Here is a 69,442-nt window from a genome sequence, read left to right as displayed (position 1 = left end):
GGGGTTGAGAAGTTGCCCGTTCTGTAACGTCGGGAGCACTTTGGGGTGATTCCCTTTGTCCCTTGGTTATTCGATGATAAAATAGATTGCAGTATGAACATGTGTAGGCTTGGAGCGGGGGCCTGTTTCCCGACTCTATTGAACCATCACACATGCGGCACTTACTGCTGGTTATCACTCCGAGGCGTGAGCTCATTTAGCTCTCACGATGTACATTCATGAGGTAGAAATGAGGACACAGAGGCAAAAAGTCTTGCCCAGGGTCACACTTTTACCTCGTGGGCCTTATTCGTACATAATATATTTTCCTTTGATGGCCTTGCGTTTTTAACTTATTTTTACTACTGTTCTGACTACCATAAATGGAAACGGGTCTCACTTGCCATAAGAAGGCAGTAATGACAACCATAACTACTACAGCGTAAAGCAGAGTTGGTCGGATCTTCCTCCACATGTTGCTTTGAGCCCTTGAGGCCTGCTGTCTCGTTCAAAGGGGAGATCAGCAGGCGTTCGAGGGTGTCACATGTGATAGATCATGTGAGCTAGGCTTTTATTTCGAGGTATTCAGAAGTCTGGGGAACAAATTGAAAAGAGATGAGCCTCATTACTACATGCTCAGTGTTTACTGTTGAATTGGAGTTTCCCCCTGAAGTCTGGAACTGAGAGCTCAGCCCATGCTCTGGGGAATTTCTTTTAAGGAATGCTGCGTACACTTGGGACAGTCTGACTGAGGCAGGCCCTTGTCACTAGCGCTGACGTCCTCTGCCTTTGCTCTTCCTGCTGCCGTTTATCAGCCACCACCTAGGTAGAGAGAGTGGAGAAAGGACAGGGGCTGAGCAGCAATAGCACCCGGCCCAGGAGCGGGTCATTGATTCGGAGCCGGTCGGGCTGATTCTCTCCTAGCGTCAGGCTGTTTCTCTAAAGGCAGCCTTGCTTATCCTTGATCCCCTTCTCCCAGACAGTGAGGGTTTGGGCCACAAAGAAGGGAAAACTGACTGGCGGGAGGGGATCCTGCAGGCATTCTGCATGTCCGATACTGTGAGATCAGCCTATTCACCTTGAAAAATGCATTTTACTCAAGTCTGTACTGTCGCTTAACTCCAGTGTGCAGCTTTTCTTCTCTTTGAGAGCACGACAGTAATTTGTTTTTGTTTGCCTTATTATAGGTGGACCCAAGAGCCATATCAGTGCTAGCAAAATGGCAGAATTCATATAGCATCAAAGTTGTCCTGCAAGAGCTTCGGCGCCTAATGATGTCTAAAGAAAATATGAAACTCCCTCAGCCACCCGAAGGACAGTGTTACAGCAATTAATCAAAAAGAAAAACCACAGGCTCCCCTCCCCCCATTCGATTTAAGCAGTCTTCATTTTCCACAGTAGTAAATTTTCTAGATACATCTTGTAGACCTCAAAGTACTGGAAAGGAAGCTCCCATTCAAACGCAGTTTATCTTAAGATACTGTAAATGATACTAATTTTTTGTCCATTTGAAATATATAAGTTGTGCTATAACAAATCATCCTGTCAAGTGTAACCACTGTCCACATAGTTGAACTTCTGGGATCAAGAAAGTATATTTAAATTGATTCCCATCATAACCGGTGGGGTACATCTAACTCAACTGTGAAAAGACACATCACACAATCACCTTGCTGCTGATTACATGGCCTGGGGTCTCTGCCTTCTCCCACTTCCCTCCCCCACCTCCCTCCCTCCCTACAACAGCCCTCCAGCTCGGGGCGGCTTGCTAGAGTAGATGTGAAGGTTTCAGGTCTCAGCCTGTGGGACTACTGCTGGGTGTGTGGGGGTGCTTTGTCTGTACCCCTGGTTTCTTTTTTTAAGTCTTAAATGACGCTCCCCTTCCAAGCCATCATCCTTTTCCCAATCTCTACGACCACCCTTGGCCGAAGCATAGATTGTAACCCCCTCTGCTCCCCTCCGAAATTGGCCTTTGGTGAGGAATTCAGGGCTTCCCCCATATCTTCTCCCCGCAACCTTTATGTCGAGGGGTGCTGCTTTGTCCTTCCTCCTCAAGCCCCTTTTTACACCATCACCACCCACGCTTTCCATGACACTCCCTCGCTTTGGCCAGAAGCCATCAGGTAAGGTTGGACTCTGAGCTCCCTCCTTTAGTTTTGGAACCACGTTCATTTACTCTCCACCAGCCTAGGAAATGAATATTGGGTCCTCAGCCCTGCCACCCTCTGCCGTCGTCATCAGCTGATGCGTTTTTTTAGCTCAGGTTTTGATAAGGTGAAAAGAACAACAGTTAGCAGGGTTACTCAGACCTGCCGGCTCTCAGAGTCCTTGGTGATTAAGCCTGGAGAAAGGCCACAGAAGACACTTGTAAGCACACACGATCCCTCTGAATGAATTGTTTTCTTTTCCTGTAATTGCTTTTGCTTTTAAAAATTGAAGAAATTTAAAACAGGGCTCTCATTTGGTCATCTTTGCAATCCATTTGGGTCTAGTTCGGAATCTGACAACTGGAACAAAAAGAACCTTGGATTCGGTGCGTACTCTGGTGTTGGTGCTGCTGCTTCTCACGGTCCTCAGCAGGGACTGAGAAAGAACTCGGTGTGCACGGCAGATCCCCGAAGCTGGCGGGCTTGACTTCCTGGCACATGGCTGCGTTTTTCCACTTTTCTGTTCAGGACCACTAAATGCTGAGATGTGGATGCATACCGAAATAAAAGCAATTCATTGTGTTCTAAAGGGGTTTTTTTTTTTTGTTCATTTTTTTTGTAATTTAGCGTTTGTGTAAAACCACCTTTTTGAAGCAGCAACTATCAAGTCTGAAAAGCAATTGATGTTTTCATTAATCTTTTTCTGGGGAAAACCTTAGTTCTAAAGATTTCACGTCCTACAAGTAAAGTTTAACATAACAGTATTCCATAAGCAGCCTTTTTATTGTCGGACCATTGCCTGATTTTAATATAATAAAAAGTGTGCATTAATATTTAAGAAGCCGTGCTCTTCTTCCTCTTGGTATATAACTTAGGAACAGAATTTAATGTTTTAGGTGTTTTGGGATTCCAATGGATGCCCTAATGCCAGGGTTGGCAAACTTTTTCAACAAAGAGCCTAAGTCAGTAAAAATTTAGGCTTTGTGGGCCAAGAGGCAAAATTGGAGATGTTACATAAATATTTATATAACAAAATGAATTTCCACAAAATTATTAATGAAATTCAACGTAAAATAATTGAGTAAAATTTATCTTGTAATGTTACAGGCCTATTGAGGAGAAGATGGAATTCTTTTTTTAGGGAAGAACATTTTGCTTAATTGGGATACAAAGTTAACATTCCTTATCATCAAACTTGGCCCGTGGAGCACAGTTTGCCAACCCCTATCCTAAAAGATCATAGTGAAAAGGGGGATGCGGAGCATCCTTCCTCTGATTTAAGTAGCTTTGTGGGGCTCTAGCTATTAAGTCTCCACTGGAAGCTATTCGGTTGAGTTTAGTAGTCGGGGGGAGGGTTTTCACATGTACTTTCGTCTTTAAAAAGAGACTTTTGATCTGCGATGATTGACAATTTGTCTACCATCCACTGTGTGGGCGGTGGAAACGTCTGTGGTTGCTTTTACCCAGAATTTGAACTTCCTGCTGTGGTTCCAGCCACCAACAGTCACGCCCTTGGTGTCCTGTGGTAGGAGCCAGGCCATTCCCTTGTGGCTGTTGGGTCCAGCTCAGATGTCAAAACCTGGCTGTCTGGAAAGAGCCGAGTTGTTCCTAACAGGCCATCCTCCAGAAGGCACTGCCCGAATTTCTGCCCTAAGGCCCTCTCTCAGTCTTCTGGAGTGAATGGCAGCCTTTCAGCTCCCCTGAAAGGGGGTTGGGCCAAGAACATTTGTGGGTTCTTCACCCTCAGTGAACTCTCCCAAGGGAGAAAGGACAGGGAGGTTCTAAAAGTATTTCCAAATGCCGCTGGAAAATCCCAAAGCAAATTCAGGACTAAATCTAAAGATGACGGCTCTGTGCTGAGTGACCTTCGCAGAGGAAACTTGTCCCATCTGAAATCCTGGTGTGCACCTTTCACCTTAGTGGGCTGCAGGGAACTGGGCTTAGAGTTCCCGAAACGCAACTAGAACTTTCCCGTGACGACCGTTTGAATTCGTGATCTGTGGTTAGGGTGTCCCACAGTTGTGGGATCTGCCGTTCATTATTGCTGGTGGGTTTACAGGTGGTTCTGTTCAAGGCTGGAGTTTAGGCCTAAGCAGGGCAGAGAAGAAGCGTGAGGTGCCACTTTCACCAGGTCAACTCCCTGCGTCACACTTCGGTCCCCGGCTCCTGCCAGGTCTTCTGCTCTGAAGAGAAAATACTTCTACTGTGACTTTTCAGTGTAGAACTTTGGGGTGTGAGGATGCACCACAGTGACCTGATGAAGCTGGGAGGTAAAACACCTGCTCTCTCCAACGGCAAACCAGCAAATGGGTCTCCACTGCCCCCTGACCTCTGGCCACAATCTTGGGGAGAGGGTAGGTCCCTTGAGCTATTGCCTCAGCCAAGAGAGTTCCTGGGCCCTTTGGGCGGGGACTGCCACTGAGGCACTGTTGCCCTTAGCGGTGATGTAGTAACGTGGATGGTGTTGAAGAACGTCACATCAGCCCCTCTGGCTGCCGTGGGTCCCCGCCTGGCTCCTACCCTTTGCCCTTGCCCCTGGAGAGCAAGCAGACACTCAGTCACGCTTCCTTTCCTTGGTGTGCCCGCTCCACACTCTCCTCATCACAGAACCCCGTGAAGGCCCCCGGACGTGCTGTTAGGGGTTTCCTCTCCCTCACTCGGCAATGGAGGGAAGTCAGAGGAAGGGCAGCTTCTGGAAGATGCAGGCGCGGGCCATCACATCGTATGCAGCTCTGAGCTATGGCAACAACAGGGCACATGCACCTCAGCAGCTTTCTTGCGAAGATTACACAAGGTCACCTGCTGCTGTTTTTAGTCAGAGCTGCTGCACATTGGCTGCTGGTGGCCTTGGAAGAAAAAGGAAGATCTCGGTGCTAGAGCCAACCTCATCACCGCTGCTGGTCATGACCCCGCGAACTAGAGAGCACGGGCCCATCTCTGGGATGCTGCACGTGCCTGATGGCGAGTGAGTGTGAAGCTGCTCCTCAGTGCCAGGGACATGGGCTCAATGAATGCCAGGTCTGATTTTCCAAGAGAAGCAGTGAATGCACATTTTTATGTGAAATCTCCCAACGTTTTGAGTCAACTAATGAACTTCCTTTACTCCCTGTGTAAAAGTGCTATCACAGCTCTCAGGCCACAGCCGAGACCATCATGGTGGCCTCTGACCTCTGGAAGGCCTGTGGTCCTGGAAGCTCTGGCCAGGGAGGTGCTGTGGGTCCTCAGAACACCGGCAGCACCGCTTGTGGCACAGGTGGAACGTGCCACGTAACAGAATTGCTGCAGGACCCATGGGAAACAGGCCCACGTCTCATCGAGTCTACAGTGCTGTCCGCTGTGAAATGCATCTTAGTGTAACACCAAGAAAAAATGCTCTCGGTTTTAAGTGTAAGACACTTGATTGAAAGGAATGTCCCAATTCCAGATTAAGATGCAACAGAGTGTCCATTTTAGAGTTGGTGAGAAGCAGGGTCTATTATCTGTGATAAGGATGGAGAGGGCAGCCACATTGGTGGTAAAGGGCAGAGGCCACGTCGCAGCCCCCGTTCAAGCTAATCAGCCCCTTACACTCTGGCAGGCAAATCTGAGCTGGAGACCCCAATCCTCTTTTTTGCTAAATAGAGAATATGTGAACCTAGAAAGTACTTAAAACAGTAGAAAGAGAATAGAAGGGAAGATGAAGCCCCCTCCCGCTTCTGGCCCCATCCTCTCAAGGCACCTGTGCGGGGGGCCTCTCTGAGTGCGCATGTGCAAACCAGTGCCGCTGCCCGACCTGCTTCCCTCCCGCCTGCTATTTTATTTTTTATTATTATTTATTTATTTTTTTTTTTTAGGCGAGGCGAGGCAACCCTTGGTTGACCTCACAGATTGCAAGGACCTTGTCAGCTTACACTCCCTTATTTTTTTTTTTTCACCTCATGCCTATAGCACCTTGTCTCCTAGGTGGTCTCCCATCCAAGTACTAACTGGGCCCGACCCTGCTTAGCTTCCGAGATCAGACGGGATCGGGCTTGTTCAGGGTGGCATGGCCATAGACTTTTTTTTTTAACATAACTGGAAATGTCACCACTTTGCTCTTCCGCCAGCCAGATGACCTCTCAAGGTCCCCTGCAGAGCAGCGCCTAGAAAACCGCCCTGTGGTTTTGACCAGCTGCAGAGCACCCAGGAACCAGGTGTGCCACCACCCAGGTGACCAGTCCCTGACTGATGGACACCGAGGTGACTCTGCCTTTTTGCTCGCCAGCCTCTGTGTGTGTGTGTGTGTGTGTGTCCATGAAATAAAATCCTAGAAGTGGACTTCTCCACCCAAGGACATGGCAGTTTTAATTTTGTTACTTTCGAGTTGCCTACGAAGAAGTATCAACTCCCCTCCCGCCACCGAAGCAGAGCAGGTTTCTTCCTTCCCTCTCTCTGTGATCACACCTGCCCATCTTGGAGCTAAACGTGCTATCTCCTAGTTTTTATATATGTATGTTTCTCATGCATGAGCCTAGGTGTCTTTTCTCAAGTTGAAAAGTCGTGTTTTTTTCCTCTCAACCGTGTCATGTTTGCTACTTTTTCCTACCTGATCTGTAACTGATTTCCTACTGATTTATGCCTTACTTAAAGGAGTTCTCACCATCTGAGACAGTCATTTGAAGCATGAGGAGCCACCTTCAGCCATTGAGGGCCTGTAGTACAAGCACCTCAAATCGGAGATCCTTCCCTTGGGGTCACTTGGGAACATTTTCGGCTCCTCCTCAAGGCCCATCCACCTCGGTCCTGCGGATGCGTAGAATTGAAGACAAACATGTGGCCAGCACAGTGGCTTCCTGATACCACACATAGCTCTCTGGGTGACGCTGTGTGCTCTGATGTGCACAGGCAGACAAAGAGGTCTCCTGCCCCCGGCAGTGCTTTGAAAAGTGCTGACCTCGTGCCAACATGGGGCACTAAATGGATACTACAGACATTTCTCCTTCCAAAGCCAGTTCTCCCATCCACCACTATCTTCTTAGCCCAAGTTATTATCACCTCTCTGGCTCCCCGCTTCTCCCTGGGCCCCCGCCCCCACAGGCCATACCCTACAAGTAGCCAAAGGGAACCTCACCCCCATCTGTCCCCTCGGCCTAGAATGCTCTTTCCTCTCTGAGTGGCCAGCTCCCCATTTCCCAATAGCAATGCAAGGCCCTCCCAGCCCCATCACCTGATTGTGGTATTTGTTCATGGCAGTTATTAATATCTAACAACCTGATTTATTGGTTTAGTTGTTACTTTTTCCCTCGCAGAAACGAGCCTCATGCAGACAGGCGCCTCATCTGGCATGTTCACTGCTGTGCCTCCAATGCCGAAAGCAGTGTCTGGCACAAAGTCAGAATGTGTTAAATGAGCGAATGAATTAGTCCCCTGAGCTGGGCCTTCCTCTCCAGGTCGCTGGGGCCTGTCAGGCCATCGGCAGTGACAAAGGAAGCATCCAACGGCCTGCGAGGCCTCCTGGGGCCTCCACCATGTTGGTTGGTGGTAGGACAAACAACAAACAAATGGACTGGCTAAAAAGTTTGGCAATTTCAGGTGAAGTTTGTGAATGGACGAGTGAATGGAAGGACAAACACACATGAGTGAGTGAGTAAAGGTGAGATCTGCAGGTAATCGCTCTACCTTACTGAATCCCAGCACAGGGCCTGGAGTCCCCATAGGCCAGCACTGAGCAGGTTGCTCACCTCTCTTCGCCCTTCGGTATCGCTACTTCTCAGGGTTGTTGTGAAGATAACGTGAGGTTTTACGTGCAGCGGGATTTTTACAGTCCTCGGTACATAAAAACCCTCAGTAAACTTAGTTAGCTACTGTCATTACCCCACTCCAGGAAGAGAAAAGTGCTACTCCCCAGGTGTCCCAGCGTTGGGATTCTCGGTTCTGACTCCGGCCTGCGTGTCCGCCATATGCCAGCAGAGGGCGCGCGCACACTGCGGACCGGTGCGCCGGCTGGGTCCTGAGCCACGTCGGCTCCCAGCCGGCTTCCAGGGCTGCGCGGGGAGGAGGCGACAGATGTGGCCTCTGGGCTGGGAGGCACCACCTCTAAGCAGGGTTCTCAGGCATCTGGGTGTGTGTATTTGTTGCAAGGGGACCCTACAGGAGACTCGGGGAGAAGGCAACACCCCCATGCCTGAAGGGGCTCTACCCCGTGGTACCAGCCCACTTTTGACCGAGGCCCAGAAAGGGTGCGGCCGAGGTCATGCAGCCCAGGTGTGCACGGAGGGGTGGGGATCGTGCGGTGACTCCATGGCGGGCCCTGCCTGCAGGAGTGGAAATCTCAAAGCCTCAAGGGTCCAATGAGGACGGCTGCGAACTGGAGAGCTGACCATATTTGCCACCAAAATGCCTGTTCTGGGTGGCCAAATCATTTCATTTTTCGAGAGAAAAGCCAGACATCAGGATTTAGTAAAATATCTAAACTTTTACAATGGCAATGAAATAAAGGCTTTTTTATTTTTATCACCAGTTGCCACCCCTGAGCTACTCTTAATTCTCCCTTGGAGGAAGGCATCCCCTCCACCCCCAATTTCTTCACCTGCCCACCCAGTCCCCCTCCTTCAGGCTTCAGTCTACAGGTCACCTTCTCCAGCTGCGTCTATGGCCTAGAAACTGGCTGAGCCCAAGTGGTTGTGCAGGGGTGCGGGGTGGAGAGGGGAAGCTGAGCTGATACCTGACTTCCCTGAACCAGGTCCGGCGGGAGGTTCCAGGATCACTGGGCTTTCCCTCAGAGGAAGGCTGTGATCTGGGGTCTACAGAAGCCCCCACCCTGCCCTTGTCCTGGGCTGGATTCCAGTCTGGAGGAAATAAGCTTTTCCTGAAAGGTGGCCTCGTTGGTACATCTAGTCACAAGTGGCACAGAGAAAAGACACGCCTCAGGACCAGCCTAAGAAGGGCTGCCAGCAATTCCTGGTTCTATGGCTTGTAGCATCAGCAGCCTCCTCTGTTGGCCCAGTCTCCCCCACCAGGGTCTGGGAGATGGCAGTGGACACTGCCATGGAGCTCAGCCAGCTCCTGGGGTCCCTGAGCTGCACCCCAGCCTGGAGCAGTGGTCTCCCCTCCCCCAGGAGCTGTGCCCTGGCTGCCGTGCCCCAGCCATTCACAATCTGGGAGCACTGTTGGGTGCTGAACTTCAGGTGGGGCCACCACCTGCCTGGGCCAGCCCTTCCCTTCCCCTCCTCCCCCTCCCCCAACGCAGTGACTGGCGCCCAAACCATGGGTTCCTTGGAATGCGATTATTTTTCTTCCCAGATAATTCAGGCCAGAAGACTGGGCCAGCCACTTCCGGCCTCGCCATCCTCACTGCCTTTCTGACCCTTTGCTCCACAAACTTGACACTGTGGTCAGAGGCCTAAAGCCAGACCCAGGAGCCCCCTTGCCCTGGCCCCTGATCAGCGCCCAGCTCTGGGAATCTGACTGTAAACACCCGGGACCCTCAGCTGCCCCTTTCCCACAAACTCCAACTGAGAACATGCTGACCCAGCTCCGGCTCCTAGTGAGTACTGCACTCTACAGTTTGTAGAGTGATTCCAAATCACAGCACTCCCTAGAACCCTAGGGACACAGCACCACCCGCACTTCCAGAGTCAGTTATTTGACAGTATTTAATGAGTGTCCTTAGGAAAAATAGCAGTAACGGTGTCAGCGACAGCACCCGTCATGCCCAGGGGCTGGGCCAGCATATCGCATAAAGTCACTCTGGTCACTTTCTCTGTAACTCTTTGAGGGAGAAACTGTTATTATCCCGGGACCTTTTGACAAATGAGGAAATCAAGGCACAAAGAGGTTAGGCAATTGGCCTGACGTCACACAGTAATGGCGGAGCAGGGACTGGGACCATCACCCTAGGGCCCGGGTACCCACCCGCCAACCACTGAGCCCCTCTCTGCCTCTAACATCAAGCAAAGGGGTTTTCAGTTGAGTTTTCCCGACCATCCTCGAACACTTGAGATTGTTGGGATTCGGACCATTGCTAAAATGGCAGGTGCCCTGTACCTGGCCACTACTCTCCTGCCCAAGGCCCAGGCACCCTCCTTTACAGTGGTCCCCAAAGAGCGGCCGACACCACTGGGAATTTGAAGCCCTCTCCTGCCCCGAGTGACTTCAAAACCCTCCGTGTCCCAAGCCCTGCTCTGATTTCAGGCATTTTATGAGCATGAAATCCAAGCCTTGGTCCTTCTGAAGATATCGAGCTCCTTGGGTGAGGGTGGAGGGTGCTTTATGGGGCCACTGGACAGGCCACGGGACAGGGTCGGGGCTTTGAAAGGATCTGAGGCCGGGAAAGTCTAATGCCCCCTTTAGGATCCAGGGCTGTGTCCCAGGAGAGTGGGACCCCTCCCCTTTGCGAGCACCCATGGGCCAGAGTCCTGGTCAGCCTGGGACCGACTTCGTCTCATCTGTTCTCCACCACAGCTTCCGTGAAGCCAGGAGACTCTCCTCCAATTGCAGACGGGGGAACTGAGGCTGGGAGAGGCGCAGCCACTCACCCATCCATCAGCACAGAGCCAGGCTTCTGGTTCTTCCCCCTGCACCCCAACACCGCCCGGTCTCACACCACAGAGAGAGCGGGACTCAGGACAGGCAGCTGGAGACCTCCCCTCCCAGCAGCCTGGGCTCTGGGCTCTAATTGAAGGTGATGACAGTCGCTTGGGTGGACATCCTGAGGATCATCAAGATTTGGGGACAAGCACTGGCCACAGTGTATCTGAAAAGCATCTGTGTATCTGGAGGGTAAAGCTCCCAGAACGTGGGTGTCCAAGTTGGATGTGAACATGGGCTTCTGGGGACAGGGGTGATGTCTACAGAACCTGATTTCCTTGTCATCTCTGCCAGACAACCTCAGTGGCTCCTCACACTCCCCTTCTCCCCGGCTGGGCCACCTCCAGCACCCCCACGCCACAGGCTCCCCAGAGCGCACACCTCGTCCTAGGGAATGAGGGCAGTCACCTCACCACACACGACTGGCCCTGGACGGCCACTGGAGCTGGGCTGCTTGCTCTCCGTTCATTCCTTTGCTCACTCGTTCGTCCAGATGAGCAAAATCTGTATGGTTCCTGCGGCTGCTGTAACATTACCACGCAGTCAGCAGCATAAAACAAGAGAAATGTTCTAGATAATTCCGAAATCAAGGTGTCTATGGGGCCCTGCCCCTCTGAATGCTCCAGGAAAGAACCTTCCTGCCTGTGTCAGCTCCTGGGCTACCTCAGCGGTCCTTGGCTTGTAGACGCTTCGCAGTCTCTACCTCCTTCTTCACGCGGCCGTCTGTGTGTCTCTGTGTCCTCTCCTTCTAAGGACACCAGTCACTCCTATTCAGTATGATCTTCATCTCAAGATCCTTAACTAATGACATCTGCAAAGACTCTATTTCCAAATACAGTCACATTCTGAGCTTCCATACGGACATGAATTTTGGTTGACACTATTCAACTCACTACAAGCACCTACTGTGTGCTCTGGGCCCGGGGGTGGGCAGAGTGGTGAATAAGCCAGGGCGGGCTCTGCTCACATGGAGCTCCAGTTCAGGGATGGGCTGGGGAGAGGCAGAAATGGGTCACTACAGAAACAACACTGCAATAAGTGCCACCAAGAAACATCAGACGTAGGAGGGGACCTGGCCTTTGGCTTGGCCGGGAGCCACATCATCAGCGATGCACCCAACCCACTGCGTCCCCAGGTCTGTTTGGTGGCCTCCAAGGGCTCTTCCTCCCCACCCTTAGTCCCCTTCCACACCTCCTGGGGCTTCAGCTCAGAACTCACCTGCTCCCGGAAGCCTCCCCGAAGCCCGAAGTTGCCCCCTTGGGGTTCCCAGGCATCCTGAGCTTCCTCCCAGTGCCAGTAGGTGGTAGAGTTCTATTTTTTCATACTTGGGAATTCTCATGTCTATTTATTTACACAAAGAATGCTTTCTGTAGAAAAAAATTTTTTTAATTAAAAGCATCGATAGAAAAGTACACTGACTTTCTCCTCTCCCTCAGTCTAGAAATCCCCTGTCTAGAAATTCTCCCTCTTCGGCAGAATCACTGGCACACAGTGGGTGCTCCATAAATGTTTGACTACATGCCTGGCGAGTGGTAGGCCCTGGGACAAGGAGTCATCGACTCCTAGGAACTCACTGGGACACAATCTCTATGCTGCCCAGTCCAGAATGGAGCATACTGTCGGTGCTCCATAAATGCTGGTAGTGGTTGGGGGTTACCTCCCTCAATCTTTGCTACTGTTCATGGTAAGGGGTGTCCCAGGACAGGACCTGGGTGAGGTGGGCCCAGGGGGCTGAGGGGTGGCCACTGGGAGAGGTCTAGGCAGGCTGCCTGGATGTGGGAAATTCCAGCCCACGGCCTTCGGCCTTCCGTTCCCTGCTGCTGCCCAGACATCAGGATCTGGGGGGAGGAGAGGCAGGGCAATGGTCAATCCATTCGCATTTATTGAGCACCTACTGTGTCCCAGGAGCTGCTTCTAAGAGTTGATCGTCTAGAAAATACTTGCCTGAGTCCTCAAAGACACAGACGAGGAGGGTGTAGTCCATGGGCGTGAACCTAAACAACCACCGAGCGGAGCCTGGAGAAAAAGCCATGGTGGCTTCACGCAGTGGAGTACTATGCAGCTGTGAAAAAGAATGGGGCTGCATCCTTAAATGAAAACAGCCAGGTGCCGAAAAGTATATATTTTGATACTATTTGTAAAACAAAACAAAATAGGAAAGAGAATAGGCGTGGATTTGTTTATGGCTTCTCAGTCCCTAGAAAGTATCAGAAGATACCCTTAACCCACAGGGCTGAGAGTCAGAAGCAGCAGAAAGAGGTTTTTTTTTCCCTACAGTTATTATTCTTTATCGATACAAAAGAGTTCAGGCCTACAAACAAAATATAAAGAATAACATCCGCATCACCCAACGCAAGAAAGAAAATACTGTGGAGATTGCTGAGCTCCTGTGAACCCTCCCAGCTAACTTTTCTCCCTGCTCCGAGGAACTGCCAGCTTGAGTCTGCAACTTGCCTTTCCCATGAGTGTTTCTCTTTAGCTCTTCACTTAGCACCCCTGGAATTGTATTGAGTTTTGCAGTTTTTTTCCTGTGCGGATTACCTTTCCCCCCCTCAGAGATGTAGAAAAATAGATTAAAAAGAGGTTTTCTTGCGTTGTCACCCCTCTGGATTGCTCCTGGATCTTTGGTTTCCTGGAAAGGGGCTTCAGCCCTGGCCTGGGCCACTGAAGGACCCCAGGAGAACAGAAGAGCTGGGCTGTGGAGCAGATGAAGACCTGGGCACAAAAGCCGTGGGCAGCTCGCTGGCTTCTGCAGGCCCAGGGCTCGGAGCCAGCAGGCTGGAGCCAGGAGGCCTCCTGGGCCTCCTCACAGCCGCTTTTGATAAAGCCCCTCTGTGCACGGGGTGGGGGGGCCCGGCCGGCTGGAGCCAGCTCACATCTGGAGGCCAGCACAGGCCTGGGGCAGCCGGCGCGGCTGACAGCGGCGCCACCCTGAGCCACACGCCCAGCCCTGGGTAAACACGCCCGCGCCCACCCAGCAGCTCACCTTTCGCCCACAAGGCTGCCTTTCTTCTCGGACCCAGGCCGAGGCCACCACGAACATTCCTCCCGGCACAAGGCAGAACGGGCCTCTGACCTTGAGGCTGGGCAGACATCCGAATGCAGGCGCTGGGCGATGCAGAGGAGGCCGTGGAAAAGCACTTGGTACGTGCCAGGTGCCCAACGACGGCCCCGGGAGTGGGTACATGTGGTTAAGGGAGTGTGTTCTGGAGCTGGAAGACCCGCGTTCGAATTCCAGCTCCGGCCACGTGAACTTGAGCAAGGCGCTCGACCTCTCTGAGCCTCTGTTTCCTCATCTGTAAAATGGGAATAATAAGAGCCGCTCCCCAGCAGTCGATGGGAAGCTTTAAGAAGTCGCCGTGAGTTAACCGTTCAGAAGCGTGCCTGGCCCACAGGTGCCCAGTGTTATGACTGCTCAGGCCCTCACCCAGCAGAGCTGTCCTGTGCTGGGCATGGAGGTTAAGTTGGTGAAAAACGGGGCCCAGCCGTTGAAGATTTGTGTCTTTGCTCAGCTGAGCAGGAAGAGATGATCAGCAGGGGAACCCCAAGAGCAGATGACCCCCACCTGTTCTTCAGCCTGCTCTCCTGGGACGAGGCTACTGCCCTGCCACCTAAGGGACATCCAGGGCCAGGCTGGATGAGAGCAGGTGGTCAGGCAGGCCAGAGCTCTATACCCCTATCCCTGGGGATCACGACCGAGGACCAGCCTGGGAGCAGCAGGCCTGGGTCTTTACCACAATGTGGGCTCTCTGGTTGGTGGGCGGTGGCCAGAGAAGCAGCCAAGGCCTCCCGACTTCCAACCAGGTGCCAAGTGACTGGACCCAGCATACACCAGTGTACACCAGCACGGTGGGGCCTCAGCACGTCCCGCTGCGTCCGTGACACCCCCCACCCATTTCTTCTTTTGCAGGGGCAAAGGGGTAGGGAGCGGGTAGAGACAATGGCACAGGTACCAGTCGTGCCGTGGTGTTGGGGAGACTCGTGAGAGAGGCCGCAGGAAGGGCACGGTGCCTGGCACAAGGGAGAGGTCTGAGCAGATATCAGGGCGGCTTCCTGGAGGAGGCCGCTGTTCTCTACAGTGGGAGGAGAGGCAGGAATCGAAGCAATAGTGGGGAGAGGGAGAACTGAGCCCCTTCTGCACACGTAGCTCCCCCCGCCACAAGCTGTCCCCCCGAGCTGCATCGCTGACTCTCCTGGCAGTTGACAGGGTTTGTACTCCAGCCATCCCCACTTCACAGCTGAAGACACTGAGCCCCAGGGGCGAAAATAATTTGTTCCCTCAAGGAGTAAAAGCCAGAGCCAGATTTTGCACAGCAGAGCCAATAGTGCCTCCCCCACTTCTCCCTTCTTCCCTACCTGGGGTCTTTTCTGCACCCCACTGTGTGCTAGACTCATGGAGAGGAAGCGAACCCAGTGTCAACCCTCAGGAGCCCCCTCCTCACGTCTCTGTCCACCACCGGCCTTGAACCATCCCTTGTTCCTTCTGGGCCTTGGTTTCTCTCCTCCAAGCAATGGGTTCGACCTCTACAGCCCCTTCTGGCCCAGTGTCCCTGACAGAGCAGCTTGGAGGAGCAGCAGCAGGGGCCTCCTTGCCCCAGTGAGGCAGGGTGGGGGTCCTCCACCTGCTGCCACCCCCCCAGTCCCCCGTGAACCTGCTCGCCAGGCTGGAGCCAGCCGCCATCTGGAGCGACGGGCTGTTTATGGAGCCAGGCGGCGGCCCTGGCTCTGACCCGGCCAATCTGGAAGCGATTAGCGGCCCGGGCTGGGGAGCATTTGGAGTTCTCATCAGCCGGTCAGGACCCCCCCCAACCCCCACACCCCACGCCACCCCGTGCCGAGGCCGCTCTGGGGGTCTCCAAGGAGCCCCCTTTCTTGCAGGGCACTCCAGCTCGGATCCGCTCCAAGGCCTTGAGCTCTGAAAACCAGCAGTGGCGAGACTGGGCCACACACAGGCCAGGATGCGGGGGCGGGGTGGGGACTGGGGTGGGCGGAGGAGGGAGATCTGGGGCCTTCCAGAAAGAAATGTCTTACAGAATTGCTTTCTGGTGTGTTTGGTTTTGAATATACCTACAAGTGCATAGGGAAACACCCCCAACACACAACTCAAATAGCACAAGGGTGTATAGTGTGTAGAGTGGCAGCCGCTTTACAGTTTGTCCTGCCCCTTCCTTCTCCCTCCCCTGGATGAGCGCGTATTTCTACCACTACTGCTAATAATCATGTTAGTAATAGTAATAGCAGCAAAGGTTCCTCTAGTATATGCTGGCCAGAGTCCCACATGCTCTACGTGGATCATGGGGCGACGTGATCCTATGAGCGAGTGCCATTATTCTCATCATCTCCGTTCTGTGGGTGGGGAAACTGAGGCACGGAGTGGTGAAGCACCTGCCACATGACAGCGACTGGCAGAGCCAGGATTCAGGCCTAGGTTGCCAGGCTCCCAGGTCTGTGCTCTGAACCCCTGCATCTCCTGCCTCTCTCGGGCCCCAGAACACTCTGCTGTCTGGGCAGATCCTGGCGGATCCGACGAGGCCTTGGAGATGCACCTTTGGGTTGTTTCCATTTGGGGCTGGTGCCAACCATGCTGTGAACACCTTGTGAGATGTCATGCCACATGGGGTTGGGAGGAGGTGGGTGTCCATTCCGAGAAGGGCCTGGCCTGTCACAGGCATGAGCAGTCCAAGGGCCGAGGGCCACTGCCCTACCCATCCTCTGTGCCAGAGTTGTTGCTGACGCTTCATCCAGTCCCCTGGGAGAAGAGAGGACGCCTCATCAGCAGCCACATCCTGGGCCTGTTTCCAGGGAAACCCAGGCCCAGCCCAGCACATCGGAGGATTTTAGCTCCTTGGTCTGCGCTCGGCTTGCCCACCACTCCCCTCTGATGGGTGGACAGGGGACATGCCCACCTCACTCCCAGTCCTTGGCTCAGGCCAGTCCCTCCATCTGGAACACCCTCCCCAGCCTTCATCTCCTCATCCTTCCTGTCCGAGCTTACAGCCTTCCCCAAACCCCCAGACCGGGTTAGGCAGGGCCTCCCTGGTTCCCCTCGCCTGGGGCCCCAGTGAATCTTAGCTTGAATCACACTGTCGTCAGATGGCTGTCTCCCCTGATAGAATGTCAGCTCCAGGAAGGTAGAGATTTTTGCCTGTTTTATTCATTTTGGTATCCCTGGAGCCTAGGGCAGAGTCTAGGGCACAGCAGGTGCATAAGAAATGTGTTGAATGCATACATGCAGGAATGAACGCATGAATGTATGAATGAATGAGTCAGTTGGGGGGGGGCCGCTGAGAGCAGTGGGGTCCAGGCCTAGCCCAGGGGGATGTGAAGGGGGAAACAAAGAAGAGTTTATAAAGTACCTAGTGTGCATCAGGGCTTTCTCACCCCCACAGCCTGCGAGACTCACCATACAGATGAGGAAACGGAGCCCCCTTCATTCATTCTGCAAACCCATCCTGTGAGTCTCCAGGCCTTGGGCTGGGAGCTGGGGTGACAGCAGAGAACAATCCAGGCTGGACCCTGGTTTTTCGGAGCTGATGGGGGAAGCAAACCTAACCGGAAGTGGAATGGAATGAACCAGAATTAGCACCTTGGCATGTGACACTACTCCCAGCCAGCCGCTGATGTGAATCCTGGCACCACCACGATAGCTGTTTAAAAGGTTGTTTTCTTGACATACGCGATGTCTTTCTGACCCTGTTCTGGGTGTTCAGTGACAATGAGCTCACTATGCACCAGGCCCTCAACTAAACACTTTACACAAATGGGCTCATTTAATTCTCACTGGTCCTCAGGAAGAGGGAGGGCTGTCATCATCCTCATCTTACAGGTGAGGAAACCAAGGCCCAGAGACAGTAAGTGACTTGCTCAGAGACACAGAGAGGTAGACCCAAGAAAGTAACATGAAATTATATACAGAGTCATGGATGCCAAATTCTGGATGAAGTTACCTCTGGAGGGAGGGTGGGGGGCGCACAGTGGTCTCTGCCATGTTTTCTTTCTCTTTTGGACGGAAGCTCAGGCACCCGTCCTCAGCTCTTTTTGCAAGTCAGAAATAATCCGTCACAGCAAGTAGCCACGTAGCCACATTACGTAGAGTGACTAACGGACATGGGGCAGGCCTTTGACCCAGCTCTGTCTGACTCGGGGCCCCTCTCGGCACCCCCTCTGCCTCTAGGCCCTCCTGGCTCTCAGTGACGCAGCTGTGGTGGCGTTTGGCAACCCGGGCTGCCCACAGTTACGACAGCCACTGCATCTGCCAGCTGGGGGCGGGGCGAGGGGACGTGGCCGGGACTTGGGCCTGCCTCTACCTCTTCCGGTTGACCCTTCCTCCTGGCAGCCCAGCTGAGATGCCCAGATGCCCTCCGTCCAGCGACACCTTTCCTCACAGTGCTCTGCACCGCCTGACGCCACGACTGCTTGCAGTGACCAGAAAGGGCGAGAATCATGTCTGAGTTCAATCTCTCCCCAGAATGAGCACGCAGCTGGCACTCAGTAAGCATTCGCTGAATGAACGGATGAAAAACTGGATAAATTATTTGCAGCCCCTCCCTCTTTTTCTTCTTTCCATCCTTCCCGTAGATGTTTATTAAGCACCTACCATTGCGCCAGGCACTATACTAGGCGCTGGGGACACACCTGTGAACAAAACAGGACCCTCGCCCTCACAGAACTGAAGTTCTAGAAAGGACGCTGGCCAATAACGCAGTCACCCCAGAAAAGGCAGCGGAAAGGGCCGGGGAGAGGCTCCTGGGCTGTGCACCCCTGTGGCTGAGGGCCGGCCCGCAGGGAGGTGGGGGTGTCTCCTCCAAGACTGGGCATCTCCTGCATGCCAGCTCAGGTGGCAGAGCCTGCGCCCCCTCGGGAGACTCAGAGAGCAGGAGGAGTGAAAAGACACACGTTATAAAAGAGGAAACCCTTGGTCACTGAGCAAGAGTGTCAGAGCCTGACCTTGCCCTCCAGCCCGGAAGCCGCCCTGAGGAAGTGACGCCCGTGCGGTGCCCGGAACACCGAGGGGATCCAAGTGGCCGAGGAAGAATATTCCGGGCAGGGGCACCAGCCCATGCAAAGGCAGGAAGGCTGCCACACCCCTTAGAAGCTGCTGGCTCCCCTTGGGACGCTCCGTCTCTGGCCTTGGTTCTTTCTTTGTGTGCCCGCTCCAGGCGGGGATGCTGGAAGGTTCTCTGGGAGCCTTTTAGGGGCTGGGCATGGCCCGTGATTTAAATCCTGCATCAGGCTGGCTTGTTTCTCTCCATCTTCCCCACTGGGCTGCGAGCCCTATGGGAGCGGGCACAGCACAGTCGTGCACAGTAGGTGCTCAGGGAGTAAATGAGTCAGTGAGTCTCAGCTTCCTCATCTGTGTGGTGGCCACAGGGGAGGGATGAAATGCTCCTTACGCCTTCGCGTTGTCTCCTCTTTCCACCTGCCTGCTGTAGGTCACACTTCTCTGGATGCCCGAGTCCTCAGAAACGACCCTCCCCGGGGGCTCGGGGGAGAAAGAGAAGAGCGGGTGGGTGGAACGTTCTCCAGCATGGAGAAGACAGGAGTGGAAAGGCCGCCGGGCCGGGTGCGAGAGCATGCGCAGGGCAGAAGCCGAGGCCAGCACGCCACCCCCAGGAGGGCGGAGATGCAGGAGATCTGGGTCCTGTTTATGGAGAGCTGTGGGGCCAGCGACCACTCCTCACTCACCCAGCAACCTCAGCTGGGCCCTTGACCGAGCACGGCCTCCCCTCTGAGAAGACCTGCCATGAGTTGAAGGCCTACTGGGTGCCAGTCTCCACCCTCAGTGGTTTACATGTTTAATCACTTCATCGAGTCCTGCCGTCAAGTTAGTTTTCTCTCCACTTTGCAGAAGAGAAAACTGAGCCTCGGAGAGGTAGAGTGACCTGCCCGAGGCCACACGACTGGTGAGTGGCAGGGCTGGGGTTTGAACTCAGGGTCCCTGACACTGTAATGTGCCTTCTTGGCCCTGCATAGCTGCCTCCTACAAAAGGCTGTGGGAGGGGCCTCAGTTCCCCATCTGGAAAATCGCACGGCAGGTCAGTGTCAAAACCTCAATGATGCCATCCCTCGGGGCAGTGGAGTACTGAGTTGGCATTTCCCATTTCACCCTCACGATGACTCCATTCGACAGAGGAGGAAACTGATTCTCAGAAGGGTCAGTGATTGTCCCAGGTCATGACCTCGGGCTCTCCTGAGGGCCTGGGACTTTTTCTGAGTCTGTTCATTGAATAGTAAGAATGGGGACACCCAAGGATGAAGGAACTTGAGGACGGGGTGGGGGAACAGGAGCAGGGACACACAGACAACAGGAGAGCAGGCCAGGAACCCAAAACACTGACTTCTGGCCTCTGCCCTTCATTGCATCCTGGGGGAAGGTGGGGGCCTGGTCCCTTGGTCCAGGTTCTTTCTTGAGAGCAAGGAGGGGCCATGGGAAGTGTCCCCACATCTCCCAACTGAGGTCATGCCCGGGGTCCTGCCCAAACAAACAGGAAATACCAGGCAGCCCCCAACCCCCCACCCCAAGGAGTGAGAAGGCTCCCCTAGGGTTCCAGTGAGTCCAGCGCTAGCCCAGCCTAGGTGGGGATCAGGGCCCTAGCAGGGCCTATAGGACCTGGGGCGAGGCCCCCTCTTGGGGCCTCAGTCTCCCTCTCGGTGGTCACAGGGTTTGGGTCTGCCACCTCCTGGCTGTGTGACCTCAGGCAGGTGGCTATCCGCCTCTGAAGGCCAGTGGGTGAGAGTATACACAGTGTACTCCGTCGACCAAGCCATTAGCACCCCAAACCAGGGCACGATGTGGGAGGCCGGCCTGTGAAAAGGTCCCCAGGGCCCTCTGGGAAGGACATCCTGGCTTCCTTGAACTCAGGACCTCTCCGAGTACCTCGCTACATCTCAGTTCCCTGTCTGTAAAAGAGGCAGAGTCGTGACACAGGCTGGACTGCAGGGACTGAGTGACAGGAGAAAGGATCGGCCGGCCAGTGGCCGTGGGCGGAGGGGGGGTGGGAAATCCAGTGAATGAAGTGGGGGCCTGGAGAACTGCTCCGGTTACTCACTTCTCTTTCCTAGTGAGAAAGGCCAACCAGAACGGGGTAGGATGGGCCCGGTGGACAGGACTGAACCCCATCTCTGGGGAGCTTGCAGAGCACTAACGGGGGGCAGGGTAGGAAAGAGAAACAGGCCTGGGCAGGGGCGAAGGTGGCTCTGTTCCCTCCTCCTGGTCCTTGCAGGCAGGAAGCCGGTGCTCCCAGGTGCCAGGCTTTCTATGCATAGTCCTCAGTGCTCCCCAGACCCCGGCTCCTGATTCCAGGCCGCTCCCCAGACCCCAAATCCTGATTCCAGCCCAGAGCCTCTCAGCCAGCCGTGACTCCATGGCATCTTTGGTGCCCGGCAGCTCCGAGAGGCACAGCAACTTGCCGTAGGTCACACAGCAGAGTCGTCACCACTTCTCTAGGCCCTCTTTAGAGACAGCGGGATCCCAAGTGTAGGTTCCATGCCAGTGAGGGAGGGGCGGGGCACATGAGCCCTAGACCCAGAAGAGACTTGAGAAAACTAAGCACCAGGGAGAGTCCTCTGGCTCTGAGGTGCCGAATGTGCCATGGGCTCCGTACTGGGGCATGTCCTGGGGCAAAGGAACCTGGGAAATGAGTTCACGCTCCCTCATTCCACCTTATGATGGGCACTAAGCTGCTGTCAAGTGTAAGGTAAGGGCACCCAGAGCACAACTCAGTAAACGGGCTGGTCGCTGTCGCTGTTATTGTTAGAGACCTGTTCCTTAATCCCTCTGAGCTTCAATTTCCTCTTCTGTAAAATGAGTGTGATGGTCCACTCCACAGGAAGTCCCACAGAGAGAGGGTTCTAAGAGTTATCCTATGTAAAGCACTTACTATGTGCCTGGATTTTTTTCTTCCACTTCTATTCCAATACCCAGCACAGTGCCTGGCACATAGTAGGAGCTTAATAAGTCTTAGCTACTATATTATTATTATTATTATTATTATTATTATTATTATTATTATTACCCTGCCTCTCCTACTCCCCAGCTGCCTGAGATCTCGGGCAATCCACCAACTTCCCACCTTGCTCACCTCCACTTTCCTCCTTCATAAAATCAGAATAGCAACAGTGCCTGCCTCTGGAGCTGAGTGAGGATCCATTCATGCATTCCACAAATACTTATTAAGCACCTACTGTTTTAGGAACTGGGGATACAGCTGGGAACAAAACAGAAGAGAGAAAAAAAAACACCTGCCCTCACGGAGCTGACACTGTCAGAGGGGAGACAGACGACATAAACTGGTGCTTTACATAGCATGTTGGAAGCTGACGGAGCAGGGAAAGCAGCTGAGCGCAGGCTTTACTAGTTTTATGTGGTGAGGCCAGATCTGAGAGTGATGGGGAGGATGTAGGCGTGGAGGGGAGGGCTGTGGGCCTGTGGATGGGGCGGGGGTTGAGGGGGGGGCTTGTGTGAGGTGGGGGCCTTGGAGGATTCTGAGCAAGAAGGACATGGTCTGACTTAAGTTCCCCTGCTGAGCATGGACTATAGTGGGGCGGGGTGGGAAGCAGGGAGCCCTGGAGAGTGGCACCACCATGGTCCGGAGGAGAGAGGATGCAGCTGGGGAGGAGGGTGGGCAGAGAGGTGGGGAGACATGGTAGGATCCTGGGTCTGTTTTCATCTTTAGATCTTCCTCGGGTGGACTTTTATCCCTGTTTGGCATCTGAGGAAACAGAGCCTCAGAGCTGAAGGGCCCCCCAGGGAGCCAGGCAAGTGCTGCTTTACCAAGGCCTTGGGCTGTGACCAAGGCAAGCTTACCCTCGGCCTGGAAATCCTCGCGTCTGGGGCCTCTCCTAGCCCACACCTGCCCAGAAGGAACAGGTGAGGGGCCCAGGTCTCCCCAACAATCCTTGCCTTTGGCCCCACAGACCTCTACCAATCCCGCTACCTGGGACATGACTTCTTACCAGGATGCCTGAGGATCACTTCCGTTATTATTAGATAAGTAACAAGCTATAATTATACATTACAGAAATAAAATTCCCTGGATGTTGAAGGAGATACTATCATTGGCTCCATTTTAGACTTGAGGACAGAGTCTGGGAGTGGTCTCTGCCTAAGGTCACACAGTAGCAGTACTAGGATTCGAACCCCCAGACCTGAGGTTCCAAGGGCCGAGCTTTGGTCAACAACATAGAATGAAACAGGCTGTCCAGAGGTTCTGGTCAGCCACCCTTTCGAGACAAGTGGTGAAACTGAGGCCTGGACAGGCTCAGGGACCCGCCCCTAGCCACAGAGAGACCCCCAAAGCAAGTCCAAGAAGCCGAGAGGCCCTTTCCCACAATCTGGGGGCTCTGGGCCCTGCAGGAAGTGGCCAGCACTAGGACAGGCCTGCAGCTTTGATCAGCTTTATGAGCCGTGGCTGTTTATGGAGGCCGGGCCCCGCCCCCTGCTACCAGGACTGTGTCTCGTCACCGGCACTTGGGATATTGGCAGTCCCAGGAGAGTCTGCCGGCCAGGGTCTTGGCCCCATTTCCTCCAGCCTGGCCCATGCCCTGCCTCTTGGCCTCCACCCCTGGGAACAGGGTGAGGAGGTCCCCTCAGACCAGATCCCCTTGTGGAGGAGCTTCTTGCTGTTCGTCCACAAATACAGAGCAAGCGGGTCCCACCTCCGGGCCTTCGCCCTGGCCCTGCTGGCCGCCTGATGCCCACACCCCCAGCTCTTGCCATGCTGCTGTTCCATGTCACCTCCAAAGAGGTCTCCCTGACCACCCTGGCTGAAGTAGTCCCCACCCCCGTCATCCTCTAGCACAGCCTTAATTTAATTCTTCCTTGCCTGCATCACTATCTGGAATTTTCTGGCTCATTCTTTTTCCTGTGGATTTTCTGCCTTCTTCCCAGGACAGGGACCCCATCAGTCCCACTCATTCCTGCATCTCCAGAGCCTAGCCTAGTTTTGGCTCACGATAGGTGCCCGATGAATGTTTTTTGGGTGCAAGAATGATAAAATGTCTTGGGGAGTGAGCTATGAGCAGCCCGAGGCCCCAAAGCATTTCTCAGAGTCCCCCACTGCCCCGCCCCTCAAACGTGCCTGAAAAATTCACAGGCACAGACATTGCATGCAGAGGGGTGTTTCAGCCCCATTTTATGGATGAGGAAACTGAGGCTCAGAGAAGCAATGTGACTTGCGCAGGGACCCCAGCCCGAAGGAGCAGAGTTGAGATTCGATCCCAGGTCCCACCGCACCAGACCCCACGGTTTCCGACCCCGTTTTCATCTCCCGCTTACGCCCCTCTCAACTTTCACCTCCTCACCCTCTCAGTCCTCTCTCCCCCCACCCCCTTACCCCAGGCCTGGCTCATGCCTGTGATGGCTCCTGACAAGAAGCAGCTGGGGACAGGTGTCTGACCAGCCAGGCCAGTTCTGGAGCATGTACAGGGGGCTCTCTCCCCACCCCCGGGCAATGCAGAGAGATGACAGTGAACACCTGCTCCCACACCTGCCCCTGCCTCCTCACCCTCATTCAGGCCTTGCAAGTCCCCCAATACCCACAAGGCCACAATGAATGGTTTGTTCTCAGGACCCCTGATGCCTCTCCCCACCCTCTCGGCTCTGTGACCTGGGGCAGGTGCACCCCGCTCTGGCCTGCGGAGGGAGCAGCAGGCAGGAGATTTCCATCCTTCTGTACAGACGCCACTCACAGCAGCCTCCTCACTCACCCCCAACCAGCTGCTGGGGAACCTCAGGGCCCAGGGGCAGGGGGCATGCAGGCACCTGCTGGGGAAGGCTGGCTCCAGTTTTCACAGAATTTGCTAGGCTTCCCAATAACCCTGGAGGCAGTCTGTGGTCATCTCTTATTCTAGCTGAGGCAGTAGAAGCCCAGAGACAGAGAGGGCAGGGCACTTGCCCTAGGTCACACAGCACGTGGGACTGGAACCCAAGCCTGTGTGTTTTTCCTATTCCTCTAACTTGTCTCTCCTCGGGCCGTCCGTGCCACAAGAGCCTGGGCTGAACACTTACTACGCGTTGGGCATTCAACCCCGTCCCAATTCATTCAAAACACTCCGTCAGCACATAGGGATTTGCCACGCACTGTGCGGGGTCTGGGCAAGGAGCAGAACGAGACAGGCGCCCCAGTCCTCCGGGGGCTGACCTTCCAATGGGGAGACAGACAATAAATAAGCAAAGGCAGAAACCAGCGGGATTACTCAGCTGTGATAAGGGTGAAGAGATAGAGGGGACTTTAGAGAGTGAAGTCAGGCTGCGGGCGCTCTGAGGAGGGGACGTCTGAGCCCCGAAGGAGGAGGAGGAGCTGCCTTGTGAAGAGGAAGAGGGGCCTCGATCGGGGGCGGCATCCATGAAAGCAAAGCCCCCACGGTGTGGGCGTGCGTGTGAGGCAGGGCGGGCACTCCCGTTTTGCAAAAATGTATCGAGTGTCTACTGTGTACCAGGCTCTGATCTAGGAGCTAGGGACACAGAACGACTGAGATGACACAGTCACTGCCTTTGTGGGAGTCTAGACTGAGCCCAAGTGCTCTGACTCCCAGGCCGGTAGCCACAGAGCTGCTTCCAGGCTCACCCCCTCCTCCAGGAAGCCTTCCCTAATGATCCTGGCCTGCGAGGACCTGCCTCAGTCTAGGACTCCGTAGGTCGACTCTGACACCAGCCCCCCCGCCACCTACGTGTGCCCAGAGCCACTCCTCTGGAGCTGGCGCCCGTCTCAGGATGGCGGGGAGGGCTTAGGCACTGGCAGGATGTTTTATCCATTAAGGTCCTGGCAGACGCCGGGAGACGGGTGTGGTGGAGGTGGGAATGATGACTTGTGCAGGCGGGACAGTGCCTCCCCTGCTGTCCAGGCCTGGCCGTCCCCAGGGCTGTCCCAGCTCTCTACCCTGGGTGTCCCTCGCCACGCTTGGCCGCGGGGAAACTGGACACAGGGAGTCCCAGGAGTTGTCTAGGCACACAGCACCCTTCCAGCCTCCAGCCTCAGCCCACAGGCAAAGACCGCACACTGGGGCCCTCGGACCAAACCAGATCCACACAGAGACAGTCACTTGGCCTCTACAGGGTTAGAAACAACTAGAATCACCCGTCGATTTCCATCAAAATCCAGGCTTCCCGCTTTCCCGCGGCCCTGGGCCCACTTTCCTGCACAACAGTGAATCCCGCCCTCCACAATCTCCACCAGGCCCCATTGCCCCTCTGCTCATTTAATACCTGCCCGGCATCTGTGGGCACTGGAGTCGTCTGACCTTTATTTAAACCAAGGAAAGAAGAACAAATAGTGGGCTTTCAGGCAGAGATGAGGGGAGGAAGGATTTGGGCTCCCAAAAGCAGCCCCTGGACGCACTGGAATTTGCAATCCCAGCCTGGAAGGGGACATCCCTCTGACCTTTCCAGGCTCAGCCCACCCCAGGGCTGTCTTTCGACCAGGGCCCTCCATGTTAGAACGTGCATAGCCCTGCGCCTCTCCCAGGAGGATGAGTGGGCCTGGCACATGCGTCTTGCAGACGTACGTATATGTGTTTGTGGGCACAGAGGACTCTTAGGGGATGCGAATCTTGGATCTGCCATTCGATGGCTGCATAGCCCTGAGCAAGGGCCTCGCCCTCTCTGGGCCCAGTTTTCTCACCTGTAAAATGAGCCCAGGGCTGGCTCCAAACAGGAGGACGAGTGACTTTAACTATGGAAAGCCAAGTGCTTGGTATCTGTTAACACCTTTGGTCCTCACCCAGGGATGAGGACACCATGGCACAGAGAGGTAAAGCACTTGGCCTAGGGCAGCGATTTATCAATTAAAAAAATTTTCACACCTAACAACAGGAGAAACTGGGCAATCTCTCTACTCCCTATGACCAGCCCCAGTGGGATGTGCTGGGAGGGCAGGACCAGAACCAGCCACCCAGGAACAAAGCCCGGCTCTGCCCATTCTGCCCTTAAATTCCCTGTGCCTCCATTTCCCCATCTGTGCAATGGGGACAGTGACAGTTGTGAGGACAAATGAGACAATTCCAGGCAAGGCTCAAAAAACGGATGAGCCCTCGGTACTTCTTACTGTGTTTGAGGGGGTGTCATCTCCCGCCCCAGAGGCAGCCAGCATTCCCAGCTCCTTCTCCCAGGCTTTCTGGGGTCCCCCGTTGGGCTTCGGCACTTCCCGTGGGCAAGGACCGTGTCTGTCTTGCTCCTCACTGTTCCAACTCAGTAAATGCTGGTGGGATGAATAAACACATGGATGAAAGAATGAAGGAATGAATGAAGCAGTCCCACTGCCCATCACAGCTGGCCTAGCTCAGGAAGACAGCGGGAGGACGTCCGGCAAGATCAGGCCCCACACAGCGAAGGCGAGGCCCAGAATGCCCGGACCCCGCTCAGGTGGTGGGGTTTGCTGCTAAATCTGGCAGGAAGGGCAAAACTATTCTCAGAAATCCTTAAATTGCTCGAAATGCATAGAGGACTTGTCCTGCCACCGGATGTCTTCGACTGCCCCCGTTGGTTACCTGCTTCAACCACACCGGCCTCCTGGCCGTGTTTCGAACCCCCCGGGCTCGTTCCAGCCTCGGGGCCTTCGCACTTGCTGTTACCTCTGCCTGGAATGCTCTTCCTGACCTGCAAATAGTTGCGTGTCTCCCTCCCTTACTTCCTTCAGGTCTCGGCTCAAATGTCACTTTCCCAGGGAGGCCAGTCCTGACCTCAATCCATCCCGCTGCTGGAAGTAGCCCATCCCCCGCCCGGTGCAGCTCTGTCCACGGTTTTTTGCTGCCGCTGTTCTCACAGCTCTCACCCCTACCTGGCGTTGGGCTTCTGTTTCTTGCTAGTCTCCCAGCGCCCTCCTAGGGCGGAGATCTTGCTTTACTCCGCGTCGTAACTCCAGCACCTAAAACACTTCCTGGCACATAGTAGGTGCTTAAAAAAATATCGGTCACATGAATAAATAAACACAATAGCATAGAGAGGGATGGAAGGCCCTAGAACAGACTGGAACACATAATGGAACAGAAATCATACAGCGGAATGGCGCGATACACTATGATGACCCACACGACCCAGCAGAGCCAGGCTGGTACTCGAGGCCTCAACAGAACTGGATGAAACAGCCAAGAACTCCCTCCTAAAACTATAATCCAGACCCGGCAGGCACCACCGGGGGCAAGTGGCTGAGAGCTGCCTTTGGACTGGGGGTCTTCCCACGTCGCCTCCGAGCAGCTCTCCTGGTCTGAGGGTTTTTCCACCCACTCAGTCCTTGTTCCTGTCCAGCCGGACAGGTCAGGGATGGTTTCTGGTCTGGACGCTGGGGTACTGGCTCCTGTCTGGGGTGATTCCTGCTGAGTCACTGGCCATGGCTCTAGATAGGCTCCCATAGGCTTGACCCTGTTAGTGGGGGTGGGGTGGGATGGCCAGAGGGATGAGACAGGAGTCTACGTGGCAAAGGGGGGTGGGGGGGGTGCTGGGCTGGCCACAGGCTGCTTCTCCCACTCACTAGTGGTTTCTGCTTCACCTCTACGCCCAGCCCCCAGCATGGCTCTAGAAAGGCCTAGCCCCCTCCCCACCAGCCACCTCCCTGAACGAGGCCCTGGCTAGCCTGGTGGTTATAAAGGAGAAGGAGGAGAGAAGATTTAGGGTGCCCCCCGCAAGGAGCTCTCCGTGAAGGAAAGCCGGCCAGTGATAAGCTATCCTCTGCCCAACACAGATTTCAGCCTGAACTTGGAAGCCCAGTTCACTTGTGGGGTGGGGTCCTGGTCCAAGACTTGGGCCTCATGTCAAAGCAGTGGCAGGGTGGGGGACCCTGCCTGTCAGCCTAGAGGGCTAGGAGGTCCTGATTCCAATCCCCAGCCCTCACCCTAATCCATTGTTGAGACAGGTCAATTCTGCCCCTAAATCTACCTGGAATCTGATTATGTCCCACCACGTCTGTTACACCTCTGCTCACGACCCCACAGGGGCTCCCACCTCACTCAGAGCAAAAGCCTAATCCTCACCGTGGCCTGCTCGATCTGCTCACCCCATTCCCTCGCTGAACGCAACCTACCTCGCTTACTCTGCTCCAGCCACGCGGGCCTCCTTGCTGCTCCTCGATTAGGCCAGCCGTACTCCTGCCTCAAGGCCTTTACACTTGCTATTCCATCTGCCTGAAACTCTTTTCCCAGATACTCACATGTCCTCCTCCCCCACTTCCTTCAAATCTTTACCTGGCATCACTTCCTGAAAGACACCTTCTTTTAGCCCCCATCTGCTGGGGAGACCACCCGCTCTGGCATCCTGACTTCCCCAGCTGTGCTCGAGTCTTCCTTCCTGATCTTTATCATGACTCGCTGTACCACATACTCGTTGGTGCTTGTCTGTTTCCTTTGGTAGAACAACAGCTCCATGAGGGCAGGAACAGTGTCTGCTTTGTTCATTGTCTTATCCCCCATCCCCAGAGCAAGACCTGGCCCACAGCAGGTACTCAGCATATTCTAGGTAGATGAATGAACGAGTGGATGAGCTAGAAAAATTGGAATGGGGACTAGGAAGGTGCTCGGAGAGAGCCTCTCCAAAGAGGTGACATTTAAGCCGAGGCCAGAGGTTGAGAGCCAGTCCTTTGAAATGTTTTGAGGCAGAAGAAACAGCAAGTGCAAGGGCCCCGAGGTGGGAATCTGATCCACAAACTCAAGAAACGGAAAGAAGGTCACGAAGCTGAGTGTGGCTGGTATGGATATGAGGGGCTGGCGGGAAGGGGTTAGGAAATTTGGGAGATTGAGTTTGCTGCCTGTAACCCAGGAGGTGCAAGGATCCTACTCTGATATCCCAGGAGGCCCTTCCTATCTGACAGATGGTTTTCTGTCTGTCCTGCCAAACAGCGGCCACGACTGGGATCTCAGCTCTCCGCCCACTCCCCACCACACACCGCAGGCTCCCCTCCTCTTCCCCGCCTCCACTCACGTCCCCCTTTCCCGCCTGGTGCTGGCAGCAACGGGAAACTGTGACTCAGGAGTCTGGCTGGCTAGGGGCCTCCCTCCCCCCACGTCCGGGCGGCCAGGCAGGAGCCAGCCTTGGCGGACACCAAGGGCCCTCCCACCTGACGTCCACCAGGGCCCAGGCCAAGGGTGTCCTCCCCTCGGCAGGGCAGAAACTCCCCGTGGATTCTTATTGGGGGCAGCAGTGGGAGTAAGAGCAGCAGCCCCAACCGCGTACAGTGGTTATCCCCACGTTCCAGGGGAGAAAACCGAGGTTCAGAGAGGCTGTTACATTTGCTCAGGTCACACAGCAGAACTGGTACCCTGGGGATGCAGTGCTGGCAGTGGCAGGGCCCAGCTGGCAAGCAGAGTCAAAGCTTTGCCAGTGTAGACAGACCACATGCTTCTCCAGGCACCTCCAAGGTAGGAAGGACCCTGGGCTGCTGCCCTGACCTTGGATCCCAACACCCCACAGCTCTGGAGCTAACTAACCCCCGAGCCACACACACTCACCTAGAAACAACTTGACCAAGAGTCCAGGAAGGAAAATACCCGGTAAACGGGACACAGGGCACTTCCTGGGGTGCCTTTACCCCCTCCCCATTTCCTCCATCAGCAACCTCCCGCCCACCAGCCAGTGACCTCAGCCGGACACTGTCACTTCGTTTTGCAGAACACGAAAGGACATTTTTCCCACCCTTCCCCAAGGAAAACTCACGGTGGTTCAGAGCATGCGCTCCATCCAGATCCTGACCGTCTGGGTTCAAACCCCAGCTCAGCCACTTAGCTGTCCAACTCTGGGCAAGTGTCTTTACATCCCTGAGCCTCAGTTTCCCCATCTGTACAGCAGGGCTTATAATAGTATTGCCTTCCAGGGTTGTTTTGCATGTTGAATGAGTCAGTGCATACAGCAAGCACTCAGTAAATGTTCCCTTGGTTCTCCAACTTAGCAAGCCCGAGTTTGTGCTGAGTTCAGCCTGCATTCAAGTTCATCTGTGAAATTCCCCAGTCATCCCGTCCCTCCCGGTAGAATTACAAGTCCAAGTTAGATTATATTCTCTGGAGCCCACTTAACAAGCCATAGTTATTATTATTTCTGACCTAAAACGCTGTGTGGTTCTGGGGAATTAACGAACCCAGGCTACTTTCTCTTTTGATGAGGTGGTGTCCAAGCACTTCTGGAAAACTGTGTGCTGTTTTCCCATCCGAAACATTCAGCATCAGCATGGACGTGGGACTTCAAGGTGGACGCCACCTTCCCCCCTGGGCCGCCCACCCTTTCCAGCCCTGGGCCCTGTTGCCCCACAAGCCTCTCTGGAGAGATTCTGGGAGTCCTGACTTTCTTCTGCCCCCAGCCCCACCCACACCAAGAGCGTGCGATCTCATGCGATTCTCTCCTTAGCACCGTTTAATGGGGAATTAAAGGCCCAGAGAGGCGAACCAGCTTACCCAAAGTCACACAGCCAGAACGGAGCAAGGGAGATTAGAGTCCAAGCAAGTCTAACAGAGACACTGGCTTTTACCTCTTTCTTCAGCTTCCCCTGCAGATGGCGACTCGAGAGGCTAAGAGTGTACTAAAGACGGCCTCGTTCTCACTCTACCCCTCTTCTATTTCAGCTTGGGTTCGAGGTGGTTTGGAGTCCAACGGACCCAATTTCGTGGCTTCTTACCAATGTGACCTTGGCTCATGAATGCCACTTGCCGAGTCTCAATTTCCTCATCTGCAGAATGGAAGCCATGCAGAGCCTCCCTCATTAGCTCGTGAGAATTCCCCAAGATCACGGACACCTTAAAAAAGTGCTTAGCTGGTAGTTCCTCGATAAATTAAACGTGGAATTGCCATATGACCCAGCAACTCCACTCTGAGGTACACACTCAAAAGAATTGAAAACAGATGTTCGAACAAAAACTCGTACACAAATAGTAGCACTATTCATAATCGACAAAACGTGGGAACAAATGAACACAATGTGGTATATCCATACAATAGACTATGATTCGGCAGTAAAAAGCAATGAGGTCCTGATACGTGGGGGAACATATGAAAGACGCCAGACGCACAAGGCCGCATGCCGCATGATTCCATTAGTATGAAGCGTCCAGAGCAGGCAAACCCATAGAGACAAAAAGTAGGTTAGTGGTTTCCAGAGGCTGGAGGGAAGGGGGGATGGAGAGTGACTGTTTAATGAGAACAGTTTCCTTTTGGAGAGATGGAAATGTTCTGGAACTAGATAGCGGCGATGATTGCACAACTTCGGGAATGTACTAAACGCCACTGAATTGCACGCTTTAAAATGGCTAACATGGTAAAATCCATGTGTAATTCACCACAATAAAAAAAAAAGTGCTTAGCACAGTGTCTGGTGTACAGCAAGGACCCAGTGAAAATTAGCCATGATTATTATCATTATTTTAGGAGAATCTCAGTACTCAGGGCTTGGTTTCCAGAACTGGCTTGTGAGGCTTAAATGGAGTCAAAACTACAACCCGCAGAATGCGGGACCCATTTTCCCTGCCACCCATCAACGGCACCCATGCTCGGGTCCTTGTGGCCCTATTTTCCATGGCAGCTAACTTTGGGTGATCCTGCCTGGTTGACATTGTAATAGTGGGGAAAGGAAACAATACATCCCCATACACCCGATAGAGAGAGATTATGACGCCGCGTACATCGCGTTATGAGAAAGAATGAAACAGGCTAATTTAACCAAGGTCAGCAGAGAAGACTCCGCAGAAGAGGTGAGTTAGGGAGCAGAAGTCTGAACGAAGCGAGAGAGGAGCCAAGAAGATCTCTAGCTGTGATGTGCACAGCCTCGCATCATCCGCCCTCTCCCATCTTAGCGCCACCAGGCTTCCCTCCCTTCACCGAGGTCCAGCCACCCCTTCTCTCACAGCCACTCAGCTTGCTCTGTCGCTAGAGCCTTTGCACTTGCTGTTCACTTTGCTAGGAGCACTTTCCCCATGTCTGTCTTGGACCAGCTGCTTCTCACCAGTTGGGTCTTTTCTCAAATGTCACCTCCTCGGGGAGGCCTTCCTGGACTGCCCTGTCTCAAGGGGCTTCCACAGTCACTCTCCATCACCTCCCCCTGCTTTCTTCCATCCTAGTACCTTTCCTACTTGAAATTATCTTCTTTATGTGTCTTTATCTGACTCCCCTGTTAGACCACCAGCTCCATGAGAGCAAGGCTTTTTGTCTGTCTTGTTTTCTGGTGTATCTCCCCGTGCTCCATGCCTCAAACAGTGCCTGGCACATAGTAGGTACTCAAGAAATATCCGTGGAAGTAAAATTCAAATAAATGAATGAGTGTTGCTTTGTAGAGAGAAGGAGTCTCAGCCCAGAGAGGGGCCAAAACTCCCCCAAGGGCACAGAGGTGGCACAAGGGTGACTCCAGGGGCCCCTCTTGGCCCAGGCCTCACCCAGGGTGTCAGTGAGACTCTGTTTGTTGACAAGGGGCAGGTGTGAAGCCAGGTGAGCTCTGGTGACTACAGCCCCATCCGTCTCCCTCTCTCTTGATGTCCCCTCCATCCACTTGGCTTCCCAGCCCACATTCCGGCTGTGCCAGCCTCCAGCCCTGGGTGACCCACATGGACTGGCCCCAACAAGTGAGAGCTAGGGCAGGGGAAAGTGCTAGGCAGCTGCCAGGCTAGCCCCGTGCTCCTGAAATCGCCACCCAGGAAATGAGCAGGGTTAGAGAGTGCCTACCTCACTGGCCCCACCTGGCACTTGAGGCCCCGGGCAGGTAGACGCACTTCTCTGAGTCTTTGTTTCCTCCTGGGTAAACCTGGGTGATAATTCACACCTCACAGGTTTGCATGAAAAGAAATGGGGCAGTGTGAGCAAAGGGACCACATACTTACTCTAATAGATATTGCGCAGGATATACCGATACCAAAAAAGTCTTTTTTATCTGGAAATCAGTTTAACTGGGCATCTTGGGGTTGTTGTTGTTGATCTTGTTGTTTTTGTGTTTGCTACACCTGGCAACCTTAGCATGACATGAAATCACATTCAGTAATGTTCACTGAATGAATAAACGGAGCTAAAATATATTAGCTAAAGGAACAAATGAAGAAGTGGTTGAAAACCCCTTTCTAAAGGCATTATTATTGCTATCATCATCGTTTTTTCTCTTATGGTTCCAAAATTCCTGCCTCTGAGAACATTCTTGCTCCTGTCTCAGGCTCAAGCAATTGGGGAAAGCTGGGGCTTGCAGAGGGAAGTGACTCACCAAAGGCCCTCTGGGCCTGTCGCCTCTGAGGCAAGCCGGCCACACCCCCAGGCAGCTCCTGTCCTCCACGCGATAATAAAACCTGCCCCAGCTTGGCAACCCGTGACCCCTGTGAATCTCAGAACAGCCCCATCGGGCTAGGCCAGCTGCTCTTCCGTGGAGCCAGTGAGGAAACTGAGTCTCAGAGAGCCGATACGACTCGTCCAAGCTGATGGTGGCACCTCCCGGACACTGTCCCTCACCCTGGGGCAGAGTCTGGGGCTCAAGAGCTGCAGCTTGCAGAGCACCAAGCTCAGCTACAACTGGTGAGTCCCACGGCCCCACGCCTGCCCTCCCGGCTGCTGCTGGACAAGGACCCAATGAAGAATTACTCAGCCTGGGGTTTAATTCATGAAGGAAATTCCTCCTTCTGGCGGCCTTCCACAAGTCCCCAGCTCCACGGCCGGGAACTGCCTCCCCCCAGGCTCAATTACCTCCTGGCAGCGCCAGCAGATGTGGAAACCCAGGCTTGGCTCGGAGCTGGCAGACAGTGGGTGGTAGGTGGGGCTTGTGCCAGATACACCCTGCCAATGCAGCCAGTTCTGCATTTCATTCAGTCATTCAACAAACATCTGTGGAGAGTCTGATCAGGGCCAGTCACTGGGCCCCTTCTTTGTGTTGGCTGTAAGGAAAAGTGGGTCAGATGATGTGTGTTTAAAAAGCCCGACACACAGCAAGTGCTCATGTAACTATCCTTCGCCTCCGAGCACTAACTGTGTGCTTGGCACCAGGCTTAGCCCTGTCTGGCCCATGAGGGAGACAGGATCACACTAGGAAAGCAGAGTGAAGACGGGACCAGGAAGTCGATGAACCCAGCTAATGCCTGTGGGCGTGGACCGTGGTGCCAGGAGCGGTCCCAGTGTTCTCCCAGCAGGACCATCGCCATCCCTGCTACAGACGGTGGGGAGAGAGGACCAGGATCTGACGCCCACAGGACTGACACCTGCTTCATATCTCCCACATTTAGGGAGAACGAACAATTACAGAGTACCTATTAACGGAGTCAGCTCCCTTCAATGGGCAATCGATCCGCTTATTCATTCGACAGATGTTTATTGAGACCTACCATGGATGAGGCACCGGGCACGCAGCAGTGAATGAAGTGAATAAAGCTAAAACTCTGTACAGTACTGGTCAGAGCACAGGGTCCGGAGCCAGATGCCTGGGTTCGAGTCCCAGCTCTGCCACCCACCAGGGGTGTGTCCTTGGGCAAGTAACTTGATCACTCCGAGCCTCAGTTTTATCTTCTGAAAAATTAACAATAAGAGTACCCACTTCATGGAGTCGTGAGGATTCAATATACTCCTCCATACCTAGTGCTAAGCTCAGAGTCTGATATGCAGTAACAGCTCAACACATATTGAGTATTTTTCTTTTTAATCTCCATTTTCAATGAGTAAACTGGGTCTCAGAGAAGGTATGTCATGTGCTCAGTGTGAAAAGCTAGCTGAGTTGGAAGTTGAATCTAAATGGCCAAAGGACTGACAGAGCCCCATCTTCGAGGCCCCATCTTCACTCTGTTCCAGCTCAGAGAGGTCCAGCTCCCAGCCCCCTTCTCCTTTCTCAGCACGACTTTTAACCTTGGTCTTCAATGCCCTACAAGGACATGTACGTGCAGTGTCCCAAGGACCACCTGCATTTAAATTTTCACCGGATGTTCATCTCCACCAGCTCCATTCCAGATGCGCAAATATGCCTGTGTCCATTCAGGGCCCTGGGGTCTGTGTTTTCATAAGGGTCCCTGGTGGTTGCCGCACTGGGGACTAATGCAGCCAACTAGGCCTGGAGCAGGGCTGAGATGGAGGTCATCAGGTAGAGAGGGAGCACAACCTGGATGTGAGGTGAGCTGGAAGCGGTTTTATTTCAGACAGGAGGAGGGGGTGGGAAGGATGAAGGAATTAAAGAAGGAAGGAAACAAGAGAAGAGGAAAGGGAGGGAGGGCACAAGGAAAGAGAGAAGGAGAAGGCGGGGGAGAGAGAGAGAAGAAAGAAAAAAAGAAAGAGAGAAAGGAAGGAAAGGAAGGAAGAAGTGAAAGGAAGGAAGGAAGGAAGGAAGGAAGGAAGGAAGGAAGGAAGGAAGAAGGAAGGAAGGAAGGAAGGAAGGAAGGAAGGAAGGAAGGAAGGAAGGAAGAAGGAAGGAATAGCGAAGGAAGGAAGGAAAGAAGAAAGAAAGAAAGAAAAAAGAAAGAAAGAAAGAAAGAAAGAAAAGAAAAGAAAGAAAAGAAAGAAAGAAAGAAAGAAAGAAAGAAAGAAAGAAAGAAAGAAAGAAAGAAAGAGGAAGGAAAAAATTCTCATCTGTCTCAAGTTTGCCCAAACTGAGTTTGGGGCCAAACCACAGGGCTCTCATTTCTCCCCTGATTTTTCTGCCAGAGGCAGGAAACATTCTCCCTTGGGAGGCTCAGAAATAGCTGAGTTCAAAAACCATGCTGGGTGAGAGGGTTCCAGGCTGGGGGGAGGGATTTACACCAAAGGGCTCCGTGGAGTCTAGAGGTTCAGGGCACAGCCACTGGCGCCAGTCGGCCTGGGTTCAAATCCCCACTCTGCTGCTTCCTAGCTGTGTGACCATGGATTTGGCCTCAGTTGCTCACCCGCAAAGTAGGAACCATAATGGTACCAGGCACGACTGCACGTAGGTATTCAAATTTCATCATCACGACTCACTTTCTCTCTATTTTTGCTGGCTCCACTCTCATTCAAGCTCTCCTCCTCGTTAAAGCAAGATGAACCCCACACTCCAGGATTCCACCCAACCAGCAATCCCAATAGAAAGAAAATGCCTCATTCTTTCCCCGGGCCAGCCAAAATCCCAGGCCAGCCAAAATCCCAGGCCAGCCAAAATCCCAGGCCTGCCTCTGACTGGCTGAGAGGATGCAGTGCTCTGATTGGCTAGTCCTGGGTCACATGCTCCCCACTAGCGATGGAGTTGACTCCACCCAAAACCCTGGGACTGAGGATTAGAGTTGGGCAGTGGGTCCTGGATAGGAACCAACAGACATCTTCTGTGGGGGCCACAAGGGACAAAATTTCGAGAGAAGGTGGACTTGACACATAGCATATGCTACTTTATTTACTTGATCCTATTAAGCTTCCCGACAATCCCCTTTGGAAAATATCCTTTGGGGTAGGTATGGATGGGGTGAACCAACCCGGCCAAGGCCACCAGAGCCGGCCTCAGCTCCTGAGCCCTTCCCTCCACCCCTGACCCTCTCCAATCTCAACTTGCAGGAGAAAAAAAAGTAACAGGGACAATTTATAGGATACTTGCCCGAAGAACAGTCGCGTCCACTTCCTCATCTCAAACCCTGTCTCCACTGTCCCTCCCCACACCTCCTGAGGCTCCCAGAGGTCTGGGCACTTGCCCCAGGTCACACAGCAGGGAGAGGAGAGCCAGGGTCTGGGCCTGGCACTGCCTGGTTCTACTTGGGGCTTGGAGGCAGGCTGGCTCTCACTCATGGGGCCAAGGCAAGGGTAGGGGTAGCTGGACCCTCTGAAAGGCAGTTGGGAGAGTGGGCTCTAGGGATAGGAGGCTTGGGTTTGATCTCCCTGAAATCCTGTTGGCCCCAGGAAGGCCTGAGTGCCTTGGCTTTCTGGGTCTCACTTGCAAAATGGCCCTAAGCCCAGGAGCTGTCCCCTGGGGCTGTTGAGAAGTTCCTGTGAGCTAATGCTCCCAACTAACACTTACTAAAAGGCTATGCCACATGACTCTGGGACCCCGAGCCTGGCCAGCAGTGTGGGGCTGGCTATGTGGTGAGCACTTAACCCAGATTATCTTCTTCTTCATGACCGCCTGGAGGGAGGGGGTGCTATTATTATTATCTCCATTTTACAGAAGAGAAACTGAAGTACAGAGAAAAGTGACTTGCCCAGAGTCACATAGCCAGGAAGAGACAGAGCAGGAGATTCGAACCCAGGCCAGTCTGCTCCAGAGCCCACCTCTTAACCACCACCCAGTGCCCTGCACACGGCCGAGGCTAGCTAGCTGCCATCACTACCGCTGCCACTGTGAGTATCTGCCCAACTTTCTGTAGTTAGCATTCTACCTTGAGTTGGGAAATAGGGAGGCCCAAATTTCCCAGTATCCTGTCCCAAACAGCCACCCCATTGTGATCCTGCTGGGGAAATTGAGGCACAGAGCGGGTGTGTGTGGTGCCCAAGGTTGCACAGCCCTGGGATCAGCTATGCTTCACCATGCAGCCAGTGTCTCCTGGTCTCTCCACCCCTTGTTACACACACACACACACACACACACACACACACACACACACTCTCTCACACACCTCTCTGTGGGGTAGGGGTTTCCGCTTCTTCCCCCCGGCTCCACGCTGGCTGAGGGACATTTGTTACTGTGTCAGTTCCAGCTCCCACCCTGATGGGGGGCCAGCAGGCAGGGGGCTTCCTGGCTGCTCTGAGGGAGGAATGCGCCCCCACCCCCAGCTCCATATGGCCTCCATCCCAGCCCCATCTGCTTCCCATTGCCTGACGCGGGGCCGCCGGAGCCCGCCTGCAGGGGTGTGAAGTTTATGTGGCTGGGCCTGGAGCTGGCGGTGACAGGGCCACACACGCTCACACAGACACACACTGGACACCCCCACCAACCCTGATGTGTGTGCACACTCATGCACACACACAATATTCACTCTCCCATTTGTCCCCAAATATACCCACATTCTCATACTCACATCAGAGCCTCCCCACCCAGACACAGACACACACCAGAGACCTCCAACTCCCACACAAACATACNGAGCCCCCCATATACCCATTCACAAATAGACTCACAGACACAGTCACACTGGACTGGGCCACCCACTGACACAGACAACCATACCTTCCCAATATGTGACCCCACAAATACACACACACCCCTGCCCCAACACCCAGACACATACACACTCACCCAGATTATACAAACACAAAACAGTGATCTATACATGGGCTCAGGTCCCAGAGAGGCCACCAGGCACAGAGTGGTCACTCTCCTCTCTCACCCACCCCTGCATCTCCTGCAACCCCCAAACCTGGGAGCTGCTTTCTAGGGCCAGACCCCTATGACCAGCATCTGACACTTGCTGTCCTGCCTCATCCTATTCCTTCCTAGTGGCCAAGAGTAGGAAGCCCGCTGAGGAATGAATGAATGAATGAACGAATGAATGAATGAACAGAGCTAGGCAGTAAGAAACAAAGAAAGCCTCCCCTTTCTTTCTGGTGACTCCATTTCTGGCTTGTAGAGACAGGCAGCTACTGCCTGAGGCCATCCAGAGCCTGCCGAATTAGGGCCCAGATCTGGGGGGCTGCATTCAGATCTCTCTCTAGAACACCTGAGGGTGTCTACACCTGACTCACCTGGGCTCCTGGGCCATCTCTAGAGAGACCTTTTCCCTCACCACCACCCCGAGGGCCCCTTGGTGGAATTCAGGGACCCATGAACTTGGACTGGGAAAGAAAGGTGCATCTTGACCTCACTAACCTCCCCCTGAAATTCAGCATTCCCTCCCCTCACGGGCGGATGTGGGAAACGACCCAGAGCCGCAGTAGCTGGACTATGGCTTTGTCACTCAGAAATCAGGTATTTCCATGTCCCTCTACAGTGTCGCAGAAGTGCATTTACCCCTTTCTCAACTTCAAAATTACCCCAGGTATTAGGCCCACTGCCAGATCTTGTCATTAAATGCATTAACAAAGAGGCACAGCTGTTACCATATCAAACATCTGGCTATTAAATATTTTAATAAATCTAGTTCAATATAATTGGTTTACTTTTAATCTTATACACTTTAACTTATAGATTTAAATCTAAATTTTATAAACATAAAGGGGTCCATGGCACAAAAGCAGATGAGCCCCTGAACTAGCCCAGGTACTACATTATTTCACACTTTTACCATTTTTATACCTTTTTGTGGTAAGGACCACAGTGAGGATGGGTAGCTTGGCCAGGATCACATACAGCTCTAAATGGCTGAGCTGGGATTTGAACCCAGGCAGGCTGGCTCACCCGTGAGTTTTATACTATCCTATCTGGAAACCCAAGGCCCAGGCCCCACCCCTAGGAAGAGGATCTCAGGGTCTAGGAGACCCAACCATATATACCACCCAGTCTGGGGACCCTGGGAACCTCCCGGCTAGCCCAAGGCAGATCCAGCCTGCAGCCCCAGCCAGAAGGGAGTGGAGGTGCACTTACAACGTGAGAGTCCTCACCAGGTCTGTGACAGGCAGGGCAGGCTCCCAGCTTCCAGGCCTGCCTGCCCTGCTGGGGCTGCTGCTGCAGCCAGATAAAAATGAGCTTCCCTCTGCAGGGCCCTGGAACCCGTTCCTCTGCTCACCTGACCCTTATCTGCGTGTCTTTAGCTTAAGAAACCTGTTCCCTACAAGCCAGAAATGGAGTCACCAGAAAGAAAGGGGAGGCTTTGTCTCCTCCTGCCTGGCTCTGTTCATTCATTCATTCATTCACTCATTCATTCCTCAGTCACTTATTGAGTACCTATTGTGTGCCAGGCAGAGAGCGGAGGCTACAGCATTCTCATCCAGCTCACAGGCAGCTGGAGGACACTGAGGAGAAACAAGTGAATAACAAGACATATAATAAAATAGGAAAAATAAATCAGGGACGGAGGGCAAAGAGAAGGGCCTGGGGGTGGGGGTGTGTTTAGACAGTGGTTCGGGAAGGCCTCTCTAAGGAGGGGACCTTTAGGAGAGGCTGGAGGAAGTGAAGAAAAAGCTGGGGGGACACCCCGAGAAGGAACAGTGTTACACATGTAGGGAAAAGGAAGTCTGAGGTCTGGTTGCCCTGAGCTCTGCTTTCTGCCTTTCTGGAGTCTGACTCCGAAATTGGGCCTTCGGGACCTTGCCCCCTCTCCACTTCCCCATTCCAGGGTCACCTGCTTTCCCTTCCTCCATTCTTCCTCCCATTCCTCCCTCCCTCTTGCTCCTTCCAGCCCAAAGGCTCAGGATGTTCATTGCATAAGCACGTGTGCGACTATTTCTTTCCATGAATCCCTCAGTTGCCCTGACTGGAATGGAAGCTTGGGAGTCCACAGGCTGGTGGTTCTAGCCCCTGCCCTTCCCCCAGCACTTGGCACAGTGCTTGGCAGATGAGAAAACTGAGGTTCGGGGAGACACCAAGGCGGACTCCAGCCTCACTATGGCAGCCTTGGGGCTGGGCACTCAGCTCTGCCCCACTCCAGGTCCTGGGCCCATAACCTTGACCTGAGGGCCTCCTCTTCTGGATGCCCTGATTTCAAGCTTAGCTCAGGACTCATCCCAAGTGGTGGGGAACAGCCCCAAAATCTGAACGTGCCACCTTTCCTGAATATCTCAGCCTCAACTTGTGGCTGATGAAATCATGTGAATCGTATCCCTCAACGCCTAGCTTTGTCCAGGGCTTCCCATGCGCTGGCCACCAGTGCACATATCAGCTCATTTAATCCCCGCACCCAGCAGGAGGCTTGGACCCATTTTACAGGGGAGGAAGTGGAGGCACCGAGAAGCAAGGCGCCTGGAAGGGAGTAACCAGGGGCAGTAATGAGCCGGGCTGAGCGGCACGGTGCTTCCTGCTCCCTCCACCTGCCAGGCGGTCGGTGGCAGGGGGTGGGGGCGTCGGGGAATGCGCGGGGGTGGCAGCCCGAGAGCCCGGCTCACGTTTCCGCCCGGCCCCGCAGCCCCCTCCGCCCCTGGCCGCCGCCGCTGCTGGCGGCCCCCTCATTAAGGCGCCTTGCCTTCCACCTCCGAATTTTCCACGCAGGGTTAGCCTGGCGACGCGCTGTCTGCGGGCCCCATAAAGGCCGCCGTGTGCTGCATTCGTCTCGCTGGGGGCCGGCGGGGGAGGGGCCGGCGGCCTGGAGGGGCGCCCGGCCTGCGAGGGTGGGGGCTGCAGCCGCGGGGCCCTGGCCTGCTCCTTGCAAGCAGGGCCCCCTTCCCGAGATGCAGCCTGGAGAATTTGCACATTGATAAACATACATTTAAAAACAAAACAAAACAAAAACACCAGCCGGCATTTATTGAGCTCTTCTAAAAGTGCCAAGAGAACTTCAGAATGGCGTGTCTCATGAGACGCCCCCCTAGCAAACTCAGTGTGAGAAAAGCGTCTCTGAAGCCCGTTTTGTAGGAGAGAAATCATGTTCCGCGGAGTTGAAATAAATTGTCCAAGGTCACACAGGAGGGGGTGGGGTCACTATAATGAGACTGAGCACAGCTCAGGCTTCTCTGAGGAGCACCTACTATGTGCCAGACACTGTTCTAGAGATCAGGATATGGCAGTGAACAAAAGACAAAACTCCCTACCCTCCCATGCCTGGGGGAGACAGACATGGGCCAATAAACACCTAAAATAAAGTGTCAGAAGCTGGTGAGTGCTCCCGGGGGTGGGTGGGATAAAGCAGGGGAGGAGGCGGGTCATGAAGGTGGTAGGGAGGGGCTCTGTGGGAGGGTTGGGGAGGGCATGACATGGTTCACTGGATGGTCAGGAAAGGTCTCTGAAGGTTGGGGTCACGTGGACATCTAGAGAAAGGGTGTTCCAGGCAGAAGAAACAGTGTGTGCAAAGGCCCTGGGGCAAGAGCTTACTTAGCTAGCATTTCTTCATCGTTTACTTTAAGTATCTCTCATGCATTATCTTTTTCCATTCTTTTCAACCACTCTGCCAGTCCAGGAATCTGTATAATTCTCCTTTCTCAGCTGAGGAGTTTGAGAATCAGAGACATTAAGCTGCCTACCCAAGGCCTCTCAGCAGGTCAGTAACCAAGCTGGGGTTTAAACCAGGCCTCTTGCACTCATAATGATGTGATACATTGATGTGACATGGGCAAGGCTAGGGCTGATTCCCCATCTTTTAACACAGGGACTGGCCAGGGACTGAAGAGGGATGAAAAGGAGGAAGAATTTCAGATCAATGTCCATCTCGCACCCATTGGTGGTGGGCTTCGTCCTGGTGACTCATCTCTATGTGAAGATGCAGGCAATCAAAATAATGCCTAACTTTTTTTTTTTTTCAAAATTGACTCTGTGCCAAGCACTTTGCGTACATTCGTGTATTCAACCCTCATATCAACCACTTTATGGATGGGGAAACTGGGACACAGACGGAAGCCCCTCGCCCAAGGTCAGTGGCAGAGCTGAGATTTGGACTCTAACGCTTGCACTCTAAACCCATACAGTGATGAAAATGATAGTCAAAAAGCCTCCAGCCAGCGTTTCCAGCATATCACATGTAAAAACTCTCCTCAGCCTAGGAAGTGCTACTTAGTTTTCTCCATTAGACTCATGAGGACACTGAGGCTGTGGGAGGGGCAGCATAGGGCGGTGGCAGAATTCTCCTTGCTTAGACAATGTCTCTCCACACTCCCAGCTGAACCTTCGCAGCTGGGACAGGCAGGATGTGTGACCAGAAATCGAAGATCAGAAGAATCACAAAGCCCCCTTAAGTATCTGTGAGAGTACTGGTTAGCCCAGTAGAATTTGGGCAAAGGAAATAATCAGAAAAGAACCCCCGACAGACTAGGAGAAACTATCCGCAAAAGACAGCTGACAAAGAACTCGTATCCAGACTATATAAAGAACTCTCCAAAGTCAATAATAAGAAATCAATTAAAAATGAACAGAAGATTTGGAATATTGTATAACTTCACTAATTAAGACATATGATTGTAAACAGTGCCTGGAAAGTTGTTCAAAATCATTAATCGTCAGGGAAATGCGAATGAAAACTACGAGATACCACGGAACACACGCTAAAATGGCTAAAATCTGAAAGACTTTACCAAGTGCAGAAGAGAATGGGGAGGAACTGGAACTCTCATGCATTGCGGGTCAGAAGGCAAAATGGTGCGGCCACTTTGGAAAACAGTTTGGCGGTCTCTTAAAAAGTTAAACATGTATTTATCATACAGTCCAGCAATTGCACTCCTATATATTTACCCAAGAGACATGAAAACATATGCCCACACAAACACTTGCCCATGGATGCTTAAAGCAGTTTTATTTGTAATTGCCCCAAACTGGAAACAATCCAAAAGTGAAGAGTATATCTATACACAGTACATCCACACAATGGAATGCCACTTGGCTGTAAAAAAAGAATGAACACACAGCAACATGGATGAACTTCAAAATAATTATGCTTGGGGTAAGGAGCCAGACCCAAAAAGAGAACAGACCATATGATTCCATTGATATAATTTCTAGAAAATGCGAACTGGTCAATAGTAAGAGAAAGCAGATCACCAGTTCCTTGGGGGTGAGGGGAAGGGAATAAGAAAGAATTCAAAGAAGAGGCATAAGAAACTTTTGATGGATATTTTCTCTATCATAATTGTGCTAGTTTCACAGGTGTATACATGTGTCAAAACTTATCAAATTTTGACCTTTACATATAGCAGTTTAAGTCAATTACATCTTGAAAAAGCTGTTACACACACATACACATGCACACGCATACATACCAGATACCACTATTCACCTCTCAGGATGGCTAAAATAAAAACTAAAACCTGAGGCTACCAAGTGCTGACCAAGATGTAGAGCAGCTGGAACTCTCTCAGACACTTCTGGTGGGGATGCAACATGCACAAAGCTGTGGAAAACAATTAGGCAGTTTTTTAAATCAAGTTAAACACATACTTACTATACAACCCAACAACCCCATCTTAGATATTTACCCAAAAGACATGAAAACTTACGTCCACACAAAACTCTCCATGGGAATGCTTATAGTGGCTTTATTCATAATTGAAAAAAAACTGGCAACAACTCAAGTGTCCACCAGCTGCTGAGTGAATAAACAACCGTGGGGTACGCATCCAGCAGAATATCACAGCGCTGAAAAGGAACACAGTGTCGATATGCTCAGCAACGTGGATGAATCTCACAGACAGTATGCTGAGCAAAAGAAACTGGCTCCTGAGGGACTGGAATGTTCTGTTTCCTGTTTCTTAATCTGGGTGCTGGTCCCACGGGCAGGTTCGCTTTGAAAAAAAGGTACTGAGTTGAACAGTTCTGATGCGTGCATCTCTGTACGGTTGTTAGACTTCCATTAAAAATTAGAAGGGAAAAAAATTCAGGCAGTTCAGAAAGTAAAATGTGAGGTCAGTCTTCCTCCTGCTCTGAGCCCAGCCCCCCAGGCCTCCTGCACGGAGACCACCAGACACGGATGCCAATACACATCTGTATTTACTCTTGAAACATTCTAGAAGGGCCTGCCTCTACCTAGAGAAATTCTTCCCCCTCTCTTGGGTCCCTGGTTTTTTACTTTTTTTTATTTTTCTAAAAAGTCTTTTTGAGGGCTAAAGGTTAGATAAGGACCATGCAGTCAGACAAGTCTGAGTTCAAATCTATACTTGGTCCTTATCACCCGGGGTGAGAGGGGAGACCTTGGGCTAGTGCCTCCTCCGTCAGGGACTCCAGTCTCCTCGTCTGTAAAATGGGCATGTGATAGTAACAGCCGACGCATCTCCCAAGGGCTGTTGTGACAACCTTCATTCCTGGGCTCTAGAACTGGTTATTTCACCTCAGCCAACAACTCGATGAGCTGCGCCCTTCCACGGGCCAGGGTGAGGAGGGAGAGAGTGAGCAAGAAGACTCAGCCCTTCCTCCCTCCAAGCTCCTCTATGGCTCCCTAGTACCATATTCCACCAAGGTCATCCACAGCCTTCTTTGATTAATTCAATAAATATATATGAGTGCCTGCTATGTGTCAGGCCCTGTACCAGGTGCTGTTCCTGCCCTCCCAGAGCTCAGATAGTCTGGTGGAGGAGGCTCTGGTCCGGGAAGGCGGGTGGGGCCAGGGAGGGAGTGAAGGGGCGGGGGTAGTAGAGTCCCAGGGTCTGTCCATCTGGTTGCTAATGTAGGGGTTGGCGGTTAGAACCCAGGCCCTGGCTGAATATACAGGTGGGTAGGGGGAGGCACAGGGCGGTGCTGGTAGAGAGGAATGGAGGAAGGTCGAGAGAGAGCAGAAATGTAAAGAAATGTGTTTCATCGTTTTCCTGTCTCCTCTCCATGAGGGCCAGTTTTGTGAATTGACACCGCCATCCACCACCCCCTTTCCAGGGTTCAAGTCCACGTCCAGGAGCGCTGGAATCCTTCCTCCGCCTCCCCCTCCCCCATTCAGTCATACTCCCCGCTCCCCGCTCCCAGCCGGTGCAGAGAGCCATCTCCCACCCACCTTCCTCCCACCGAAGCTCCAGCGGAAGCCACTGCCTGCAGGTGCCTCCTCCCTAGTCTTCCACTTCCTTTCTGTTCCCTTGGTCTGTTTCCCACACACAGCCTGAGGGAAGTCACTCCTCCGCATAAAATCCCCTGGTGGCTTCCCATGGCTTAGAATAAAATCCAAACACCTTTCCCACCTCATCTCTCACCTCCATCCCACCTCTGTCCCACGAGCCACACTCACCTCCTTGCCCTCGTTGAACACGCCAAGCACATGCCCACCTCAGGGCCTTTGCTCTTGCTGTTCCCTTTGCCTGCAGCTTCCTCCTCCCACTCCGGTTCTCTTCGCCTGGCTAACTCCTGCTCTTCACCATTTCCGAGAAGGGCTCCCCAAAGACCCCCGTGCCGCAGACTAGGCTCGTGCCCTCCTGCTGCAGTCTTTCCAGGTGACACTGCTCCCCTCGCTGGACCGTCGGCATCTTGAAAACAAGGACTTGTCTGTCTGCTGCCCCATCAGCAGTGCCTGGAACAGGGCCGAGCGCTCAGTCAGGACTCAGTGCGCATGTGCTGGATGCAGACATGACTGACCTACAGTCGCAGGGCCTCACAGCTGGAGCCGCAGAACTTCCGCAGACCTGCCCTCTTCCCAGAGAGACCCGGATGAGAGAGTCAGTGCTGAAGCCCATTGGGGCACCCCAGCCTCTCCTTCCCAAGGCAGTGGGCCCCACCCTGGCCTGGGGCAGGGAAAACCTAGTTCAAATCCTGGTGCTTCAGCAGAGATCCCAAGAGAAAGAAAAACGTATCAAAATTATACCTTATATATGGCCGTTTATTGCATGTCAATTACATTTTGAAAAATTGTTACACACACACTTACCTACTAAACTGGCTGAAATAAAAAATAAAAACAGTTGATAACAAAGTGCAGGCAAAGATGTAGTTAGTGCAAGTTGAATCCTGTCATTCATTGCTGTGGGCCACACACGACCTGAAGGGACCGGTCACAGCAGCACTCTTTATTAGAGCCGGAAAGCGGAAACAACCCACGTGGCCATCAGCTGACGAGTGGGTAAACAAAATTGCGGCATATTCATACAGTGGGATATTACGGGGCCCTAAAAATCTTGGAGTAGGACACATGCCACAACACGGATGAACCTCAAGAACATACGCTACGCGAAAGAAGCCAGACACAGAATGACACACGGTGGTTTGTGTGACCCATGTCTATGATTCCGTATTCGTAGGAGATGTCCGGAATAGGACAATCCACAGAGACAGAAAGCAGATTTCTGGTTGCCAGGTTTGGGGGAGGAGGAAACTGGGAGTGGCTGCTAAGGGACACAGCGTTTCTTTTTCTGGTGATGAAATGTCCTGGAGATAGATAGTGGGACTGTTGCACAACCTGGTGCATATACTAAAAACCACTGAACTGTATATACCCTTTAAAGGGACGAATTGTAGGGTACGTGAATTATATCTCAATAAAGCCATGAAAAAAAGCTTGGTGCCACCAATTTCCTCACAGCTGTGTGTCCTTGGGAAAAGCCCCTGTGCTTTCTGAGCTTAGTCTCTGCTTCACTCACTGGGTGGGACTCCTTACAGCCAGTAAACAGCCCTGAGTGGCAAATGTCCACACTCTTGGTGAATAACGGACCCACCGGGGCTGGAGGATAGGCTGCTCATAGACACAGAGGCTGAGGACAAATTCAGCCCACGGTGGGCACCGAAGGACACCAAGGCATCACCCGAAAGCCTTCGAGGAAGTGACAGGGAGACCATGATCACTAAGTGTGACTTCCTTCACCCTGGGACATTGCAAAGTCTTGAACATTGTTCTTCAGTGTGTGCGCGTGTGTGTGTTTCTGTTTAGAAAGAAAAAACATGCTCATCATAGAAAATTCAGACATCTATGAAGAAGAGAATTTGAACCCCAGCGACTCCACCATCCAGACAGAACCACCCTTTACCTCTCAGGCACACATTTCCCTGTCTGTGAGGACATAAGTGGATAAAAATGAAGGTAACATATTATGCAAATGAGACTATATGATTTTTTTCGGGCTGCTCTGTGAGCTGCTTTCGTCACCTGTCAGTACATGTCAGCACCTTTAGAAGTAAACACATGACATCTAGTTTATCCGTGAAAATATTGCTTGATTGTAAACCAAGAGATGCTCACTGTGAGGCAGCAGCAATAACATAGAAGCAGAAAAGGTGAAAACGGTAGAAAAATGGAATGCCCCCCTCTTCAGCAGCGCCTCCACCTCCCGCCACAAACAGTGGGCACACAAACAGCTCACAGAGCCCTCTTTTTTTAAATTTTCTTCCCCTCTCTTCTTTCCTTCCTGCCAGCAGGTATTCGTGGAGTACTAACCACTCATTCGTTCACTCATTCGATCCTTCAGGAAATATTTGGAGTACTTGTCATGCGCCAGACATTTTTCTTCCTCTGTTCCTGTGCTACATACACGATAGACATTTTAAAGGCGGTGTGGATATTTATAGAAGCCATGAAGTTTTCAAAATACGCAAGGACTCCCGTGAACACATCCAGTCCCCTCGTGCTGGGCATTTAGGTTGTTTATGGCGTTCTGCTCTTCTGAGAAGCACTGGGAGGGATGTGTTTATGTGCTTTTTATTTTATTATTGGGTCAAAGGTTGAACACGTTTTACTGATGTGCAAAGTGAGACCTAGAGAGGGCAGGGACTCACCCAGGGTTCCCAGTGAGGCATTGGTGGCACTCGAACCCACAAAGAAAGGGTCGAGAGTTTCTTAGGAAAGCCTTCCGACCAGCTCCAGGTCATTTCCCTGGGGTGAAATGCGTTTTCTTGGCTGATTCCGCCCCAAACACCCCCTGGAGCAAAACGTGGGGTTTCTCTCTCCTTGCTTCTGCCTTTTCCGCCTCCAACGAAGCACGTTTATTTTAGGCCATAGCACCAGCTAAACAGATGGGTTTGGGAGCTCAGGTTGCTCTCACCCGAGGCCCTTCCAGCTTGTACCCACAAAGCGGGGTGGTGGACACAAGACTTCATGGAGAATCTTCCAGTTCCCTCGGGGCCACTCAAGGTTCCAGGGGACACAGGATACCAGACCTGAGAGTCAGCAGGCCAGCTCTGGCCCCGAGACTTCACTAAGGATGAGGAGACCCAAAGAGCCAGGAACATTAGGATTATCCTGTGCGACCTTGGGAAAGTTCTCTACCTTTTTGGAGCCTTGATTCCTCTATCCGTAAAAGGGACATAATAATAGCCAGTATTTACTGGAGGCTTCACTTTGTGCCAGGCCCGGGGCCAAGCAATTTCTAAGTATTCATTCATTTAATCTGCACAACAACCCCGAGAAGGAGGGGCTGTTCTTCAGATGAGGAAATGGACACAGAGAGGTTGAGCCACCTTGCTCTAGGTCACACAGCAGGTAGGCAATGGAGGAGAGATGTGAGCCCAAGCGTCTGGCTCCAGCAACAAACACTTAACCACCATAGGCCCACCTCTTATACTCAGACTGCCTAGGGTTGTCTTCAGATTAAATCAGACAATCTAGGCAAAAACCGGTAGTGAACCCTCCTAAAATGTTAACTGTTATTATTATTGTTATTGTTATTTGCCTGACCTGATGGCTTTTTGCCTCATTGGTTTTTATTTCCCTCAGTTGCTGAACAATCCAGGCACAATTTCGTCCCAAATATCTATGATGCCACCCTTTCTTCTGCCTCACCTGCCACCACAGACGAGGGCAGGGGCCTCCCTGCTGCTAGCCTTGCTCCACGCAGCTGCCCAAGTGACCCTCTCGAAGAATAAACCCATTCGCGTCCCTCCTCTTGCGCGAACCTTCTCTTGGCTCCCCAGTGCGCTCAGGATAAATCTAAAATCTCCCCTCAGACCTGCCCCAATCCCAGCTGACTTCGCCCACCTTGGTTGGCTCTAGTACAATTCCCCCCGCCTACCACCCACCGCACCTACTCACGCACCTACTCTGAGATCAGGGGTGGAGAGAGCTTTGGCCTTTGGCTCTCTATCTTCCAGGAGCCATAGGGGCAAAATCTGACTCCCCAGGTCTCCTCCGAAGGCCCCCCTCCAGCTTCCCCACTCTCCCTCAGCGTTTGGGACCCATTCCAGGCCCTAAGATATGTTCAAGTCCCAACTCCCAGAAACTCATGTGATCTTATTTTGAAATAGGGTCTTTGTAGATGTCATCAAGTTAAGATGAGGTCATACTGGGTCAGTGGGCCCTCAGCCAATCACAGGTGTCCTTATGAGAAGAAGAGAGAACACTGAGAAATAAGGACAGGAAGAAGGCCACGTGAAGATGGAGACAGAAATCAAAGTGATGCAGCTACAAACCAAGGAGTGCCAGGGGCCCCCAGAAGCTGGAAAAAGCCAGAAGGACTCTCCCCTAGAGCTTTAGGAGGGAGCCCTGCCTTGCTGACACTGCATTTCAGACTTCTAGTCTCCAGAACTATGAGAGAATAAACTTCTGTTGTTTTAAGCCACTCAGCTGGTGGTAATTTTTTATGGCAACCCCAGAAAACTAATCTCTCACCCAACTGTGGGTGCCCAGAGTGGGTCCGAGGCCCGGGGTGTAGAGGGGAGTCTTGTCACATGGGTGGTCCTGCCCTCATGGAGTTCCTGGTCTGCAGGGAATATCCCCACCCCACCCAGGTACCACCCGGGTCCATCCCCCACTCCCATATCTGCACACGTGTTTGGCTGCCTACCTGGCTGGAAGTTTCTAGAAGGCTGGTTAAAGGACAAAACGGGCCCCTCTCTATGTGTGAGATTCTGGGCAAGCGAGTGCAGTAAGTAAAGACACAGACTCTGTTCTCCTTCAAAAGTTTTAATTACATCCACCCCAAAGGTAGAAAGAACAAAATGACACCAGTAATAAAAAAAAATAAAATAAATAAAAAACCTCGGGGTTCAAATCCCTGCTTCGCCACTACTCGCTGTGTGACCCTCTCTTTGTCTCGGTTTCCTCTTTCTGGAGTCGGCTGTGAAGGTTTAATGAGTTAATCTCTGTGTGGCACTCAGCACAATGCCTAAAAGTGCTGAGCACTTCACAGAAAGTGCTCCATAAAAGTGATCACGCTGTGTTTCCTAGGGGCGCACATATACCCGCTCATCACTCATTCCGCCAGGTTTGACTGAGCGCCTCGCCTCCTGCGTTCGAGACGTGAGGCACCGGGGACTGGGCAGTGAAGAAAGCGGACGCAATTTCCACCCATGTGAAACTGACATTCTGGTGGGGGAGACAGTCACCGGAGAAGCTGCGAACGGCGAAATATATGGTTTGTCCGACGGTGACAAGCGCTATGAAGAAAAACAACAGGGGAGGTCACTGGAATGCAAAGGCGAGAGCGCCGGTGGGGAAGCCAGCTACGTGGCTCTCTCAGGCGGAGTCCTCCTGGCAGAAGGGCTGTAAGGGCAAAAGCCCGGAGGTGGCAGAAGGCCCCCTGTGGCTGGAGTGGGTGATGGGGTGGGAAGGGAAAAAAGGAGAGGTAATAGGGCCGGATCTGTAGCTCCCTTTGGGCCGAGGCGAGCATTTTGGCTTTTTCTGTGAGTGAGATTGGAGCTCTGCATGCATGTAAATATATATACTTATTTTCTGTAAACTAAGCTTTTCGTTGCAACTCACTGGGGACAGTAAAGACATAGATTAGAGATAGGACATGCTGATCTCATCATTGGAATCTCACATCTAATCTTTTCATTTTTTTAAATGAAAGAATCCATTCCCATAATATGTGTGAAATTGACAATGCGAAAGCAAAGAACAGCAGGACGTGTGGGAGGACCCAGATCCCTGCCCACTTGAGTACCCCCATCCCAGCTCAAGGGACACCCAGGAGTAGCTGCCAGGTCACTAATGGGGCCCAGATGTGCCCAGAGGTGGCCCTGGCCCCAGACCTGCCTGTCTGGGCATCTTGAATGGCAATTGGCTTTAAAGTCAGTCTATTTTCTGGACTCATTTTAAAGAAAAGCCCCGGGGGTTGGGGGGGGCATCTAATGGCCCCACCAGACTCTGCCTCTCCCCATCCCACAGCTCTGAGCTGCTGCCCGGACAGAGGACGGAAAGTTCTTCCCTACAGTAGAAAGCCAAGCAGTAAAAATAGAAGGAATGATGGCGCTAGAAAAATCACCATTTGGCAACCACCATAGTAGTAATTGATTTAGGCAAAAATCACCAGTGAGGGCTTAAACTCGTGGGTGGAAGTTTGAGGAGAAACAGGATATTCACATGGCCTCGGAATGTCTCCCCGCAAGATGCAGATTAAGTACCGAAGGGGAAAAAGAGGAACTTTATCCAGGCAAAAGCTGGCAGACACCACCTTAACCAAGTGGTCAAAGGTTGACACCACTAGTAATGCTTCAAACTGACCTCGTGTGCCTCCCGATAGCTTGCTCTACGAAAGACACGACGCCATTTCTGGGGTTCTGCCCAAACTGCACAACCCGAAATTAATCACGAGGAAGCATCAAGAAAGTTCGATTTGGGGAACATTCTACAAAAGAGCTGGCCTGCAACTCTTCAAATATGTCAGAGTCACAAAAGACCAAAAAAGGAGCCATCCCAGAATAAAAGAGTAAAGAGACAGATCGAGGAAATGCGACCTGTAATCCAGGGTCTCTCCCTGCCCCCACATCCCAAAGGGCTGTGGAGGACCTCACTGGGGCAGTTGGAGAAACTGGGTTACGATTGTGGATTAGACAATAGCATTGCACCAAAGCTAAATTCCCTGATTTTGATCATTGAACTATGGTTATATGAGAGAATGTCTTTGTCCTTAAAAAAAATACATGCTCATATATTTAGAGGTTAAGGGGCATCATGTCTGCAACTTACTCCCAAATGGCTCTGAAAAAAATAACATGAGGCTATGTCTGTGCGTCTAGAGAGAAAAATGCAAACGCGATAAAACGTTAACATTTTGAAGATTCTGAATGAAAGATTCCAGTTTATTGTACTTCTCTTGCAACTTTTCTGCCCGGTCAAAATTATTTCAAAATAAAAAACTTTAAAAAAAAAAAATCTAAGAAACTGCCTCCCTTATCCTTTCCTCTTGTCTCCATCTACCCCATTCCACCTCCTGTGACCCCCTACCAAGAGGATGCTTTTATTAGATTATTGTAAATCTTTCTAGAGTTTCCATAGGCAAATACAAACAAGAATGAGAATGAATAACACGCTCATTTGGGCCCTTCTTCTTCCCACAAAAAGGAGCGTGTGATTTTTTCCCCTTAGCAATGTGGCTGTTCCATGTCAAGTGGGGCTGTCCTCCTCACTCTTTTTACCCCACCCCCACCCTGACCTGCAGGGCGTCCGATGTCCCCTTTTGATGACTCCGAGTAACTCGTACCCGCAGTGCCACTGGCACAAGGGCCACGATCCTTCTTAAATTCAGTCTTCCCTCAAGGCCTGCACACCCTGGCCCTCTAACGCCATCCTCCCGGTGTAAGAGGGAAGCAGGCATTATCACCTCCCCCACTTAAAAGCCCCAGTGGCTGCCCTCTGAGCTGGACTAAAATCCCAACTCCTCACCAGCCTCAAGGGCTCTGCGGGGTCTGGGCCAGCTCTCCAATCCCACTCTACCTCCCCAGCGGCCCCCAGCCCCCCTGGTCTCTCTTGGGGTTGGGGAGGCAGCTCTTCCCAGCCCCTAAGCCTTTGCACTTGCTGCTTCCTCCCCTGACTGGAACTTTCTCCTCCTTCAGGCCTTCTCAGGAGGCTGCCTCTCCAGCTCTCCCTCCCTTATCTGAGGGAGCCCCACCCCACCGCTCTCTAGCACGTGCTCACTTTAATTCCATCTTGGCACCATCACTGTAGGAAAGCGTCTTGTTTATTTAATCACTTGTTTGTTTTCTGTCTCCCCAGCTAGAACATAAGTTCCGTGAGTGCGGGGACTGTCCATCTGTCCGTGGCTGTAATATGCCCTGGCATACACCGAGCCCATCAAAACCAACTGAATGAATGCCCCTTTACAGTCTGGGGAGGAAGGCACTGTTATCGCCCCATTTTACAGAGGCAGAGTGGGGAAGAGTCTTGCTCCAGGCACCCTGAGTGTCGAGGGCACCGGCCAGGCATACCTGGCTCCCAGGATGATAGGAGCCTGGTGGACCCAATTTCAAACGCCAACTGGGAGGTTTCACCAGGCCTGGACCTCTGGATGAAGTCATTTATTCATTCACCATCAATGTCAACACCTACTGTGGAGTGGCTGTAAATGGCAGCCCAGGGATGTGGGGCACAGTAGGCTTTCAGCAAACTGGTGCCCAGCCCCGCATCCCCCCAACTCTCTAACTTCCCTTCAGGGAGGCCTGCTACAATTTGGCGATTGTTAGAGAACGTTTTTTTTTTTTTTCTTTTGGGAGAAGCTGCAAGTCATTAGGGCTGCTCCCGGCCTGCCTGCAGTCACCATTTCCTGTTTAAGAAGAAAGAATCATCTCTCCTTTGGAACATGAAGCTCCCCCCACCCCCAGCCTGACTCCGGGGCTCCAGAGCTCTGGGACGCCTGCACGCCTGCTCAGTTCCCCCGCAGGAAACTGGCACCTTCAGCACCTTTTGTGCTCAAAAAGGACACTCATTTTCTCCCGGCCCCATGAGGGCCCCAGAGGTGAGGTCACCACAACAGCCAGCCAGCCAGGAGTGAATTATCCCAGCCCAGGACGCAAGCTGACCGTCTTCCCTGTCCTGTCCTTGAGCAGGAAGCTGAATGACCCCTACCCTTTGGCCTGGCTTCTCACCCTCCTGGCTCCAGCCAGCCAATTTCCTTGCATCAAAGGCCATTTGGTACCCAGCAGCCAGACAGAGGTGTGGGTCTGACAGGGAGGCTGGAGCGGGGCCCAGAGCCCTTGGAAACAGGAAGGACATCCTCTGTCCCCCTTCTTGCTCATTGCATTCCACTCCCTCAGCGGCGAAAGCAGCCGATCTCTCTCCAAAAGTCCTGGAGTGCTGGGCAAAACCTGTCTAGTTGATAAGACCCAGGGAGCCAGCTTCTCACTCTCGGGGCCTGGTCAGCTTCAAAACGGGAGAATGAGAAAATAAATAAGGGCCACAATTTAGAGAGTGCAGGAACCCACTGCTCACCCGGGTCACAGGTGTTTCCCAACCTCTACTTCACACAGGACACCAGGCTCGGAGGAAAACCCATTTGCACAAACAAGGTCCCAAACTGTCAAATCCAAGAATCCAAAGTCACATGATGTTTAAGAGGACATGATTTAAGGCTGTGTCAGGAATATCCACGAATCCCTGCCCTTTCCCTCCTCCCCAAAGGCCCTTTGAAATACCCACTCCTCTAGAAAACGAGACTTTCTTATATATAAATTAACCACTTTATTGAATATCAATAAATTGTACATATAACTATACAAAACGTTTCCTAGTACAAAATGTTGCTTGCAATATAAATACCAGTGTACCTTTAAAAAAATGTAAACATCTTCCTCCTGGGCCCACCTGTCGGGCCCCGAAAATAGTTCTGAGAGACACATTGGTAGGGCCCAAGCACCCTACTTGGGCCCAGGACAAGTGATGGCAATTACTCACATTCCCTTCTGAGATGCTGTTAAATCGCCCATGAAACAGGTGCCACCATGACAAACAGGAGGCTGAAATAGCTGCCCAGGCATCCTGGGGTCTAGACGCGTCCTCGCGTCAGTGAGGACCCCTGGCAGGCCCCCCAGGTGCCCCTGGGGGTGGATTACTCAGTCAGTCACACCTCCTGAAGGGGCGGCCTGAAGGATTCTGGGGGCGAGGAGTGGGGTCTCCTGAGTGGGTGGGAGACTCCTATCGGCCTAGTCGGTTTTTGTACTGCAGCTTGAAGCAGCTGTATCCAAGCTTTGGATACACAAACCCACATAGAAAGCCAGCTCCGGAATGCTGGGGGCAGCGGCTGGGGTCTCCACTGCAAGCCACCCTCCCATCAGCCGTCCACAGAAATGTCTACAGAAAGGCCTCTTTCAGAGACAACTGGAAAAGTGTCCTCAGCATCCTGTGGGGCCAACGCAGCCAGAATCGGAGCTCAGAAGGGAATTCCATGGTGGCGAGAAGGACGTGGGGGTCCTTCTTTCCGGAGTTGGGGGGGGGCCCACTGCAAGGGAGGGTCTGGAGAGGCGGAAGGAGACTTGAGGGTCAACGGGGGCCCCCCGAGCAGCCCGACTCTTGGTGCTTGTGGAGCAGGGACATGCGGGAGAAGGTCCGGGAGCACGTCTTGCACTGGTACTTCTTGACGTCCGAGTGCGTCTGGAGGTGCGCCCGCAGGTTGGAGCGGTCTGCGAAGGCGCGACTGCAGTGGGGGCAGGAGAAGGGCTTCTCTCCTGGGGAGAGAAGACAGGGAGTCGGTGAGAATGCTAAGTCACTCGGGACAACAACTGTCATTTACTGAAGTCTCTACCCAGCCATCCGGACCCCTAAAGGAGTCCCATGACCCAGAAAAACCAGGCTATCTCCAGTGGGAGTTCTGCCGCTTCCCACCGTGTGACCTCGAGTGAGTCAGCTGGCTTCTGAGCCTCCATTTGCTCTTCCATAGAATGGGGTTATTCGTTCCCCACTCATAGGGGTTGATCATTGAGAAAAGGTGGAATAAAGGACTTATCCACACAGTGCCGGCAGGAAGTGCTCAACAAACAGCAATGACGATGATTGCATTTACAGAACACTCACTTTGAACCAGGAACAGTGAGTGAGAAGCAGTTTATACTTATCTCATTGAAGCGGATCCTCGCCTCAGGTTAGAGATGGTGAAATTGAGGCACTGGAAAAGTTAAGTAGTTATATGCAGGGTCACCCAGCAGGAAGCAAGCAGCCAGACTCCAGAGTCCTTGATTAACAACTACACAGACTGCCTCTCAGTTAAAGGGGCTGGGTGGGTGTTCCTTATTATCATTCCTGGATCAACGTCATCTGGGGACCAAGCTTAAGAGTCAGCCTTAAAGGCCTCCTCAGCCGCACACCCGCCCATCCCTGCACGTTTGGCGGCTGCTCTGGGCTGCTTCCCCATTGAAATGGATCACACTCGGCGTAATTTCAAGTCTCCCTGTCTGCCCCCCAATCAGGCTGAGTCCCATGAAGGCAGCAGCCTCCCCTGAATCTATTCTGAGCCTCCAGCCTGGCTCTGGGACCCCCGAGAGGCTACAGAAACCTTTTACTTCAGGACTTGCTTAAAACCTCTCCCCACCTGGGACCCTTCTCGCCACCTGCTTCACCAGGACTGTGTTGGGAAGTCTTACACATCGGGCTGGGAACACAGTCAGTGCTTGTGCAACGAGTAAGTTTGTTTTGGTTTTTTTTGTTTTTAAGGTCTCAGAGGAGCCTGATCCTTTGCTCACCGCCAGATAACCCTGTTCACCAACTTTTCATAATTCTTGCCCCAACCAAGAGGATATATATAGTTCATGGTCCAAAAACTTAGAGTGTTGTTTTGTTTTGTTTTGTTTCTTGGGGGTATAGCCTTAAACAAACACTTATCAACTTACCAGCTATGTGCCAAGCAAGGACTATTCTATAATACTGAATATTCTTTTCCAAAAAATACAATTCTCTTATCCTCCCACTTCCAGCCTGACCAGCCCCTAGGCCATGGCCCACAGGTTAAATCCCAGTGCTGGAATTCAATAGCAGGGAATGAATGAATTCCATCAGCCTACTGGGTGCCTGGGGCATTGCACTGGGCATGGGAGGGAGGGATCCAGAAGTCAGATGCCTGAGGGTGACTGCGAACAGCCCATTCAAGAGCTCAGGCTCCTGAGGCAGAGGGGGCTACCTAACTGGAGGACAGGGGGATGTAATTTGCTCTGCCATGATTGAGTACTCTGCATACCAGGCCTGCAGTTTTGATGCTTGCATTCTACAAGGTCTAAGTGAAGTTCTTCCTCATTCACACGCTCTCTTGTGAACTGAGGGCTTACTGTAAGCAGATCAGGTAAATGGGAGGGACTGAGTCCTGTACTCCACGGGGTACAGAAAGCCACTGCCTTCTCACACCCTTGGCAGAGGTGAAGAAGCCCTGCCTCCAGTCTTACAAGTTATGACTTGGGAAAGTAAATTCCTTCTCTGTGCCTCAGTTTCTTTATCTGTAAGGTGGGGATTATGGCACCTCCCTCCTAAGGCTGTTGACGGAGTTACAGCGTTAACACAGGTAGGTGAAGGAAGCCTGAACTCTGAACACTGACTCCCACACAGCAAGTGCTCAGTGAACATCACCTTCATGTTAGGTGTGATTAACGTAGGTCTGAACAAAGGGGGAAGGAGGCCTTGTAGGATGTGATGGGGCAAGGGTTTGTGCACAAGCTGGAGACATAGACCTCCACCCCTCACTGAACCCCCACCCCCCCACACACACACGCCTTTATGGTGCTCCTGGCGAGTGTGAAATCGGCACCAGGCCGGCGGGGACAAAGGCCGCCGAGGGGGGCACTGTATATGCGATACTCCCTGGATTAAAGGGGCCTGACACGATGCAGGCCAGCAGCTGCGGCCCAGAACAGGTGCTGGGCACCGCTGCCCCATGCACCTGCTCCACCCGCCAGCCCCCACCCTCTGGGGCCACCATTAAGGCACACAATGGGTGTCAATGAGGATGGCAATGGTGCATTTCAACAGGCTTTTTTTTGTGTGTCTGAGCCATGCCTTTACAATATAATAATGTCTCGTGGGAGGAGAGAGAAAAGGGAAGGGGGGTCACCCCAGGGCTTCAACTCCCTCACCCCCAGATAGAGCCCTCATCATCTGGATAGGCACCCAGGACTGAGGTCAGGTGGTTGGACTTTTACATGATAAAATCAGGGCCATTTGTGCACAAAGTAAGAGAAATGGGTAGCTACAGTCTGCAAGCTGGGGAGGATGCCAGGGCCGCTTTGTAGGAATATTAATGACACCAATAATGCCTGCAAAATACATTACTCACAAATCACCCCTCTGACCCTCATGGCTCAGAGGTCAGCTACGGGGCCAGAAAATGCCAGAACTGAATCTCCAACCTGCCAGCAGCTTGACCTCAAAGCTGATAGTATGACCCTTGAACCTCCCTCAGTCTCTCCAAAGAGCAGCCCCAAACACTGTAGCTTCCACCAGTCAAGTCCTGAGAAGTGGCTACCTTTTGCCCATTTCCACAAAGTTAAAGGACAGAAGAGGCTCAATTTCACAATATTCTACACATCTAGTATTAAGTTTTCGAAACACCAAGACGTAACCGTGTTTTTTGCCAGTAAAGGTGTTCCCAGGTCAGCAAGATAGGATTGAGTTTATCTACTCCACAGTGGGGGTGTGGAGAGCAGGTCTGAGAACCCTCAGGATAATAACTTACTATAAAGTGATTAAGAAGCCACCGAATCTTGAGAGCCACCCTATAAAACTCTATCTTAATCCACCCTATATGATTATAGGATCATAATCATGTGGCTCAGAGAGGTTAAGTCACTTGCTAAGTGACACAATATGGAAGCAGAACAAATACCAACTACCAATTTTTGTGCATGCTTATCATGCACCAAGGACCATCCCAGGTGCTTTTCGGATGCTTTCTTTCATTAACCAACACAGAACACCAACCCCTCCCCAGAATTCTTATGCTCAGGTTACAGATGAGGAAACTGAGGCTCAGAGTGAAACATCAGCCCAAAGTTTGGGGAAGTTCTCAGAGCAGGATTCAGAACAGGTGGGGGGTCTAACAACATCCTGTCTGGCTGGGGTGAGGGTGGGATGGGGGAGGGCAGAGCAGTGAGGGCCCCTTCACACCTGGCTCCACAGCAAGGTGTTGGTTGCACCTTTCCCATACCCAGCTCCAACCCATTTGGCCGAGAAACAGACTGCAGAGGGACTTGTAAAGTTATCTACTTAGCCCATCTGCTCAGCTGATGAATGAATGAATGTTTCTGCCAGACATTTCAGAGAGCCAGGCCCCTGAACTCTTGGGCTAGAAGAAGTCAGGAGACTCAGTTTCCACAATCTGAAAATAAGAGCAAGGCCAGTCTCACAAGAGCTGGTACAGGCAGGGGTGGAGAGGGGCAGCCGGCCTCCGGGGACACTCACCGGTGTGAGTTCGGACGTGGCCCTGTAGCAGCCAGGGCCTAGAGAATGCCTTCCCGCAGGTGCTGCAGACGCAGGGCAGCGTGTGGCTCCGGATGTGCATCTTGAGGGCACCCAGACTGATGTACTCCTTGTTGCAATATTTGCAGTTGAAGGCCTTGCGAGACTGGGGGTCCTTGGCCCCGGAGAGCCCGGCCAGCTGCTTGAGCCCAGGCAACGGGCCCAAGCCTGAGAAGGCAGCATAACCCTCCGCCTCCAGGGAAGAGGCTGAGGTGGAAGAGAAGGACGAAGGCGCCGGCGAGGGCGGGCTAGGGGGCTGGGAGCCTTTCCCACTGTCCTCATCCGACAGGGAGGTCAGCTCCACAGCCTTGGGGATCTCCTGGGCCAGAAGGGAGGCCCGGCCGACAGGCTGGGCTTGGGGTGCCAAGAGAGAGTCCCAGATGAGTGTGGGCAGGGAGGCCGTGGGATTGAGGACCTCAGGAGGTGGGATGGCCGCCAGCAGGTGGGCCTGGTCGTAGGGCTGCTGGAAGGTGAACTCTGAGGGGAGAGAGAAAGGGGCAGGGGCAGGCATTAATTAGATCAGTCAGTCAAGAAACATTAGCCTGATGTGGGACAGCGGCCGAGTGGGGCCGCAACTCAAGGGGGTCATTCCTCCGGAGTTCCCCAAGTCCCCAGCTTGAAGCGAGACCTCAGCACCCCAAGCCCCAATCACCTCAGCTCAAAGGCACCGCCCCGTTCCACTCTCCCTCCTCACACACATCTCTTCTCCCACCCCCTCCTTCAAATCCTCTGGACTCCGGACTCTTCCCAGACCCTGGCCGGTGTCTCTCCCAAAAAGCGCCTCCCCACGCCCGGCCTCATTTCTCACTCGCGGGGCTCCCTCCGCCTCTCGGCGGCCGGGAAGTGCGCTCAAGACCAAGACCACCGCCCTCTACAAGCCCTCCCTCAACCGCCGGATCCACCTGCCCCGGGCCCCTCATACCCCTCTTCACATTTCCCCACGCCTTTGACTGGCTTTTGGCCCCTCGATCTTGTCCCCAAGTCCCCTTCCTCTAAAGTGGCCCCTTCGCTTGTCTCTCCGAAACACCCCCGGGGTCCGCCGCCCCGTCCACCCACCTGGAGAAGAGTCGTGCAGCTCGCTGTAATTGGGCCTCCGGCGGGAGCACGCCGACTTCCTAACAAGGAAAGAGCGCGGCATGGTGGCCGAAGCAGCTGGGGGTCGCCGAGTCGCGCAGTGGTCGCAAAGCCCTCCACACGCGAGGCCGCGCCGCTGCGCTGTGAGTAGAGACCAGCGGCCAACTCCTTTAAGTACGCCAGCCTGGGAGGGGGCGTGGCCTGTGGCGGTCACGCCCCTTTGTCACCTCTGCACCAATGGAGGAGAGCCTTCGCCGGAGGCCACGCCCCGAGCAGGTGCGCCGGAGGCTGGCGGGGCTCGAGCCGCGTGGCGCTGGGTGTAGGGTGGGGCCGCTCCGAGGCCGGGCGGTGGGTACTACACTGACCCACGGGGTGGCGAGCTGCCGGGAGCGGGGCGCTGGACGCAGGGAACCTCAGGCGAGACGGGACCCCCTTCGGGATCCCGTGCGCCCGCCAGCTCAGCGCTGCCTGGTCGTCCGCCTCTGGCGCCCCCTGGCGCCCCGCGCCGCGGGCCTGGGCACCTGACGTTCCGATACCGCCTCCGCCTCGGGCTTGGGGAGGGAGGTGGAAATTTCTTTGGCCCAGCTGGCGCCTTGCAAAGAGCGTGGGATCCACGAGAGACAATACACATTTCGGGGGAGGATGCGAGGAAATGGACACCTTCACGTGGCTGCTGGCAGTGTGAAATGCCACAGCCTTTTTGCAAAGTAATCTGGCATCATCTAGCAAAGTACATTCGTTCCTTCACTTAGCAAATGTTTACTGAGCGCCCACTATGTGCCAGGCACTGGTCCCGGAGCTGGGGATTCAGCCCTGAACAAAATACTCGGGGTTTCTACCGAAGGCTGGCTCACCGTCCGGTGGGGGAGACAGACGAAGTAAACAGACAATTATAATGCAAAGGGAAGTGCGCTTTGATGGGGGGAGGCCACAGTGCGCTGTGACAGTCAAGGGGCGGGTCACCTGACAGGGGGTCGAAGGCGACTTCCCAGAGGAAGTGAAGAAATACTGAGGGGAAAGGCCCGAGGTAAGAATCAGCCAACTACTGCAGAGAACTTTGAGTGCAGCTCCCAGGGGTGGGGGTGGGGTGGGGTCAGATCTGCTGGGCCTCCAGGGCCTGGAGGAGTTTGGACTTTGCCCCAAGGACACTGGGGGAGCCAAGGAAGGATTTTCAGCTGAGGAGGGACCTGTTTAGAGTTTCGTTGGGAAGGATCACTCTGGGCAGGTGGGAGAAAGTAGGGAAGGGTGGGGCTGAGGTGGGTCTCCTCACCTGTCAGGGGGCCATCAATCCTGTGTCTAAAGGACCTAACACTGGGCCACACAGAGGGCACTGATCCAATGTAGGGTGGGCCCAGGGGAAGGACAGCTGCACCCTCACCCCCAGCCCTTCCTTGAGCCCACTGACTCCAGAAGGGGCCATGCCGGGCCTGGAGTAGGGGTGGGGGTCCAGCTTGGTTCCACCTGTGAAGCCAGGACTATGAAAACCTGTAAGTCCCTCCACTCACCACCTAGAACGAGGGCAGGGACAATTGTCTGTTTGAGTCACTAGATACTGGGGCTAACAGCTGTAACAAAACAATTGTTCTTAAGGGTAAGGTTCTAGTGGGTGAGCTGTGGATAGGGTGGGGGAGACAGGCCATACGCAGTCATTGTGAAGAATGCACCCCCTCTGATCTCTATGTAGTTCCCATTGTGATTCTCCACATGCAGCCAGAGGGAGTAAGGCCATGTCCCTCTGCTCAGACCCTCCCATGTTCCCATCTAACCCAGAGTAAAAGCCAAAGTCCTTACCATGGCCCTCCGCCCTGATTTCACCTCTGCTGACCTTGTCTCAAGCCACTCTCCCCCTCCCTATGCACTTCTTTCTGCTCTTCACATCTCAGCCCTGGCCCAGCACAGCACCTTGGCACCTGCCATTCATCCCCCCTAAATCTCTCTTCACTGCCCCCACCTTTATGTGGCTGGCTCCTTTGCAGTCTTTTTTCAGCATTAACTTCACCAACTGCCTAGCCTCATTAGTAATGAGAGAAATGCAAATTAAAACCACAATGAAATACCATTTCACACCCATAAGAAAGACAAAAAGTTAAAAATTCGGTCAATATCAAGTGTTGATGAGTCTGTGAGGGCAGTAGGACCTTTTATCTCATGCTGGAGGGAGTGTCGATGGGCACAGCCACTTTGGGAAAGTTTGGCATCAGCTAGTAGTAACAAGTGACTCTCCATCTCTCAGCAATTCTGCTCCCAGGCCAACTGCATTCCAGGGTTCTCAGCGAGTGCCTAAAGCCAGGCCCCACCCCCATAGACATCTGCTTTACTCTAATGTGTGTGTGTTGCGGGGGGGCGGGGGGGAGGGGAACGGGTTCTGGTATAGCATTTTTTAAAATTCCCCAGGAGAGTCTAATGAGCAGCCAAAGTTGCGAACTGATGCCCAGCCCTAAACCCAGAAGCAGCAAGAGAATATTCATTGCACCCTTGTTTCTAATAGAATAAAAACTGGAAATAACCCGAGAATGGATGAATAAACTGCAGTGCAATCCAATCACGGAATACTACACAGTAATGAAAATGAACTACAACTCCATGCAGCAACAGGGATAAATCTCAAAAATATAATTTTACAAACAAAAAATGTTGGTGAGGATATAGAGGTAAGGGAACCCTTATGCACTGTTGATGGAAATGTAAATTGTTGCAGCCACTATGGAAAACAGTATGAAGGTTCTTCAAAAAATTAAAAATAGAACTACCATATGACCCAGCAATTTCCACTTCAAAGAAATCTAAGACACTAATTTAAAAAGATACATGCCAATATCAATAGAGAAGGATGTGGTACATATATATATATGTATGGAATATCATTCGGCTATAAAAAAGAATGAATTCTTGCCATTTGCTACAATATAGATGGACCTAGAGGTTATTATGCTAACTAAGTGAAATAAGTCAGACAGAGAAAGACAAATACCGTGTAATTTCACTTGTAAATGGAATCTAAGAAACAAAATAAACAAAACAGAAACAAACACATAGATACGGAGAACAAACTGATGGTTGCAAATGGGGATTGGGGGAATGGGTGAAAAAGTGAGAGGGATTAATACATACGAATTGCCAATTATAAAAATAGACATAAGGATTTACTTCATAGGGAATATTGTCAATAATATAACACAGTACAGCAGCATAGAGAATACAGTAAATAAATTTGTAATAGCCATGTATGATGACAGATGGGTACTAGACTTATCGGAATGATCACTCTGCAAGGTATATAAATGTCTAATCACTATGTCATACACCTGAAACCAATGTCTTATTATATGTCAACTATAATTGAAAAATAGATTTAAAAAAAGAAAGAAAAAAGAAAGCACTAATGGAGGAATAGAAGAAAAGCCCCTTATAAAAATTCTCACAAAAGAGAAAAACTCATCACATCGTACACTTTATTTTTTTCCTTTTTTCTTTTTTTTTGTTTTTTTCCCACTCTCCTTTATTCCATAAACACCTAGTTACGAGTTGCACAAGTCAAACATCGTACACTTTAAATGTTACAATTTTACTTGTCAATCACACCTCAATAAAGCTAAAAGAAAAACATAATGTCGAGCAAAAATATTGTCATAGACAAATGCATAGTCAGTTGGATTTTACATAATCTTCAAAAGCAGGCAAACTAAACCCGATATTGTTTAAGGACGTGTATGGAGATGGTAAAACTATAAAAAAAGCAAGGAAATGTTTAATACAAAATTCTGGAGGGTAGTTAGCTGGGGAGGAGGGGCTTCTAGAGTTCCTGGTCATGTTGTCTCTTAAGTGCAGAAAGATTTTTATTACTAGTTTTCAAACTCTACATAAACGATTTAAACACTTTGGGTATGAATGATATATTTAACAACAACAAAAAACCCACAAAATTTAAGTCACCTCCTCAAGGGAGCCTGCCCAGATTTCCCTAGCCAAAGTTGGACACTGCCTCCCTCACCCCCCCAACAACACTTTTTTTTTATCCCAGTACCCTATTCAGTTTTCTTCAAAACACTTAGTAGGGGCTCAATCGACTATTTCGTGGATGGTAATCATGAATTGATGACCGGCTCTACCTCCTCCTGAGTCACCCAGCCTCTTTGAGCCTCAGTTACCTCAACTGTAAAGGGTGGGGACTGTATGGAGATGCCAGGAAGGGTTAAGAGCCCAGAGGTCACCAGTGCTCAAAACACCATTGCCTGGGTGCCCGCCTTCCCGCTTTCCTTCGGGCATCCGGCACCTGCGCCCGAGGGCGGGGGGTGGCGGTGTAAGGCGTGGGAGGGGCCTTCTCGGATCTGGGCTGTCCCCTCCTTCTGATTGACTTGCCCCGCCGTCCCTCCTCCCGGTCGGTCCTAGGCCCTTCCTCCCTTCTGGAGGAGATGGAGACCGCGCGGTGGGAGGGGGCTTTGGGCGAGGCCCCGGGATCGCCGACCAGTTCCCGGAGTTGCTGCATCGGGCCGCCTTGTAGGGGAAGGAGAGACGACACTTTTGATACTGGTCCTCCCGGAAATGGGCGGCCTCTGCGGCGGGGCTGCAGCGAACCCACCAGCCCCCGGCCTCCCTCCGGCCCCTGGCGTCGGGGCCGCGGTCCTTCGGCGCTCTCTGCTGGTGGAGACGCTCCCTGCGACCGCCTCTGGGCTGTCGCGCGTCTGGGCACACATGCCTTCAATGGGGTTGCGAATTGTTACAACTGTGGGGGAGAAGTTTGGTAATATCTAATGTGACCAGGAAAGGCCTCTGAGAGGAAGAGAAATTTGAACAGAGGCTCGCATCTTTCATAGGTCTCTATCCCCCACTAAAAGTAAAAACGTTAACTAAAGAATGTGATTTACAATCAACCGACCAAAAAAGAAAGTCTCCCTCCATTTCAGATCACCATGCCCCTCCTCAAAGGTAACTATTTTTACCAGTGCCTTGTATGACCTTCCAGAGATGGTCTTTATAGAGACAAGGAGATAGGTAGTATGTGTATATTAGTACATAGATCCCTTAACTTACACAAATGGGAGCCTACACGCTAACCTATACCTTGCTTTTTCTTCCCAAGTAACAATAGTCAATATCTTGAAAATTGTTCCATACCATTACACACAGCATCCTTAACCTTTGGCAGGACTGAAGACTTTCACTGTTTGGATTATACCATAATCACACAATTTAACTAACAAAGGGACTGGTGATGGGCAGTTAGGTTAGATTACCATTTTTTGCTGCTACAAACAAGGTGGCAATTTCAATGAATGTCTTATCCACATATCTTTGCACTCCAGGTCAAAGATATGTTATATAAAATGTTGATAGATTTGTCTAAATGTCCTCCAAAAAGGTTACACTAAAGTATACTTCCTCCAGCAGAGAGATAGAGCCCCTTCTCAAAATCTGGCTGAGGCAGGGCATTGTCTTAACTGTTTTATCTTTGCCCATCTGATAAGGGAAAGTGAGATCTCCTGGTTATAATCTGCATTTCACATGAGTGGGGCGGAGCATTTTTTACATATTCCAAAGCCATTTCTGTTTCTCCACGTTCTGAACTATCCTTTTGTGTCCTTTGGTCAATGAGTTGATGAATTTCTTAATTGCTAAGAGTTCTTTGTGTATTAGGCTGACTGGCCCCTTGCTGATTAGATCATCAATCAGGTGAGTGAATCAGAGCTGGAGCGTTAATCCCGACCGGGAAGAAGACATTGTCTATGGAAAGTTCACTGAATGAGTCAAGGCTCAACCTCCACCCTTATCCTTGATTTGAAAAACAAAACCTTTTGAGTGTCTCGCACTTGCCTGAAAACAAACAGTGATTCAGCCTTGGGCCTGACCCAACAGGCCCCCTGTGAAGCAAAGTCACCATCTCTAGATACAGCTTTCAGGGGAATTTTCTGGGTCCAAGTCTGTTGGGTGTGGCCCAGAGTTGGGGGCTCCAAGAAAAAAGGTACAAGCCCTTTGATGCCCATCTGCTGAGCACCTGCTGTGCGACAGGTTCTATGCACGTGGTATTATTCCATGCTCCTGCCCTGGAGCCAAGACTGACATGGGGATCAGTCCTATTACCCACCCGTCAAGAGAAAGCTCTACATGTAACACATGCGGGATCATATCAAGACATCAAGTGGTAAATAGCAAAGTGCCAAACAGCATGTACAATGTGATACCAGCTAAATAGAAAGAGGGAGACTGTATAGGTTTTTCTTAGACACGAAGAAGCCACCTCTGCAGAGAGACTCTAGAAACTGGTTGTCTCTGAGGAGATCTGGTGGCCACCAGTCAGGGGTGAGAGGGACACTCTTTACTATATGCCTTTAGCCTTGTCTTAATTTTTTAAAATTATTATTTGCAAGTATCAACCTTATTAATTTTAATAAGCTGCAAAATTGTTATATAACAGGCTAATCAATGGGATATTTTGCAGCAGTTAAAATGTCAGAGCCTGTCTGTGTGGACATCAACGCTCCATGGCTCCCATCTTTCTCACAGAAAAAGCCAGTCTTCATGACAGCCACGAGGCCCCTGCACGATCTGGCCCTTGGTGGCCCCCAGAGCTCACCTTGTTCCATGTTTGCTTTCCTAAGGCTCTTGACACAGATGGTCCGCCCCCACCCCCCACTCCGCTCGGTTTAATCTTTCTCCCCAGCACTCGCCACAATCTGACACAGTGTTTTCCTTATTTTGCTGATTGCCCTTTAGACCAGAGTTTGGCAGACTACAGCCTGCAGGCCAAACCCCATCTGAGGTTTGTCTGGCCCCTGAGCTAAGAATAGCTTTTACAATGGAACGTTTGCAATCGACCTGAGATTAGTGCACGCTAATGTGGAACCCCAGGTAAAGCGAAATGTTAATCTTCCAGAGAGAATTCCATTTTCATTCATAGACCCGTATTACAAATATATATATATATATTTAAATATTATCATATTTTGAATTTCGTTAGTAAAAATAGCGGGAATTCATTTTCTCTTGTTATATAAGTACCTACGTACTATCCTCGCTATCGAGTTCCGCAAAACCTAAATAGCCACTCTGCTCTGGACGGCTCCACCTGGGCGGGAACTGCCCACTGTGACCGAAGCACCCAGAACAGGGCCTGGTTTATAGCAGGTGCTCAATAAATATTAGTCGAATGGATGAACAACCTGATAGACTTTCTTACAAGTGAAAAAAAAAAAAAAATCCAGGCATACAAAATATCTAAAAGGCTGCCTATTGTGCAGAAGCAAATAAAATAATATCCACCATGTAGGCCCAGACTGTCTCTGAAAGGGGATCCAAGAATCTGTTTTTTTCCTGAGGAAGGACGCAAACGGGGCTGAGAAAAAGACTTCTTTTTCTCCAAACCTTTTTTGAAGGGTATAAATGTTTTATTTCACAGATATGTGTCACCATTTCAAATAAAATACATTTGCATGAAAAAACCCAATCGCAAAACTGTGGCAGATATCGATTGCCTCTGAGACTCCGTTTCTTCATTTAGCCGGCGACGTCAAAAGTAGAGTGACCGACCATCCCGGTTTGCCCAGGACTTAGGCATTTCTGGGACAGTCCTGGGAACCAGGACAAGGTGGGCACTCTGGTTAAAAGGAAGTTGTCCAAGGCCGAGAGGGTGGCAGATGGATGTGTGTGGGCTGAGCGGGTTTTTCACACCTGCTGGCCTTGCATCACACTGGGAGGTCTGCTCTAGCCCTTCAGACCTGAGACAGGTGGTTGGGATGTCCCTAAGGTGCAGAGCACATCCTCCCCAGCTAATCTCCATGCATCTGCCACCAGAGGCTCACGCTGCTGTCTCTCTCAGACTATCTCTCAGTCATTTGGCAGCCTCGCCCTGAGATTGGACTGATAGCACCCTGTTATGTCCACCTTCCTGGTAGAAGGCTGAACCTGTCTCCAGGAAAAGCCCCAGGGGCCTCCTGTCCCCTCTCCACCTGTCACACCTCTAGACTTTTGTGCATTTCTGAACCACTGAGTGTGAGAGAGGACAGGGAAAAGTGTCAACAAACTACATAAGTCACAGTTAGCTCTCAGTTTTGAACTCAGAATAAAATCCAAACTCTGCTCAGGGCCCACAAGACACCATGTAACCTGGGGCTCGTCCCCTCCACTCTCCGCCTCGCTGGCCTTCTTTCTGCTCCCTGTTCATGCAGATTCTTTCCCATAGCAGTGCCTTTGTCCTTGCTGTTCCCTCTGCCCAGAACACCCTGCCCCAGATGTTCCTAGAGCTGGCTGCAGTTCACACGTCACCTCAGAGATGTTAACATTGTCTCCCTGGC

At 52.3% G+C, this 69,442-nt stretch overlaps 3 protein-coding genes, 1 long non-coding RNA gene and 1 pseudogene across 10 annotated transcripts in view; 2 read left to right on the top strand and 3 right to left on the bottom strand.

Moving 5' to 3' along the window:
- Window positions 1-2,964, top strand: part of UBE2V1 (ubiquitin conjugating enzyme E2 V1) — a 24,374-nt gene extending 21,410 nt beyond the window's left edge. For all 4 annotated transcript variants that reach the window (XM_039864584.1, XM_039864587.1, XM_039864588.1 and 1 more), the window contains one exon: window positions 1,167-2,964. In XM_039864584.1, coding sequence (XP_039720518.1) covers window positions 1,167-1,313 — 147 coding nt within the window. In that variant the 3' untranslated portion in view covers window positions 1,314-2,964. The remainder of the gene's footprint in view (window positions 1-1,166) is intronic.
- A 3,080-nt stretch (window positions 2,965-6,044) lies between these two features.
- On the bottom strand, window positions 6,045-6,162 carry LOC120604275 (uncharacterized; annotated as a pseudogene).
- A 3,264-nt stretch (window positions 6,163-9,426) lies between these two features.
- LOC120603796 (uncharacterized) lies at window positions 9,427-28,957 on the bottom strand. Of its 4 annotated transcripts, XM_039864581.1 has the most exons (6): window positions 28,848-28,954; window positions 17,077-17,221; window positions 16,220-16,422; window positions 13,660-13,969; window positions 12,618-12,735; window positions 9,427-12,040 (listed from the first exon to the last, which is right to left on the bottom strand). In XM_039864581.1, exons 1-6 carry the CDS (start codon window positions 28,852-28,854, stop codon window positions 12,023-12,025), a joined length of 801 nt encoding a protein of 266 aa, XP_039720515.1. In that variant the 5' UTR covers window positions 28,855-28,954; the 3' UTR covers window positions 9,427-12,022. The 4 variants fall into 4 exon arrangements, 1 of the variants encoding a protein (XP_039720515.1); XR_005653135.1 differs by having other exon boundaries at window positions 9,427-11,664; window positions 11,892-13,969; window positions 16,268-16,422; window positions 26,717-28,957; XR_005653134.1 differs by lacking the exons at window positions 9,427-12,040; window positions 12,618-12,735; window positions 13,660-13,969 and adding an exon at window positions 26,717-26,869 and having other exon boundaries at window positions 15,709-16,422; window positions 27,449-28,957.
- A 4,937-nt stretch (window positions 28,958-33,894) lies between these two features.
- Window positions 33,895-44,843, top strand: LOC120603795 (uncharacterized). The gene is made up of 4 exons (XR_005653132.1): window positions 33,895-35,703; window positions 37,691-37,863; window positions 42,502-42,587; window positions 42,696-44,843. It is a non-coding gene; the product is annotated as an uncharacterized LOC120603795 (long non-coding RNA).
- Window positions 44,844-55,308: 10,465 nt separating this feature from the next.
- On the bottom strand, window positions 55,309-61,315 carry SNAI1 (snail family transcriptional repressor 1). Its single transcript, XM_039864580.1, has 3 exons — window positions 61,137-61,315; window positions 60,024-60,557; window positions 55,309-56,311 (listed from the first exon to the last, which is right to left on the bottom strand). Exons 1-3 carry the CDS (start codon window positions 61,216-61,218, stop codon window positions 56,127-56,129), a joined length of 801 nt encoding a protein of 266 aa, XP_039720514.1. The 5' UTR covers window positions 61,219-61,315; the 3' UTR covers window positions 55,309-56,126.
- Between the last annotated feature and the right edge of the window lie 8,127 nt (window positions 61,316-69,442).

Source organism: Pteropus medius, unplaced genomic scaffold, assembly GCF_902729225.1.
Source record: "Pteropus medius unplaced genomic scaffold, Ma_sr-lr_union100, whole genome shotgun sequence".
In the NCBI taxonomy this organism is placed as follows: domain Eukaryota; kingdom Metazoa; phylum Chordata; class Mammalia; order Chiroptera; family Pteropodidae; genus Pteropus; species Pteropus medius.
The sequence above is the reverse complement of the archived record's forward strand: the minus strand, read 5'-3'. Positions and strand labels throughout refer to the sequence as shown.

Bases quoted from the DNA above. Each gene is read 5' to 3' on its own strand.
- LOC120603796 (XM_039864581.1), bottom strand. The intron at 13,970-16,219 runs GTGCATCTCCAA...CCCATTTTACAG, and splicing joins CAAATGGAAACAACCCAAAG to ATGAGGAAACAGAGGCTCAG. The intron at 12,736-13,659 runs GTGAGCTGCTGG...TCTTTTTCACAG, and splicing joins GGCAGCCTTGTGGGCGAAAG to CTGCATAGTACTCCACTGCG.
- SNAI1 (XM_039864580.1), bottom strand. From the start codon at position 61,218: ATGCCGCGCTCTTTCCTTGTTAGGAAGTCGGCGTGCTCCCGCCGGAGG. The intron at 60,558-61,136 runs GTGGGTGGACGG...CTCTCCCCTCAG, and splicing joins GCTGCACGACTCTTCTCCAG to AGTTCACCTTCCAGCAGCCC. The intron at 56,312-60,023 runs GTGAGTGTCCCC...TTCTCTCCCCAG, and splicing joins CCACGTCCGAACTCACACCG to GAGAGAAGCCCTTCTCCTGC.